This window comes from Rousettus aegyptiacus, unplaced genomic scaffold (assembly GCF_014176215.1).
Source record: "Rousettus aegyptiacus isolate mRouAeg1 unplaced genomic scaffold, mRouAeg1.p scaffold_m13_p_2, whole genome shotgun sequence".
NCBI lineage: Eukaryota > Metazoa > Chordata > Mammalia > Chiroptera > Pteropodidae > Rousettus > Rousettus aegyptiacus.
Genome location: NW_023416295.1, coordinates 152,402,553 through 152,474,641, shown reverse-complemented (window position 1 = coordinate 152,474,641; position 72,089 = coordinate 152,402,553). Strand labels below are relative to the sequence as shown.

Here is a 72,089-nt window from a genome sequence, read left to right as displayed (position 1 = left end):
CCCATGCAGCCCTGAGCCAGATACATAGCTTAGCAGGAGAAGCACAGGCCAAACATCCTTTTCCATCTCGCCACCTCAGCCAGTTGCCATTGCGTGGTGACCTACCTGCTCCAACAGATGAGATGGGCTTGTCAACCAGAAGCAACAATTTGCAGTAAACCTGGGCTGAGTCATCAAAAGTAGTAGGCATTTGTTGAGGAAAATCTGTTTTTTGAGGCAAAAGACCTGGTTCGAATTACTTGTATGTCTAACTCTGTAACCTAGGGCAGGATAATGAAGCTGGTAAATATACCAAACCTGTTTCTTCATTTATAAAACAGTGACAACAATACTGTCTTAGTTATCTATTGCTGTATAACAAATCATCCTAAAATTTTGCAGCCTGAAAAAGAATAAACATTTATTATATCACACAGTTTTCATGGGTCAGGAATTTGGGAACAGATTAGCTGGTTCTTGTGCAGGATCTCTTGTGAGGTCTTGGACAAGATTTTGGTGGGTCAATCAGTGTAATACACCATATTGACAGAAAAAAAACCCAAACCCACATTATCAATTTTATTGACATAGAAAAAGCATTTGACAAATCTAATACCCTTTCATGATTAAAACCCTCAACAAAGTAGGAAGAGAGGGGGACTTCCTCAACTTGGTAAAGGGCATCTATGAAAAACTCAGTCAACATTATACTTAATGGTGAAAGACTAAACACTTTTCCCTGAAAATCAGGAACAAGGCAAGATTGTCACTATCACCATTTCTATTCAACACTGTGTTAGAGGATCTAGCCAGGGCAATTAGGCAAAAGGAAAAAAAAAAGAAAAAAAAAAGAAAGAAAAAAATGTCATCCAGATTGGAAAGAGAGAAAGGAAGAAGTAAACCATCTGTATTTTTTAATGACATGATCTTATATTTAGATAATCCTAAGAAATCCACAAAAAAACTATTAGAACTAATAAATAAGTTTTGCAGCTTGCAGGATATACTTGCAATGAACAGTCTGAAAATGAAATTAAGAAAATCCTATTTACAATAGTATCAAAAAAAAATACTTAGGAATACGTTCAACGGAAGAAGCGCAAAACTTATACTCTGAAAACTACAAAACATTTTCGAAATAAATAAGACCCAAATAAATAGAAATCATTTCATATTCATGCATCAGAAAACTTAATACTTTTAAGATGGCAATATTTCTCAAATTTATCTATAGATTCAGTGTAATCCCTATCAGAATCCTAGCTGACTTCTTTAAAAAGCTGATTCTAAAATTCATATGGAATTACAAGAGACCCAGAATAGCCAAAAATCCTGTGAAAGAACAGAGTTGGAGGACTCACACTTCTCAACTTAGAAGCTTATTATAAAAAAATAAGAATCAAGACAGTGTGATAATGGCATAATGATAGAATATAAATCAATAGAATAGAACTGAGAGAACAGAAATAAATCCATGTGTCTATAGTCAACTGATTTTTGCCAAGACCCAGGGAAAAGAATAGTCTTTCTAATAAATGGTGTTGACAACTCATATAACCACACACAAAAAGATGAAGTTGGATTCTTATCCAATGTCACATACAAAAATGAACTCAAAATAGATCAAAGACTTAATTGTAAGAGTTAAAACTGTAAAACTCTTAGAAGAAAAGATAAGTAAATCTTCATGATCTAATATTTGGCAATAGAGTCTTAGATGTGACATCAAAAGCACAAGCCATAAAAGAAAAAAAATAGATAAACTGTACTTCATCAAAATTATTTTGTACTTCAAAAAACACTGTCAAGAAAGGACAACCCACAGGATGGAAGAAAATATTTCAAGTCATTTCATCTGGTAAGAGACTTACATATAGAATATATAAAGATCTCTTATAACTCAAAATTAAAAAACAAATAACCCAATTAAAAAATGGGTGAAGTACCTGTACTGATGTTTCTCCAAAGAAAGTATACAAACGGCCACTAAACACATTAACTATCATAGCTATTGAGTGTCTACGCAAGATGGCAGCTGGTTTCTCCCAGAGCCACCTAAGAATACAGTAAAAAGAAAGTTGCAATATCTTTTATGACCCACTCATGGAGGTCACACTCCATCATTTCTGCAGTATTCTATTGTCTGTACAGGTCAGCCCTATTCGGTGTAGAAGTGGCTACTCTAGAGGGCATGAACACTAGAGGGACAGACTCATGTGGAGCCATATTGGAGCTGCCTACCGCAAATACATGCCTCACAATGTAGCTTTCACTAGCAAATGAGGCAATGGGTACAAAATATTTTGTAAATTTTAACCTGCTATTTAAATATTATCATTTTATTATTGACCTGGATTAATTGTCCAATGCTAATGTCAGTTTGCTTATTAGTGACCCCTGCTTTAATTGCTCAAAATTCTTATAGTGTCCTGGAATTCTGCAACTGTCTGCAAAACAGAAGTAAGTTTTTGAGACGATGTTGGCAGGAGAAAACAAATACAAGGAGAAAGCTGGTAGCTCTAGGATTTACTGGCATTGAGAACCAAAGGGCCATGTTAATTTTAGCTCAATTCTGCAGCCTTGCTTTTTCAATTCAACATTTGTTTCCTCGCAGCTTTATTATGTGGGCTGAATAGAATGCAAAATTAACAAAGACGAGGGGAGACGAAATCCAGGATTGGGACCCAAAAGGAAACACTGAGTTTCCCTGGTTGATTGTCTAAGAAAAGGTGCTTTGCACCCAACTTCAGTGGACTCTGGTCCAGCTTCAGACAGGCCCCAGAGTGCAATCTCAGACAGGATGGAGATAGAACTGGGTGTGGTAGGACGGTTGCCAGATGGCTGTAAACGGCTAGCTCCCTCCCTCCCAAATTTATGGCTTCCGGAACATGACATTTTCCGGCCTCTCAAACCCTTGATGGCAGTGGATTTCAGGCTGCCTTCTGGTGTTCTTTGGTTATGATTCTATCTCAGACGGAACGCAGAGTTGAGGCGCAATACGATTATAAAAATATAACCTGAGGTTCACAAGTTATAGAGCAGAATCTGACTATTTCGGTAGTTTCTGCCATGGGCCTGCAGGTTTCCTTCTAACTTTCTTAGACTACACCTTTTTCTACTTCCAGAAGCTCTCTTAAGTGAAGGCTAGCTAGCCTCCCACGCTTACTCTCTCGGCTGTCTAAGAAATCTCTTCTCTCACCTATCCAGAGAGCTCTTTCATAACTTTATAAATACGAATCTGTGTTAGACAGTTCCAGAATGTTCAGGTATCTTATCTCCTTTAATCATCAGTGTGACCCTGTGTCATAGGTGATGTTACCACCATTTGAAGGCTGAGAAAACAAGAGGCGTGAAAGGATGAACAATTCCTTCAGTAGCGCACAGCTAGTAACTGGCTCCCGAATCCAGGTCCCCTGATGCTATCCCTCCTATCTCCAGCTCCAGACGCCAGGGTTTCCCTTAATTCATAAGCAAATTCGCTCTTTTTGGGGAGAGTGACCTGCTGCAAGTAACCCACCTAGACATAAATAGCGCTTTATTTATTCTCCTTAAACCAGTTTGCACTAAGAATACTCGCTGGCGGCTCTGTGGCCGCAGTGTTTACCCTGAGATAACTGGCAGATTACTATCTTAACTTTACACCCAAAATTTGCCATGAAATATCTCACTTTTATTAGTATTTTCGCATCGCTCTAGTATATCGATAGTCTCTGGAAACAAATGACATCATTCTATTTATAGCATTCTGTTTTTAGTAGTTCGATGGCTGAAAATGTCAAATCCTAGAAAACATAGCATTCCTATGTGTGATGTTAAATGAATGCTGGCAGCGAGCTGAACTTTTTTTTCTTTTTCCTTAACGGAAAAAAGGTTAGAAACACTCTATTTCAGTTCGGGTCATTCCTAGGAGCTATTATCTAGCCTGTTTAGAACTTAATGAGAAGACAGAGAATCCTGGGAATGTCCAGAGACAATTTACAGATGAACTGACAATAATTTAAGATTAAGGTCAATTCTGCCAATGCCAGATAAATTCTGGAATCATTCCTACCTCCTGAGGCTTTTCCAGATTGGTCTTGCTTGCAGGAGTCCCGGAATTGGTTTGGGCCCCAGCCTGATTTGAATTCCTGCCTTGCGATAGGGTAAAAACTAGACTAGCCTCTGTGGTCAGGTGGTGGTTGGATGGAGCAGAGATCTAGTCACCCTGGTTACCCCCTGACACTTCTTAGCACCTAGCATAATTTAGCACAGAGCAAGTACTCAATAAATGTTTTTTTTTTTAATTTAACCAAAACGTAGCCAATATATTGTCTCCCTCACCCCCTCCAGGAAATCTATTCTACAATGAAATAAATACATTTAACTGAAATTTCTCTCTATCTCCCTCCCTTCCTTCTCCCTTCTCTTTTTTCTCTTCTTTCTTAACTCCTATATATCCATGTATATAGAACATTACCATCGTCAGACTGCCTTCCTGTCTCCTCAACCCTACATAGAGAAGGTTGGAATACAAATAATGAGCTTCTCCCAAATCATCTATTTTGATCTGTACATTTTACCACTTTCACCCACTATGCACGTCAGATATAAATTATCATTAATTCATTCCACCCCAAGTCCAAGTGTTTGTGCTATTTTATTTTTTACTTCTTGCATTTAGAAACTATTATCCATAGTCTTTCATTCCCACTTCTGGGGAGATTAAAAAAAAAAAATCCTCTGTTTTCTGTGGGTGGCCTGTGAGGGTTCCTGAACAGATGTTCAGGGAGTTAGATTTCAGCATCTGTAAATCTGTGTCTTGATCACTTTTGTAAGCTGTTAGTATTCAATCAGCTGCTATTTACCCCCACTACCTCTATTACTTTTTCCCCTTTTTGTTCATAGCTATATTATTTAAATGAACTCTTCTACTTTCTGAGTATAGTGTCTTATAGTAATGAGTACTACTTGCCTAATATACAGGGACGATTCCACAATTATTTAGCTCATACGTATATTGACAATTCTTTTCTCAACCAACTCAGGGACATTAAGAACATCAGAAAAGTGAAATTTTGCATATCACCTCTAGAAAATTGTACGCAGCCTCTGGACCAAGTTCCACAGTTTTCTTTGACCAACCTGCCCAAAGGTTTTCAATACGAAGTACAATAGTGTAGCCCCCAAATTTCTGCGTGTATCCCCTTTGAAAAGAGACAGCATGAAAGTGATGCAAACTAAGCTCTCTGGCTCCTTTAGGAGAAAGAACTCTTTATGGCAAGTGGTGGAGAAATCAAACCGCTGGATTGAAAACAGAACTCTTGATGCGATACTTGTGTTGAGGAAATAAGTATTCAAGAATTTCAATGTAGCAACTCAGTTGAAAGTGACTGTACACATACATGTGTGATTCTGAAGGACAAAAAGGAACAAACCTGTAGGAGAAAAAGAATGAAAATCAACTAAGTGGATTCCAATAACTTAAAGGGTCCCTTGGGAAGGGCTTTTTAAAGACAAAGAAGTCTAAGAAAACTGTTTCATAAGAAAACAATACGGTTTTAATAACAAGAAAAAATGATCTTGATCCATGAGAAGGCAGGGAAGGGTAGAAAGAAATTAACTTGGCAAGGCTAAGGGTTCCTTTAAAATGATCTCAGAAGTGGAAGTTCGCCAGGCTTCCCAGTGAAAAGGATGGAAAAAAAATGGAAATGAGTTGCTCAGAAAACCAGAAAAGCCAAAGCAGGAAATGAAATGCAACTAGCAAAGGCCATAATGAGAAGTTGGAAAATAAAAAATATTATTTAAATACTTAAGCCTTAAGTGAGAGATAGAGAAAAATATTAGTCTTCATAAGTGAAAAAAAAAAGCAACGCTAAAAATATGGAATAGTTAAATGACAAAGTTTAAAAAAATTACATTATGAAAGTAATCTCATATCAAATCTCTCCATTTATATGTAACCATTCTATGCATATTTTGAAAAACATTTTGGTGCATTTTCTTCTGGCTATATGTAATCCTTGAAATGTGGTTAGTTTAAATTGAGATGTGCATGTCAAATATACATTGAATTTTGAAGATTTAGTAAAAAAAAAAAAAGCCCAGTAATAATTTTTATATTGATTACATGCTGAAATTATTATGTTTTAGATAATAGTGTCAAATAAGATATGTTATTAAATTAATTTCACCTAAATCACACAACTGGATCACGTTATATTTCTACTGGACAGTGCCGTTCGACTTTGTATTTTCTGTATATTATAATCAGGAAGTCTTTGCTAACTGAGAATTACATGCAACTAATCAATTAAAATGAAAATCAAAATTGTACGTGGTATTAAATTAATTGAACAAGGAGGCTATCGAACTGAGGTGGCTCTAATGCTGTGGCGGGCTATGTACGGAAACCAAAATGTAAGCTCATAAAGACCTTAAGGCTATGAAATCAAAACACTGAGGACAACCAATCACAAGCAGCTAACTAGGCTGTAAGCTATAGCCAATCAAATAACTTCCTTGCTTTTCTTCTTCACCTTCTCTGTATAAGTCTTGTCTCTGTAGTGTTTTTAACCATGACCAGTTTGGAGCTGCCTGATTCAAATCAGTTTTTGCTTGAATAAACCTAAAAAATTTTTAATATGCCTCAGTTTATCTTTTAACAGTTCTCTAAAAGATTGATTATAATTTTTATCTTGAAAATGAAATAAAATTATACAAAGAATTTTATTCTAAACTTTTAAAGTAACGTTTAGGTTATATTTGCAGTTATACCTCAATTCTTAGGAAAAGTATGGTGACAGAAGGAGATTTGACTTTGAATGATGAACACACAATGCAACACGCATATGATGTATTATTGAATCGTACACTTGAAACCTATTTGATTTTATTAACTAATGTCACCCCAATAATTTTAATTAAAAAATATCAATAGGTGAAATGATAGGGGAGGGAGTCTGGAGATAGTTTTTACAAATTATTAAAAGATGATTTAATACTGCATGTTTCACTTCACATTGGATTATTTTGAAACATCATTATAAAGAGGACTAATTTTGCAAAAATGTTTGAAGAGTTCATCAATTTCCTCAACAGCCTCACAGAATACTTTACTTTACCAGTCACATTATTCTCTTATGCATGGCCCATCTTGTCATCCTTGTTAACTTTCTCTTCAATTTTTTATTGATCTCACTCTCCAGATCCTTATTCACTAGTGGCTTTGTATGTGATTTGTGCCGCTCTCTAAACTCCATCTTATTCTATTAAATTTGCAACTATAAAGACTTGGATAATGAATATGTGAATAATGAGGGCCCTGTGTATATTGATGGCTAGGTGACAATGTAATACAGGTCAATCCCATATATTGTCACTTAACCCCTACATCACAGTTATTTCCCATATCTTTAAGAATTCTTTGTAAACATTATTGTAAGTGAATAACTACATAATAGTCATAATTATGAATCAGTCATAATGTATAATTTATTGACTCATTCCTTTATTTTGGGTGTTTATGTGTTTCCTTTTTTCTTTCTTTTTTTTATTTTTGCCATTATAAACAATGTAATAAATAACATCTCTGAACACAAATCTTTATTACATTCCAGTTTTGGCTTCTGATAAGTACCTACAAGTATAATTAATTACAAGGTAAGAAATTATGGATCTTTTTATTCAAATTATCAGATAGTTTTCTCTGAACCTTAGTAATAATTTATGCTCTTACTAGCAGCATATGAGTGCTCATAGCATCATACCTTTGCCAACTTGAATATTACCAAGAAAAATATTTTTTAATATAACCGTGAAAATGATATGTTTAGTTTTATTTGAATATCTTTGATAATGGATTTTAAGATGTTTATTAACTATTATTTTATTTTCTGCAAATTCTCTGTTCATATTATTTTTCATTTATCTCTGGTGGATATTTTTGTACTTTATTTGCAAGAAGTTTGTATATTAAAGAGATTAACCATTTGTCTAGTATATTTGTAAACAACCTAGATTTTTACTTCTCTATATTATTATTAAATATTACTAACATACAGAAATGAGTAGAGAATATTTATAAGAATTTTTTATACTCACTAGCAGGTTTGAAATCTTAAATTTTGCTGTATTTAGCAAAACAGTACAGAAATAATTGAATCTGCTGTGGAACTCTAGGGTAGGTTGCTACCGCCAGTATTCTCAGGAACAACTACTGTATGTATTTTATTGTCATTCCAATGCATGTTTTCTTATTGCCTCCACATTTTCTGTGTCCATAAGTTATACAGAATATTGTTTTTCATGTTTTAAAAATGTGGATATATGATATCATACTGTATGTGTTATCCAGGAGGTGGTTTCTTTCTTTCTTTTTTGCACCAAATTAATTTTGGGGGGACTTATCCATGTTAATATACTTTAACTGCCATAGATATTTAATGATAACTATTTATTCTTCTATTTAGTTTTGTTTTTGTTTTTGTTTTTGCTATTACAGATAATGCAAAAAAAAAAAAAAAATTCAAAACAAGTCACCTCGTGCACTCGTGCTATCGTTTTTCTAAGATGTATATACCTGGATAGAGAATTGCTGGATCCTAGAGAACAAATGCATGACTTCATAGTCCAGAGTGAGTTCATAGTCCAGAGTGAATTGTACCAATTTGCATTCTCACCAGCAGCTTAAGAGATTTCCCATTTATCTACATCCTTGAGAAGATTTAATGTTGACAAACTTTGATTTTTTTTTTTAAGCTTCTGTTTTTCTGATTCTAGTAAGGTTGAACATATTTTCATAAGGCTATGGCCATTTAGGTTTCTCTTTCTGTATATTTCTTATTTGCTCCTTCTGATCAATTTTCTATTGAGTTATTTGCTCTTTCATATTGAATTGTATAAGCATTTTATGTTTTCTGGACATTAATCCTTTGTTGATTATCTACATTGAAAATATAGTGTCTCAGTCTACGACTTTCTTTCCATTTTCTTTTCATATTTGTAATAGTGCAAGTTTTCAGAAAAATCAATATAATCAAATTAACTCTTTTTTTCATATAAAGTTAATGCTTTTCTGTCTTGCTTAAGACAATCTATACTATAAGACCATAAAGAGAGTCTCCCAATTTTCTTCTAAAACCTTTGAAGTTTTCTTTATGTTTAATATATTTGGAATTTATTTCTGTGGTTTGTGGGAGGAGAAAGATATAATTTTGAAGGTAATAAATTGTATCAGAATCACTTATTAAATATCCCATCTTTTCTAAAAAAAAATCCATTGATTTTTTTAAAGGTCACTTCTCTCATATATCAACTTTTAATTTATATAAGTCTGTTTCTAAGCTCTCTATTCCGTTCTATTGGTTTATTTGTTCATCCCTTACTAATACACTCCATCAATAATTCTATTTTATAATAAGTATTGATCTCTGGTAGGGCAAATCTTGCCTTTTAGTTTATTATAATCTACTTTAGGAGTGTCTTGACTATTTTTAACTTTTTTCTCTTCAATGTGAATTTCAGGATCAAATAAATATTTGAATGGAACAGTATTCCTTTTATAGATCTATTTAGGGAGAATTGCTGCCTTAACAATATCAAATATTCCATGTACTGATATGTTTTTTCTCTCCATTTATTCAGTTCTTTTCTTTTGTGCTTTAATATTGTAATTTTCTCAATAAAGACCTTACACAATATTAATTAGTGTTCTACATACCTTATAGATTTTGTTGATTTTTGTAGATGAGATTTTCCCATTAAGTTTTCTAATTGTTTATTACTTATTTACGAACACCTATTGACTTTTTATCAGCTGTTATGTAATACACATACCATACAATTCATTCATTTAAAGTGTACAATTAAACGGTTTTTAGTATTTACAAAGATATGTGCAACCATTACCACAGTCAATTTTAGATTCTTTTCATTACCTCAAGAAGAAACCCAGTATTTTTTAGTTGTCTCCCTATTACCCCATCCCTTCCTCTCCTCTAGCTCCAAGCAATCACTAGTCAACTTTCTGTCACTATAAATTTCCTTATTATGAACTTTCATATGAATTAAACCACATAATGTGTGGTCTTTTGTGACTGTTTTTTTTCATTTATCATGTTTCAAGGTTTATTTAAGTTTTAGCATGTATCACCACTTATTCCTTTTTAATGCTAAAGTATTTCAGTCCATATATATGCTCTATGGATTGTTAAATGCTTATTTTGTTTCTAATGACATTGCTGAATGCTCTTATTAATTTTGTTATTATTAATTTTCTATATAGATTTTCTACAAATAATCCTGCCTATACCATTAAGGGCGGCTTTGTAAATTTCTTTTTACTTTGTATACTTTTCATTTCTAATATTTTTCTTATTTTGTTGATTAGGATTTTTAGTACCAAATAGAATTGCTGATATAAACATCCTGTCATATTCCTGACTTTAATGTAATTGCTTTTAAGATTTTACCGTCAAATATATTATCTGTCATATTTTGATGAACACATTTTTTTTGATTAGGAATATTATATTTTATTTATTTTATTCAAGATTTTTCATGAATAAATCAACAAATTAAAATTTTGCTGATTATTTTGTATCTACTTAAATAATCAGATTTTTCTTTCTTTTAATCTGTTAATGTGTTTTCTTAATTAAATATTTTTTGATGTCGAATTCCACTTGATCGAACAATATTCAATCATTCAATATTATTAATTTGATACCTATTATATTTCAGGTGCACTAAGGGTAGAAATGCAAAGATAAATAACAGACAGTCCCTTTCTTCAAAAAGTCTACCATTTCTTTAGAAAAGTAAGAGAAGATGAAAGGGAGAAGGTGGATAATAAGTATCCAGTGTTTTCTTTTAGATACTTTAAAATTTTATTCTAACTTCATTTTCTCAATAAACTTATAAGTTGTAAGATTTTATCCATTTTATAGATTAAATATCTGAGGCTTTGAGAATTTAGTGATTTGCTTAAAACTGGGATCCAAACCAAGACTTTCTAGCTCTAAAGTCCCATATAACTGGCCAGTGTCGTGTGGTTGCTGAGAGCATGGAGAGCCATTTTAAGTTAGGGAGGTCAGGATATTTGTGATTTCCAGAAAATAATAGATTCAAGTCATCTGTTCAGCGGTGGGTAGGCATGAGGTAGAGAGGAGCAGTAGATGGTTAATTGAAGCAGAGGTGGAGAAGGTGAGCAAAAGACACAGTCTGGAAAGCACAAAATAGCTCAGAGATCAAAGAGTAGACCAATTGGCTTTGACAGACAAGTTGCATAAGCCGGTCTTGGGAAGCGAATCTAGATAGGTTGGAGGATTATCTTATGAAAATTCTTGTGATGACATGCAGCATGGACTGGAGTAGGGAAAGCCAGGATTTTAGGCAGGAGATAATTACTGCAGTTAAAGTGAATAATAGTAAACTCTTTATTTGCTCCTCCTCAATCTTGGGATAGAGTCCAACCAAATAACTTATCCAGTCGACCAAGCCTAACATGCTCTTTCCTTCTTTCCTACCCTCATTTTGCCCTTTGCCCTCTCAGCTCCAGACTTACTGACTTCTTTCAGTTTCTTGAATTTACTATGTTCCTTCTGATCAAATAGTCTTCAATAAATTATTCCATCAGTAAGTAATTTTCTTTCTATCAGCATGCCCTGTCTACTTTTCATGTCTCAGCCTGTGATTGTGTTCTTCTCTTTTATAATACTCGTTTCGATTTGTAGTTATATATTCATTAGTATTTTCTTAAGCAACATCTGCCTCTTCTACCACCTTATAAATTCCATTGCTGGAACAGAGGCAGTCTGTATCTGTTTTTGCTTACCTAGTTCCTAACACAAAGCCTGGTGCAGAATAGGCACTTAATACACATTTGTTAAATAAACAAATAAAAGAATGAATTTCCTTAACTAGGGAGGGTGAAGTCAGTAGGGATAAAATGAATAAAAAGAAAAGATTGCAAAAGTTTTTGGAAAGGACTAACTTGACTTGGTGGTTGACTAAATATGGGGATTTAGGAACAGTTTTAAGTTTAGCCTGTAAATGATTAATTAAGAGAGAAGTTGTATTGTTAACAGAAATGCAGAAGCCAGAAAGATGATGAATTTAATTTTAGATATATCAAAGCACTATGAAGACGCCGAGGAAAACAACATCCAATAAGGATTTGGGGGTAAGGGTAGTCATATATGGAGATATAGAGTTTGGGTGCATTTTTAGAATGAAATGAAGAGAGTGAATAAAAACAAGGGAAAGAAAACCAACAGGATGACAGAGGCCCTGGGAACTGAATCTTGACAAAGGTCTGTATTAAAGAGAGTAAAAAGACGAGAGTTGACAAAGGGGACATGGGAGGAGGCAGAGAAACAGAGACATGAGGGTCATATGCTGTCATAGATGCCATGGAGGCGTGAACTCCACTGAGTGGAACATCAATATTAAAGAGGAAAAATAAGGACCATGAATTAGTCAGTGACCTTCAGAGAATTCCTTGGTGACTTTTTGAGAGTAAAGTTTCTATAGAGCATGAGGTGGGGGCAAAACATTATTTGTAGGAGAAGAAAGGAGACTTTTTGTACAGATCACTGATTAAGGAGGGCGGCGATGAAAATAAAATAAAACTAGAATTGTAAATAGTGGAAAAAATGTCGAGGAACAGATTTCAAATTATTAGGAGTCTACACATGCTCATAGGCAGAGGAGAAAAGGTCTACGGAGAGAAGACATAAATGGTGCTGCCGGATGAAGCCAGCCCTGCTTACTGAGGGAAGAGGATTCAGGAAGAAGTGATGAAATAGGTGGTGTGGTTAAGTTAAGTAAAAGAGGATGCTCTTTCTGGAAGGAATGAAGTCTTTTGAGATGGAGAAGGAAGGTCAGGCATCAGTCATATTCACATAGGAGACTATCATTTCTTGCCAAGCCTCCTGGAGCTAATGGGAGTGGTAGGGGGAAATTGAGCGCTCTAAGGACGTGGAGTAATATGCAATAGGTGCCCCGGTCCGCAGTAGTCTCCTCTTGCACAAGCTCAGACGGGCGAAAAATGAGTCGTTGCCCTAGGGTAAGCTGCCTGTCTGGTAGGCCAGTAATGACACAGCCTCTTTAAAATGATCGGGAAGCCACGAGAACCGAAACAGAAAAGAAAAAAAAAAGAAAAGAAAAGAAAAGGAAAAGAAAAGCAGCTCCAGAGAGCTGACCTGGGGCAGCAGTCACAGTGCATTCTGGGACGGTGCTCACAGCTGGCCCTCACCACAGTGCCCCGGCAGTGCCCCCTCCGAGCACTGTGGGAAGAGGCACTTTCCTGTGTACACAGGTGGAGGAGACCACATTTCCAGTCTCTAGCCCAGCCCAGCTACTGACACCCTTCCTTTACGCTGCGAACTCTACTGCACGATCAGTCATAGGGCAGCTTGGAAGCAATAATGATGATCCCTTACATAACCTCTTAACAGTTTCAAAAGGGCTTTCCCAAAATATGATCTCATTTTATTCTCAAGGCATCATGGCATTACCGTCCCCAATTTAAAGATGCCAATCATTTAATGTCTTGAATGACACCATGCAGCTTATTTACGTATGTAGACATTTTGATTTAAAAACCCTGGCTCTTCCAACCACCTAAATTGCCTACACTCAACTGGTCCATTTTTATGGTGAGGAGGTGGGTTTTGGGAATTGGGAGGAAAAAAATGGGGAAGAAAAGGTAGATGACAAACCTGGATGGCAGAATACCTGTCTTTCCTACCCAGCCTGAACTTGCAGAGGGCAGTCACCTCCTTCCGTGCGTCAGGAAGCCATTCCCAGTTCTGCTAGGGGGGAACCGACAGTGCTCATAAATTTAAAATTATTGCATGGAAATAAAAGGCTTAGTGAGTTCTTAGAAGAGTAGAGCAGGCAATTTATGTGTGTGTTTGGTGATGGTGGTGGCGGCTGGGACATGGACAGCAGGGAGAAATGTCTAGAACTATACTTATCAATTTTAGGGACATGCCAGAGGGACATGGGCCATTTCCCCTCCATCACAGTGGATGTGTACTGGTCCCCTGCTGGGTGAAGGGCATTGATCAGCTGTGTGACCCTGGGCGGGCTACTTCACCTCTCTGGGTTTGGGCTTCCTTTCCTGGAAAATGATAAGGTTGTACTTAGATGATTCCTCAGGTCTGACTAAACTTAGTGTCTGAGTCTACGCTTCTTAGGAAAACGGAAATCATTAGAGTAGGAAGAGAAACATTTCTTCATGTGGACTTCCTGTTCAAGTCCTTTTCTGATTTCCTGAAGGGACAATGAGATCAATGGGTCTGTGAAAGAAAATTATTTTCTGGGAGGTGGATTTTTCCTCTATGCTATTTGCAAAGCTAACTAACAGCTAAGTTAACTAATTAACCAACTAACTATCTAATCAACTAACTAACTGACACGTGCCTGAGTAGCAGCCTGAGAGAAGGGAAGGAGCCATTGCAAATATCCTCTTCTGTGAAGGAGGCTAAAACAGGGAGGGAGGAGCACTGAGGTCTCTCCTCAGCCATCCTGAACCTGCAGCTTCCAGCAGACCCCAAATGTGAACAACAGTGACTCACATGGCCAACAAGTGGTCTTACAGCTAGGCCATTGTGCCTTGGAAGAAATCATTTCCAAGTATAAATTTTCTCTAAAGCTCAAGAGGCGGGTAGGCAGCCCTGAGATGTTTCTGACATAAACCTGTAACTGCCTAGTGCTTTTCAGCTTGCAGAGCACAGGTGATTTTGGTTTCATGTGGCCGTGCCAAGTGTGGAGAGGCTCCATGTGCACTCTCAGTCACATGACATGATGACTCAGGCCGTTTCTGGTTCATGCTTGTTGGAGTATGGGAACCAGGGAGGAAAGGTGAGAAAAGCCTTTTCAGTAGCACTCTGGGAGGGTCTGGGGTTGAGTAATAGTTTGTTATTATATGGGCTGTCCTAAACCCTTTTTATGTGAGCATAATAAAGTTATCTTATAGCTGCAGAACTGCCATTTTCAGATGAGATTTCCAGAGTCTGAGTGTTCCATCTCCTGCCTCCAAGAGGAGTAAGCCAAAAGTATCCAAGGGGAAAAAGAAAACCTACATGTCACCACTTCCTTTAATGAAATAGTTTGGTGTTTAACCACCTCATCACCAGAAATATTTTTTGTGTCATCTAACCTGAATTTACCCTGCCACGTTTCATTTCATCATGATTTTCCTGACTCTGGGAGACGGAGTGGAAAATTCATTCCATGACAGTAGGAGCGTCTGAGCAACCTTAAGGGAAGATGCTTATTCAAACTTTATTTTCTCTTCCTTGACAATCTGAAGCCCTCTGTTCTTTCATCTACATTGGAAAAGTTACTCCCATTAGGAATCTCTCACTGTTGAACACTTCCTTTCCACAGGAGAGACCAGACACACAAGCTCAGATGTATGATTTTGAAAATACTTTGAGTCTATTTCAGGGTGCAGCGCTCTGTATTTCCAAGTTGGATGGATTCTCTTTAATGCAACGATGGTGTTGTGAAAAGTGCCTGGGCTTGGGGTCAGAAGTCCTGGACTGTTACTTATCAGCTGATACTTGAGGCACATTCCTCAACCTCTGAGAGATTCAGTTTACACATTTGGAAAAACAAAGAGAATGGGACTTTAACTGCTGAGGTTAATGTGAAGATAAATAGATAAATGTACTATATAAAAGTGCTGAGGATAATGGCTGACACTTAATGGGCGACCCACAGAGGAGAATTTACATTCTTTAAGGGCAGGGCCTGTAAACTCTATTTCTGTAGTTTTTCTTGATGAGGCCTCAGTATGCTGCTTCGCCTACAAGGTACAGGCATATATGGAAGAAAAAAATGGGTCAGCAATGTTCCCATGAAAAAAATATGTCTCTTGTAACTTCACTAGCTCCTAGAATTCACCTGTGTGCTGCTGTCACTGTATTTTTGTGTCACTTTGGTAAGTCCATTCTGATTTTTATCCGTGAGAGGTAGGGCTTCTTTTTCCAGGTGCTCTGTTTGATTACCTAGAACGGTGCAGAAGTCATTGCTGCAAAAATAATTTATTTTTCCCAGAAAACACAGGATCTTGCCTCCATCTGGTTCCTTAGCCCTTCTTCTGCACAAGAATTTGAGATCCAGGAGGTGGCTGCATTGATGCTCAGGTGAATACAGGGGACAAATGTAAACACTGCTTTACTATGACTCCAGGTGAAGTGACTTTAGAATTACTTAGGGGTTGAGTAACCTGCTTCACAAGAGTTCTGTTAAAGGAAATGAGATTTGGGTGGGACACACTAAGCCTGGAGATTACTGAGGGCTAGGAGGGAGGAGTTTGTTTATAGAGAGTGAGGAATTTCTCTCTCTCTCTCTGTCTCTGTCTCTGCCTCTCTCTTTTTTCCCCATTAGACCAGATAAATGGAGAGATGAGAGATGGGAGACTTGGAAGGTCAAGGAAAGGGAAGGTCATGTCCACTCCACAGCTCACCAATTTGTTCAAAGCAAGTGAAACAGTCTAGCAGGAGTTGCTCATTTATTTTTCTACCATGAGTGCTTGACCCACAATAGGATACCAGGTGGTGAGTAGATGCTTGTGCACGGTGATTTTTGGTTTGAGGAACTGCAGATGCGGAGAGCTGAGTTAATTAAACACATTCCTCGGTTCACCAACAGGCCATGCAAGGTCACATTCTGGTTTTATTTTGATGATTTGCTCTTCCCTTTCATCCTTTATCTTCACTCCCATTTCCCTTCTGTGCCCTCCCTTATTTCCCACTCCCCTTCCCTCAACCCCAGCTGCCAACCACTGACTCACATATGACAGTCTCTAATCAGAGGGCAAACATTCTTGTACTTGTGTACCCATGGACCTTCGTGATTGCTTCTGCAGACACAGACCCAGCACGGGGGAGTGCTGGCATAAGGTGTATCAATACTTAATTTTCACTACATACTCTAAGGTTGCTTTCCAGAATGGCCGTTCCAGTTTAATGTTGCTCTGAAAATGCACAAACAATTCTATTTCCCTGAATCTTCTCCATCACTTGATATTACCCAGCTTTCTAATCATTATATATTGATTGTGTGTAAAGTAGTAAAACGCCATTTTAAAATTTGCATTTTTCTGATTTCTAAGTCTTCCTAGAAATACATATCTCATACTTGGTACCCATTCTCTAATTGGCACATTATGTGTTTTGCTCACTTTTCTTTTGGGTTTCCAATCTTTTTCATGTTGATTTGCAAGAGTTTCTTGTACATGTTTGACACATAATTATCTATGTATGTAGATACTATAATTTTTTTTGTGTGTTGTTCTTATCCAGTTTTTGATTCAAGGTTATACTTATTAACTTCATAAAGTGATTGACGTTTTAATTTCTATAATGGTATCTATGCAAATTTTAAAGTTTTTCTTTGCCAGTTTTGGCACTTTATAAATTCATTATGTTCACATGGAAAAATATCTAGTGTGTCTAGTGTGGGTTCCCCCATTATCTATGTTGTATAACATTCCATAAGTTTTTTTTAATTCTACTTCTCTACTCCACATTTAACTTTCATTTTTTTTGTTTCTTTTTTAGAAATTAAAATTTATATAATGTTTATTTATTCTTAATTAACATAAGTCTCAGGGTTCTCTTGTATTTCTTTTCTTTCTAGAGTATTTTTCCCAAGAGAAAATTAAAAGATATTTACATATGCCTGGGATATCATTAATTTGCTCCAAATTTTAAAGATAGTTTAATTGTTATTAAAGTTCTAGGTTGAAGGTTCTTATCTTTCAACAATGAAAAAATTATTCTCTTGGCTAGCATTCATTGTTGATATTAAGAATTCATATTCTCTTTCAGCGAATCTATGCCTTCTCTATGGAAACTTTTAGAATTGTCATTTTTGTTTTTGGTTTCTTGAAACATATTTATTTTCTTTACCTTCTGACCTCTCATAACATGACAGCAAAGGAATAAAAACTGGTATGAACTTCCAACAATAAAATGATTAAAAACTTTCACTGGGAAAATAAAAATAATGGTATGTTCCATGTGTGCTAAACACTCATTTATTAGAGTCAGAATACAAAAAAAGTCTATGTAAAATTGCTAAATTAAGAAATAACATTATAGAAATCACAAAATAGTTCCTAGAGAAATGGAAGTAATCACCAGGAGAGAAAATTTAAAGAGAGAAAGGTGAATTAGTTGAGGAGAGAGCATGGGGAGGGGGAAGAGGAAGGCAAGAAATTGTTTCTTTGCATTTTAAGTCTTCTTCACCTGAAAAAAAATTAAATTATGTGTACATATTACTTTTAAAAATTTATAATTTTACTTTTGTGTATTTTATTTTTATTTTTTAGGCAAGACAACCCTTGGCTGACCTCACAGACTGTGAGGAATTTATCAGCTTACAATCCTTTATTTTTAAATTTTTTACACCTATGGCACCTGGTCTTCCTAGGTGGTCTCCCATCCCAGTACTAACCAGGCCTGACCCTGCTTAACTTCTGAAATCAGATGGGATTGGGCTTGTTCAGGTAACATGGCCATAGACTATTTCTATGTATTTTTTGAAATGATAAATAGGGCTTGTTTGGAAGATCAACCAAACGAGTAAATATAGCAACGTGCAAAGGCACAGAAGAGGAAGTTCATAGCTTCCTGGTGGAGAATAGTATGGTCTAGAATGACTGGGCTGTAGGGTGGTTGGAGGTTGGAAGGAGTAGCTGGAGATGACCCTGAAACACTGGACTAGGGCAAGACTGTAGAACACATCGAATGCCATGCTAAGAAGTTAGGAATTCCTTTTGTTGGCAACAGGGAACTATGAAAAATTTTGAGCAGCGTGTTTTCATCCGTGCTTTAGTAGGCTCATCCTTATGGCTATGGGAGGTCGAGTTTGGAGTGTTGGAATGACAGGAAGCAGGAGGACCACAGCAGACGCATTAAAAACAGTTTAAGTGGCTCTTACGAGCCTGAACTAAAACTTGCAATCCGTGAGGAAACAAGTTACACACTGTGACTGGAATAAAAAATCTTCCTGCCACTTTAGCTGCCTCCCTGGACTGCTGTCTGCTGTCTGGCACCCTCTTGCTGGCTGGGGTGGCCCCAACCCAGGGTCACACTGATGCAGCCGCAGGCTGGTTGCAGCAGGCGGGCTGTGTGGAGTCACCCTCCAGTCCTCGGTCGGAGCCACTAGGAGCCACGCCTGGGCAGCGTCTCATTTCAGCTTTTCAGACCTTACTATAAACTATTTTTTGGCCGCTTTTCAAGACATGTTTTAGTTTTTAGTACAGGATTTTAACCAACTTCTCCCCACCTCCCCCCTACCCCGCCCCGCATACCCTTTAATGATTCCCTTGGTTTTTATAAGCAGTTTTTCAGTTTTTTCCTCCTGCTTCGCCAGCTCATCTAAGAAGTAGGAGTTTTTCTCCCTCTTCCTTTTCTTATTAGTATTTTTAAAATAATAAAATGGAAAAATGAATGTAAACTTCTGGCCTACTGCTTTCTAGGCTCACACCCACTGGCATCCTTCCTCTGAGGCTTATTAACATTCCACCCTGCTGGATTTGTGTGTCTGTGTTACCAGGAGCCCTCAGATGACTTTAGCCCTATCTCTCCCGTTACCATTATTTCTTTCCTACCTTCTTACATACTTTTATCCCTGCCTTTCTCCTGCCCTCTGGTTGCTAGACAACATAGCTCAGGGGCAAGAGAGGCCGTCTGGCAATGCCTAGATAAAAAAACATTAGTGTTTCTCCCTCCTGTAGAAGCCTCCTGGCTGGAAGTTGGGCAACTTGCTGAAGGTCAAAGGCAGCCACCTGTAGCTATGGCATTCTCTCCACTAGGTGCGAACCTGACTCTGAGGGGAAATACTTGAAGACACTAAATGGGGTGAAGTAGGGCAGTTAGTTTTCCCTTCACACCCAAGAGGCCATGTGGTTCTTGTCTTCTGGCAGGAAAAGGTCAAAGTTGAGCTGAACAAGTCTTTGTGCATTTTAGGAATGTGAATTTCATTTCCCTCTACACCTCCCTTTCCACTGACTATGCTTGAGGTTGAGATTTGACGCTGCAAAAATGACAAATTCTCTTGTTAGCAGAGATCGGATTTGGGGGTTGGAGATCTGCTTTTAACGTACCATGTTATTCAAAATACAGTCGGGGAACAAACAGCATAGGTATCACCGGGGAGCTTATTGGAAATGAAAATCTGGGTCACCCTCAGACTTGCTGAACCAGAATCTGCATTTTGTCAGAATGGCCAGGTAACCTTTCTGCACATTAAATTTGAGAACCACTGATTAAATACTCTATTGTCAGCTTGGTTAGAATGAGAGCTTGTGTCTGACAGCAGGACTCCTGTATTCCAGAGACTTCTACCTTTCCCCTACCCAGTGGTGCATCCTAGAGCCACAGCCTTGGGGTCGTCCATGATCCTATGGAGAGTGGGGTGTGCAAATGCTGAGACTGTCTCAACCTGACGGGAGCCCTTTCACCTTTCTCCATCAGTCCGTATCTTATTCAAGTGTGGGACCAGGCATGTGCCGATATGTTACCTCACCTTATCCTGGCACATTCCTATGGGATAACAAAGCAGGGTTATTAACTTAAACTTTAACAATGTACCACAATTTTATTGATGAGGAAATGACTATCTTGTTCAAGTTCGCAGACCTAGGAACTGGATTCACTGCTGTGATTGTTGAGTACCTCGCTTTCCACCTTCTTTTTGTATGTGACCTAGGCTAGGACCTCCAGTCCTTCTCAGCATGAGAAGTAAGCATTATGAAAAGAAAAAAACAATCAGAAACATAATCTTCGGTTTGGGCTGAGTCACAAATTCCACCACGTAGGGATGAAACTAAGGACTTTTTCCTGAGCCTCTGCAAATGATTCCAGTAGTTCAGAGGCCCTTTTGAACAAGAGGTGACATGGATTGAGTTTCAAAGAAAAGAATGTCGAAAGAAATCTTCCAGATGACAATGGTCTCCAGATGTGAACATCGCTCTTCCAGATATTTGGAAGTGTGGGGCGGGGGAAACGGGGGAGTGAGATGCTTCACATGTCTGCAAAACGAAATGGAAAAACAGCTCTCAGCCACAGGGGAAAGTAGGACAAGGCGAAGAGAAATGAAATGAGAGAAACAGAATCCAAGTTAAACTCTTCAATGTGGGGCCAGGCTAACTGAAAAGAATCATTTCCACGTGGGCCGACATTTTAAATATGCGGTCCACATAGAGGCCACACCTCAAACCATGCTGCTGGCAAGAAAACTCAGAAGGTATTGCGGCTGCAGAAACTCACTCTTCTTAGATTTGAGGGGATCTGATTCAGCCCCTTGGAGGAGTTTCCCAGTGGAGAACTGTCAAGGCTGCAGAGCAGGCAGGACAGGCTTTGAGCCTAACTCAGGCGAGAAGAGAACTGGGGCCAGAAATGCGGAAGGAGGAGGAGCCAGGAAATGCACAATCCTTTCTTTCTTCGGCTTCTGAATCAGCGACTCATTCTTGGGGATCACCTGGTTTGTTCCCTTACGAAGGCTAGGAACTCCCATATTTCTCAGATGAGTAAATCTGAAACCACAGAAAACAGGCCTCATGGCCAAGTGATAGTGGTTTGTCATATCTCTGAAAATCTGAGCCATCGTCAAACTCTTGGCTGACGGAGTAAAACTCCTTTATTCCCCTCTGCTAGCATCTTCACCGTCTCCAGGAAGATCTGCCAATTTATTGTTCCAGGTGTACGTCTCCCGACCTCCCCATTTTCTCAAAACTTCCTCCTCTTCTATGTAAAGACTATCCTCGACCCCCAATTTCCATGTTACCCTGGACATGTGATTTTTATTCCCTCTTACTACTATATATTTCAGCAACACAAATAACTCACTCTGCGCTTGTCCACTGGTGGTCGTCCACATTTTTATTTTCCTCCAACGATTCTTAGAATCTAAAGAGCACAGTCCAACAAAATAAATTTAAGTTGCTAATTATTTATATTACTAAAACTTGTGCACATGTAACAATGCCTACACACACTGGCATAATCTCTGGTCAATATGCTAATAAAAGAATAATTGCTAAGTTGAAACGGTTAATTAGCTACCTTCTGCTTTCCTGTGTGGGACCTAATCTTCCCTTGGGATCTGCAGCCCAATGTATTTTTCAAAGCCCACCGCAGTCAGAAGGTTATCCAGTTAGAAGGTACTGAGATCATTGCAAGGGGGATCCCACACCAGCACACCCTTGGTATGTAGATATGTCATTGTGATGGGAATCCAGTAAGGAGAAGTACAGTAGTATCATAATCATAATCATGATCACCATCATCATTATCATCACTAGCAGCTAATTGTGAGTTCTTTATTCCTTTTGTTTTAATCTAATGGAGTTGAATCCTCAAGCTACTGTACTTGATTCTAAGCAAATTTTGATATTCTAATGAGTACATGATTCAGTTTTATAAAATTGATTCTGTCTTGGCTCATACATCTTTAAATTTTTATATTGAAACCCATTTAAAATTAATTTAGAGCTTAGGAAAACAAATAAATTAAGTCTAGTTCAGTATATGGTTTGAAAAATATATATGCTTCATTCTGGCTTTTAACTACAAACTTGGTGTAAATCATGACTCCAAGTAGGATAGATTCTGTTTGACATTTGTGGTGGCAAAGATCTCTTATTTTATTCTTGTAAGTTGGTTGTATTCATCATTTAAAAAAGATTCCAGAGAGCCTGATGTTACGATGAGCCACCTTCCCCAAAATGCTGCACTGTAGGCCTTGAATCATTGCATTCCGCATAAGCATCAGGATTATAAAGATTCTCCTCTGCCTTCTATTTCCCACACTTCCTAGCTGAGTCACACATCTGCTCCAGGAGAAATGGTGTTTCAGTTCACTTGCTTCCCTAGTTCCAACAAGTCCTTCCAGAGAGAAGAAAATGGCTTTTCTCCTGTCACAGTTCAGGTCCCTGCTGGAGAGAGGATCCCAGTCCTCTTCTCTGTCTCATTACACCACAGCAGTGAGCAGAGCTCAAAACCCAGCCCCTGCCTTTGGATTCCCGAAGGTGTAATTTCATCTGGAGTGTTCTTTTCTGTTGACTTGTCCTCCACCTTTCTTTTCACCTGTCTGCTATGCTTAGCTCTGCCCTCTTGCACGCACGTGTTAGTTCTAATCCTTTGGTGACCTAAGCTAGAGAAATGCCTCAGGAATGAACTGCTCTCCATTCATGAGTTTTTTTTTTTTTTTTCCTGTGTGCTATGGTACCTATCAACTAATATCAATCTATTAGATTAAATCTACCATTTATTGGATGTTTACTTGCCAAGCGATATACTTATATTTATCACACCTATTGTTACTAACAATCCAATCAGCTAGATGAAGAAACTGAGGCTCAAAGAGGCTGAATGCCTTGCCTAAGACCCTGCAGCTGGAAATCAGATTAAATCTGGTTCCTCTGACTCCAGAGCCCAGAGCCTCTCCTCCAAAGACTTCAGTTCTGATCCAGGTTAGCCCAGAAAGCCCTCTGTGATTTCAAGAAATCCCCAAATGCCTAAACCAATCTATTTGAATTAATTTTATTAATAAAAGTAATAGTGCCTATATGTCTCATAGGTGGTCTAATGAAGTGAAAGGAAAAAGAAAAGCATGTTATACAGCTTGAGAGGCTGGAATTACCCCCTATACACTGAAAGGAAGATTTCAGGTTGAAAATGAGATGTTTCCTCCTGAATGACTTTTGCCATGGGTGTGTGAACGAATGCCACCACCCTTTTCATTTGGTGGGTCGATTAACTCTGTAGCCGAACCTGATTGAGGAGATTCCTTCCAGGTTCATGACCCTGCTCTTAGAGATGCTGGTAGGCCCTGAGTGACAGAACAAAGAGTTAGGCTCATCAGAGTGAGATAAAACAAGATCGAGGACTTGAACGATTAAAAGTGTAGATAGTCATTCTAACGCTTTTAAGAAGGTAACCTTTCTGTCAAAAAATGTGTAAACCATTTCTCCTCAAGTTTATTTTCTTGTGCACAACCCCTGACATCTTCAAGAACAACCTCTCTTGGCCACAAAGGACAAGCCTACGTAAGTATAGAGTAGCAGCATGGTCGAAGGTAGATTTATCCCCACATTCGGCCTCCTTCCATTGGGCACTTGAGGCACAAAAACACAAGTGTGAGGCACCAGCAGTGCCATTTTTTTCCTGTGGTGACAATCAGTATCTTCGTTGTGCTCTTGGAGTTTGGTAGGCAATCCTGAGGGGATCGAACTAGTCCCCTGACAGGAGCCTTAAAGCTGAAAGTCACAGTATACCTCTGCAGTCTTACACAAAATATGGTGCTTCTGAAGCGTGCACTGGAAAGGTTTCATATGGCAAAAGAAGACTATTGAATCCAAAAGACTGTGGAGAAAAGGGTTTAATTTCTGAGTCCTCAAAATAAACTTTTTGAAAAGTGTTTTTTCATTCTTTATTAACTATAAATAAAGGAGAGAAGGCCATATCTTTCCCAGGATCCCCCTTCTTGGATGTTTTTGCCAGTAATGGCGTTGGTATTGGGGGAGGGAGAGCAAAGCTTCTTGTCCCTTAGGTTATACATGATGCTTGCTTAGGAAATATGAGCAAACACCTTGGAATCTTTATCGTTATGTATAAACTGCCTTACTGGTTGAGTCTGTAGAGACTATCATATTTATAAAAATAAAATGATACCTCTGTGGAGGCTCTATCATCATAGGATTTTTTGGCTGAGTCATCTTACCCCTAATTTGCAGAGATAGGATTAAAGACCAAGAATTCCATTCAGCATCAGGGAGCTATAAGGTCACCCATTGAAGAACAGACTGTCAGCAGAACACTCTGAGAGCTCAGCCTTCTTCAGCTCGATCTGTATAACCAAGCCATGGGCTCGGCGCACGAGCTTCACTTGCATTCCTAACCCTTGATACGCACTCCCGCGGCAGTGGGAATACACTGTGGGATGGGGCAAGTCCAGATGCTGTTGGCTTAACTGCAGATTTGAAGTCACCCAGGTTCCTTCATTATTAACTATCACCCAATGACAATATTGAGCATCTACATGCCACATACTGTATTGGACACCAAGGAGGGGAAGCAGGGGCCATGACATTTCAACATTTAACTTGTACAGAGAAAGGCCAGGCACAATCCTGTATTTTTCCTTGGGGGGGTGAGGAGGATTAATAAATAAACATGAAGCCACTGGAGAATTACATGCGGTCTGTTATCAAAAGAAAAGAATACGAAGGGAGCACTAAAGGGAATAGGAGTCTGTCTCCTGGCAGTGTAGCCGGGCTGTTTGAAGGAAGGATGGACAAAGACTGGTTCAGACAGTAGGGGAGACCATATGGAAATGTGATTGTTAAGGCAAAGGGATGGGAATCTTCAAGGTGGATGGAGGGCTGGGTAAGATATGAATATGACTAGAGCTATAGGACCATGTCATGCTGAAGCAGTGATAATGGGGTTAAAGGAGGGCGTGGGAGTGGGAAATTAAGGAGCCATATACAGGTCCTGAATCAGATATGAATTGGTGTTTGAAGCTAGTTATTTTGAGCAGCTGCATGTGGTATCACTTAACATAAAAAAAAATTGAAACCAAAGAAATCCCTAAGAAGACAGCTAGCTCTAATAGTCTAGCACTGAGAAGTTGAAAAGATGACCGAGTGTTGATACATTTGGAATGGAGAAAAAGACCCCACAACAGAAAGTAAGGCAGAGGAACAATTAGCAGGGCTCAGAAAAAAAGAAAAAAAAAAAGTCTATTTGTTTGGAGGAATGATATTGAATGAATTTTTGTTGAATCTTGGAATGTTTGAGTTGGAAGAACTCTTAGTTCAATAGCCATTACCCTTATTTTACAAATGAGGAACAAGATTCAGTCAGGTCAGTAAAGAAGTTGTACATATAGATATCCACATGGGCCGTGAAGTTCAATTAGATCTGTATTATTATTATCATTATTTTAGAGAATAACATAAATGTAGTTTAGAGTTTAGACACAGAAACTTTTGCAATATAATTGGTAGGTCAGAGGAAATAGAATGTTGGATCTGGGCTCATAACTCCGGCATGCCGATTCCAGAACCTCGGTCCCTGAGCAGCCCTGATCCTTGGTGTCCGTTGATGGACAGAAAGTTGTACTGGGACTAGAGAGAACTAGGCTGTGAAAAATCTTTTGTAAATATGGTAGGTGGTCGCTCCTAGAGGCTCCAAGATCTGGGAACAGTCTAGTGACTGCCCCATTCTGGTCTGGATCACTAGGCTCCCACCCAGACTCATGTCCGCTTTACACACTGTAATTATCTGTGTCGCTTCAGCCAGCATCAACTCTCCACACCACATTATATCAAAAAAAAAAAAAAAAGAAAAAGAAAAAGAAAAAAAAAACCCAAACCAAAACAAACAAAAAAAGAACTTTCCCATGGACTAGGAATGCATTTCATTTAGCTTCATTTAAAATGCATTGTTTAGAGTTGTGTTCCACAAATCTGCCAAATATATAAAAGTTGCACTGGCCTCCTACACCCACAGAAAGGCCGGTTTTTGGATAGATGAAAGACAGGGAGAATTTTAAGTCCGTCCTGTTCCGCTAAAACTTCCTTTTTTCCCATTCTGTTCTCCCTACTTCTGCTCCCTCCTGCCCATTAACCTCCCCTACCCCAACCCAACAGAGAAAATAATTGCTACGAAGAATGAGCCAGGGTAGAGCTAAAGATGTCTTCTTTCTCTTCCTTAAAGTGTTGTTAAACTTCAAAACTGTTGGGAATAGCACCCCTCCCCCACCACTTCCCCAGCTCTCCTCTGGCAAACAGGAAACTGCCTGGGCTGTGGGGCTCCTGAGCCAGGAAATTGGCCTTTGCTGCTCTGGCTACCTTCCCCTCAGGTTCTTCCTGGCCATTCAACAGTGTTAAAAACAGTAACCACCAAAACCAGAAGGAAAGATGATTTCACTGTCTCCCCACTGCAGCTTGTGGCTTGATTTGGGTGGTGGCGGGTGGAGCTAATCCTCTGACTTGGCACCTTGAGAATTCTCTTGGGGTCAAGGCTGGCCCTTCCCACTAGATTTCAACAGCTGGTGCTCCCCGAGGAGCCAGCCCATCTCGAGAGTGCTCTGAATCAGGTAGAGCTCGCTCATTACACAATCACACAAGTGCTTGCACACACACGTGCACATGCACATGCACACACAGACGCACTGTGGGTGAGATAGCCATAGAAACCAGAGATCTCCCCTGGGCACAGCCTGTGTGTAGTGCAGCCGGCACACGCCCATCCTGCCTCATGAAGGCAAAACCGGGGCAAAACCTCTTAGCCTTCTGAGCCAGTCACTCCTACTGGTCTGGGACGTATGCATCCTCACCTGGACCTGGCAGGCACAAAAATTTGTACAACATGTTGAATTCCACTCTTAGCATTAGAGAGCTGTTGGAGTGACAAATACCAAAGGGACCCAATGGGCTTCCCAAACTAGGAGAGCAGCAAAATAATTTGAGAAGGTAAAAAGGTCACTAGCAGTTAATATTGAGAAATAAAGAATAAATCAGTTTTTACCATGAAGCAGCCCACATCCACCTGCTGCCATTAAGATTAAAATCCTCTGAACAGAGGTAAATTCGCAATGATGAAAACATCCACATAACCTCAATCTAGGGCTTATGGCTCTCAAGTTTGCTTAATTTGCTACCCAATTAATCAGGCAAGTAGGTTTTAAAATAATTCCTGTCTATGTGCCTGGCACCTTCCAAAGTGTTGTGGGGATACAGAAGATATATAAGATCTGTTTACTATTTTTGTGGACTTTATAGTTCTTTAAAGAGGAATGGCTAACTTAGCTGAAGTAAACTAGAAAGAAAACACATCAAGCATCCAAACAACAAGTACTGAGCACCTATCATACACTGCTCTGGGGAAGGCAGCTGTGAAAAAAATCATAAATGAAATTCCTATCTCAGAGAGCTTATGCTCTAATGGGGAAGGCAGGGAATAAATAGGAAAAATTGTAGGGTATATATGCTGGATGGCGTAAGTGCATAGGGCAAAAATGAAGCAATGAAGGGGGATAACGAGTGTTGGGGAGGGGTTGCTTTTTAGAACAGGTAACTAGGAAAGTTCTTACTGAGAAGATGACAGTTGAATAAAAACGTGAAAGATAAAAGTACTGAAATTGCATGGTCCAGGCTGGATAAGTACTTTAGTAAAAGGATAGATCAATGAGTAGCCAGAGGAAATTCATACAGGGGGTGAGGTTAAACCTAAAACTTTGAAAGTGGAGAAAGTTTTGTTTAGTTATAAGAAGGAATGAGAGGGACAAAATCGATATTGTTATGTTGAAATTCTGTACACGGCAATAAATGTTTTCTCTGTGGCTCGTGTTACTCACTTTAAAGAAAAACAATTACATTGCTTAATTATACCCTTTGGGTAGACACATCAATAAGCAGAAATTTACCAGGGATGTCTGGGGATCCCCGTCGCTGCATCTGAGACTGAGAGACAGCACGGGTGTGGGGGTGTCCCTTGCTCTAGCAGAGTTCGCTGGGGAAGTGGCTTGGGCAGAAGAATGGGGGTCTGCCCTCAGCCAGATGGCCATGAGTTCAAGCCTTGCTTGGCCACTTACTGATCTTGTGATTTGACATGCTACTTAATTTTCAGAGCCTCAGTTTCCTCATCTCTAAATTGGGAATACTACCTTAAAAAAAAAAAACAGAGTTGTTATAAGGTACACATAAAACACTCAGAAAGTCATACCCACCATTATCATTATCATGGTATTGCATAACTATATGAAATAAAATGATGGGCACCCTATGGTTGTTGGGAATCTCATAAGTCTGAAGGAGTGCTAATAGCAGTCAAATTCATATTTCACTGTAGAGATCTCAGCCTGGGATAAGTGACTAAATGGAAATAAAGGGAAGTTAAGTGATGCACCCTTGTGACGGACACTGGGTGTGTTGTTGGATTGCACACTCTGACCTGGGGCTGCCGGGACAGAGAGTACTTCTAGGGCCTTGGGGCTGCTGATGGGAAAGGGAAGTCGAGAAGAGGCAGGAGGAGGTAGACGGGGCTGACCAAAGAGAAGATCTAAGGAAGGCACTGGCCAAGGAGCTATAGGCTCTTGGAAACCATCTTAGCAGAAAGTGCTAGTTCACCAGCATGACAGAATTAATGATTGTCTATCAGTCCTTCCCTGAGAAGTCATACTCAGGACGGGAACTGAGGAGAACTGGCCCTGAGACTTCAACCCTCCCAATGCATTATTTCTTCCCCTCTCTTATTGATTTTGGCAGTTCACTCATGTGATGCTCAAAAGCCATATGATAAAATCCTGATAAACCTGACTATGACACCATGAGAAGTTTCAGGCATTTAAAACTGGCCTACATAAGTTCCGATGGAATGCATAGTAAGTGAGTCAAGACGACCAGAAGGCACTTGGAAGGTTGAAAAATAAAGCACGGGGCGGAGAGGGCTGCGTGGTTCAGGGCAAATTAAAGGGCCACGGAGGGTGATAGAGGCCAGCACTCTCAGTGGTATGAAGAGTAGGACTTGCTGCAAATATCACATTTGGCTTTTTGAGCGTTTTGGCCAATTTGCCAGTGGGCATGCTCTTCATTGAGCTCAGGACTCCCTTTCAGCATAGGGGACAAGCATTTCTGCGGCTTTATACATTGTCCCTCCCACGTGTGATCTAGATTCTGTATCATGGTGGTGACTCAGGCCTCTCTTTGCTTCCCATAAATCTAACAGGCAAGTAGTTACTGAAACTTCTTAATCCTTAATTTATTTTTAACATTTATTCAACACTTACTACATGTTATACACTGTGCTTTACCTGCATCATCTCTATTCTCATAAAAATTTTATGAAGTGTGTTCTCATATTTGTTTTGCAGAGAAGGAAGCTGAGCCTTAGGCAGGATACATAATACACCTAGTTCTCACAGTTGGTGAGTGGTAGGGTCAAAATTCAAGCTCAGCCTCTGTCTAGCACCATTGTCTGTGTGCTTGAACAGAATGCTGTACGGTCTCACATCCACTATTGCTTAATTTTTGACTTCTTTATGTTTGTAAAGGTAAGTTTCTAAAGACAGAGATGAGTGGTTTTTGTGGAGGGGGCAGGGAAATTAACCTATTTAGAGTACATTTTCACAATCATCCATTCATTTATAAATATATTTATTTCAATAAAAATAATAGAGCACTAACTACGCTTAGGCATGGTTGGTAATTGGTGATGATTCGAACATAAAAGACTATCCTTGTCTTCCACAGTTTCGCCAACAGATGGAAAGAAGAGAAAAATGAGTAAATAGATACTGTGCTTCTTTGTGGTGAGCGCTTAAGACAGGTGTGTCCAGAGGCTGTGGGAGCTCTTAGGAGGGAAACCAAATCCACACTGGGGTGGAGAGCATCTTCCTGGAGAAGCTGAGTCTTGGAGACCAGGTTGAGGGGAAAGGGTATTTCATCAAAGCAGGACACTGAAGGCATGGAGGTGTGCTAGAACCATGTGGCAGGGATATGAAGCCCGAGGGTGGTGGTGACAGGTTGGTGAGAGGTGGGACCGGTGAGATAGGTATGATGAGACCATCTAAGGTCTTACATGCTGGCTAAGTAGTAGGTTTGTATCCTAACGACAAGGGGCTGCCATTGAACCACTTTCCATAGACGAGAGACATGGTAGCTTTGGAAAACCACTCTGAGAAGAGTGGAGAAGAATCAGAAGCGGGTGCCTGGAGTGGGGAGATAAGATAGGAAGTGACTGCGGAAATCCAGAGGAGTGATCAGGAACAGGGCTGCAAAGGGCTTCCACTTGGGTAGAGGGCCTTAAACACTCAATTCCCTTCCATCCCAAATCAGAAATGCATATTATGCTTTCATTTCAATGTTATTAATATACTTAAATTCGAGTTGGTGTTTCTGTCTTTCTTTTACCTAATACCCATTGATTATCTATCATTCATTGAGTCTGCAGACATTATTGAGAGCCTTGGTTTCAAGCATCGTTCAAGGCTTCTACAAAAGTCAGGTCTTTTTATCTTCCTCTTAACCTCCTGGGATGGATTTTACTGTCTTCATTTTAGAGATAAAGGAAATGAGACTTGGAAGAATTAAGAATTTGCCCAGAGTCTTTCGAAATGAAAAGCTGAGATTCAAACCAAGCCCAACTTCTCGTTCAAGTCCCATCATGGCTTTTTGGTATTTGTTTGGGGGCTAATTCTCTACTTTCCTAAATATACTACACTTCATAACTGTATGTTAGTAATCCAGATTCTATAAAAAATTCATTTTTTATTCTCCAATTCTCATAGTTACAATAAGGGTCACAGCTTCTGCTAGGCACTGGAACGAAGGTTTTATAGTTTGCAAAATGTTTTCACCCATGTTTCCCTCATTAGATCCTCATCTATTCCACGGAGATGGAAAAAGCATTATTGTTTCCATCTTACAGATGAGAAAACTGAGGCTCAGAGAATCAAAAGTCGTACAATTAAGTGATGAAGCTTGCTTTCAATGCTCTGAACTTACCCTTTTCCTTCTTGTTCTCTTATTGAGTGTGTTCAAGTGGCAAATGGCATCACATGACAATCTTTTATGTACAGTATTCTGGGAAAAAAAATTGTTTGACCCCTCTGGCTGTTTGTCTTCACATCCAACCCAACTCCTCCAGGAAACACTGAGTACCTGTGGTGTCCAGGCACTGGGTATTTGAAGATGCCCAAAGTGGCCCTTAAGGAGTGCATAGCGTACAAAGGCATTGGATACAGGTCAGCTAAGGGTGAGATGCCATTCTAGAGGATGTGCAGAACCCTCCGGCTCATGGAAAGGAATTACTCATTCTGCTTAGGGTAGGGTGGAGGGATGGGGAATCCTTCACCAAGGTGATTTTTGAACTGGCTCAGGAGGTAGAACAACATTTCTTCAGAGACAGAAGGGCAGGACAACAGCAACAAAAACACGGGTATCACTTGTTAAGCCCTTGCTATGTGCCAGGCCCCATGTCAAAAACTTTACAGGTATTGTTTATTTGCTCCTCCAATAACCCCATGAAGTGTCAACTAGCATTATCTCCATTTCACAAAGAGGAAATGAAGGCTTAGAGAGGGTTTGCACAGAACTAGTCTGATTCTAGCACGTTTGTTTTTTTTTTTCTTTTCTTTTCTTTCTTTTTTTTTTTTTTTTTTACCACTGCAGCACAGGACCAGGCACTCAAGCTGGAAACTAGACCTTGAGTAGAGTGTCAAGGGTGAGAAATGCCCAGCATGCTCAAAGTGCAGTGTGGGCAGAAGGGAGTGGACGGTGCTGGCATGTGGTGAGCCTCGCGTACCATGATTTTATTTTGCCAGCAAAGTTAGACTGCAGCCATGTGATCCAATTTGATCATATTTGTGTTTCAGGCATATACCTCTAGTTGCAGGACAGAGCGGGAGCCACAAACATCGAGACCCACAGGGGAACAAGCTCGTAAGGCCAAGTGAGAAGAAGGGGGAGGTCTCCGCCGAAGGTGGCAGGCTCCTTGCCGCCGGCTCTTCCTGGCTTATTGCGGCCATGTGGAAAGCCAAAATTTTATTTGAAATTTCTTAATTTTAAAAAGCAGGGAAGTAACTCAGATTATTTTTAGAAATTCTTCAGGGTCAAACAAATTATGTGTGTGAGCTGCCAGTTTTGTCATGTCTGGTATGGAGGACAGTTTGGAACAGAGAGTACTCAGAGACAAGGACACCAATGTTAAGAGGCCACTGTAATAGTCTAGACAAAAGAAAACCTGAGCAAAGGCCATAGCAGTAGGAATGAAGAGGAGGGACTGGGTCCGAAATACTTTTTAAATGGATTAAACAGGACTTGGTGGCTTTGGACATGGAGGGCGAAAGTTAACTGGGTGGATGATGGAGCCATTAATTCATTTAATTTTTGCATGATTGTTCATTGGGTATCTACTGCAGGTAAGATATTGTGTTAGGAGCTGAGATACATCAAGGAATAACATGGTACTTTGCTGTAAGGAGCCCAGAATTTCGCAAGAAGTTCTGTTAGAAGGTAAGCACAGAGAGATTTGGAGCCCCCAAATAGCATCTCTTCCAGTCTTAGGAAGTGAGGGGTCAGGGAAGGCTCTGCAAAGAAGAAAGAAACACTGGAGAAGTACACGCGTGAGAGGGAAGAGCATAAATATGATTTTGGATGCCTTGAGTTGAGCCTCATCTTCAACCCAGTGATTTCTGTGATCTGACCTTTGTGAGTTTTTAGTTTTGAGGCAATTAAAAGCCCAGATGGAAAGAAAGAAAGAAAGTTAGAAAGAAATCTAACTATGGGAGGTGAACACACAGTGTAAATACACACACACACACACACACAGGTGGCTCTCTCACTGTATGACACATTCATGTTTCGTGCAGCCATGTTTTCCCTTTGTCCTCTATTAAAATGGTCAGCATAAGTGGGTGCCTGGCCGAGAGCGTAGCAGATGCCAGTGTCACTGCCATTGTCCACATCTTTTCCAGGTCCCTTCCCACTGGTTGTTCCTCTTAATGTGCTGCAGTATTTGTGAAATGAGCCTGGGCTTGCTTTTTTAGTTTACTCATTGCCGTTGTGGTGAATGATCTGCTTGATTTCTGGTATTATTATTGTTATTATTATTATTAAAGTGGATTAAAGGAGAAGCATTACATGCTGTTAATCACTATACCTACTTCCTGAAAGTACCCCATATCCTCTTTTCAAACGTAGGCAAAAGTTTTGTTTCATTCAGTCAGTTAATATTTACTGGATTCCTACCTACCAAGTGCCGGGAAGTGCTCTAGCTGCTTGAGATGCATCTGAGAATAAAGAACTCTTACCCTCATCAGCCTTACTTTGCTGCAGCCTAAACGGTTGAGCTCTTATTGATTTCTGTGCTGCTTTTCTAGGATGCGCATAGATGGATGGCCCCATCCCAGCCAGGAGAATGTTCCCTCCATTCCTCTAAAGTGGAGCTGTGCTTTTTGTCACCAGAGTGTCTCCATACCCCCAATGTGGATTTTCCACAGCACGGCAGCTCCTTACCCTGGCAACCGGTGCTCCACTGTCCTAAATAGAACCTTACGCACTTTGCCACATTCTAAACATCACTGTTACTGCCCTTTCTCTGACCATAACTTCTTTCTAAATTCCATAGATGCGATCCTTCTACATACTCTGAAAACAATTTATGTTCTCTTTTGATAAGATAATTTAACTGTGTTCTTAAATCCTTCCGCTGTTCTATTCATCAGATGTACAGCTTCTGTCATAAAGCCCTTATAATCTTCAATTCTTTAACTAAGGGTTCTTTCTGGGAGAAAGTATTCAGTATGTTCAAAGGGTGCCTGGAACCCAAGCTTGAGCTGGTTCGCTGATGTGAATTTGGTAGAGTAGGATGCTCAAGCAAATTTCCTTGGGAAGGTTGATTCCCATGAGATCACCAGGCAGGCAAGATAAGCCTGGAATGAGGAACCCAGATGTTTGCCTGGGTGAATTTTTACTCAGAGAACATTGGTGCTGGGGATGAGGGTCTCTTGGAATCACAAGCTGCTTTGTGAGTGTCTAGGAAGCTCTGATTTGGATAGCAGTGAACTGGACTAAAACCCACCCCGCATACTGGAAGTCTTTCATCTTTTCGGACCATCCTGGAACTAGAGCAGATGCTTTATAGCTTCCATAAGCCACAAAAAGGTAAGAGAAAAGTTGCAGCAAACAAAGAGTTAAAATAAAACAACCTAAGAAACCTAGATGCTGTTGTTCCTTAATAGTTCTGTTGCCTTGGTCAAGCAATAAGGCCTTTCTGAGCCTCAATTTTACCCTTCCATTAAGATTTAAAATAATAAATAAATAAAAGGGTTAAAATACAAGGAATGTATGTCTATAAGATGCTATACAAATCACAGGTTTTTACTGTCATAATTACTGTTTTTAGCAGGCCTCCCTCTTGGAGTTTACACTATTTTGGACCTGAATCTTCAGAGCAGTTCGCAGGGCGCTCCCTCAGCAAGCTTAGCATAGTCCAATAGCCAGTGCCCAGTGAGTCCGCCCCTGCTCTGCCCATATCAACCAGCATGGGGCTAAGGAGTCTGTGCAGCTGTCACTCGCCACCAGCTAGTATGGACCTTGCATTCTATTGCTTCTGAGCTATGGCTTGAAATTCCTTGGCAAAGACTCCACCAGCACAGACTTGCCTGTTTCATTGCATCCAGTTTGCTGAGGGTACCGCACCAGGAGGCAAGGGACAGATCTCTGGCACAGATTCTGTGGCCTCTCTGAGTTCTGAATGGGCTCCATCCTGTGCAACTGACTAGGGTCACATCCTGAGCCATGGGATTAAGGCACACAATGAGGGCGAAATGATGCCATGAGCCTGGAATTTTGGGAAATGGGTGTGCTCAAGCTTGAGAACACTAATGAAGCAGGCCACGGAGATTTGGCCAGAACCAAAGAATCTTTAAAATCTCAAATTCCTGGCAACTACCCAGCCTTGTATTTTTAGGGTTGAGCAGTCTCATTAGGACCCATGTTCTCAGATGAAAGATCAGAAGGACAAGAGTATGAATTGTCATTGTTTATGAGAGTAAAAGGAGAAGGAAGAAGCTAGAGAGAGTTGGTTGGCATCCATTTATACATGCTTCCCATGAGCTTTTAGAATTGGGAAAGTGACCTTCGAAAAAATGTTAATACTAGAAGGGACCCTCGAGATCATAAGAAATAGGATCCTGAGAGCTTAAGTAAGTTTTCTAAGGTTACACAGGATTGAGTGATAAAATCTGTACTATATGCCAATCCAAAGAATGGAGGACAGAATATTCAATAAATGACAATTTTGTCATTACATGTACAGATGTGTTAGGTACATGGAGTTTCACCACAGTGTTGTTTATGGTGACAAAAAAAAAAATCAAAGCAACGTAATTATCCATTATCCATTAATTAGGAACTTAAAAATACTTTATGGTAGATGTACATAATGAAATACTTTGTAGCCATTAAAAATAACTATGTAGATCTACATTTATTGACATGGAAGCTGTCAACTTTTGTATATTTCATACATATATATGAAAGAATATATATAATAATTATCTCAGAGGCGAGGTTTTAGATAATTTTAACTTTCTTATTTATACTTTTATGAATCATTGGGATTTTGTTCAAAGGTACTGTATCAGAAATTATCCTTTTTCCTGTGTGCAGTCTCAGAGGTTTGCAGGATGGTGGAAGTGAACTTCTCCATGTCTGGTTGGTTTATAGTTGTTTACCCCTCAATAATGGGGAAGTGCTGCCCAGCACACAATCCAGAAGGAAGGGTATTTGGGAGAGTGTGATGCCTGGGATCTTCAAACGGAAGTTCTTAGTACAAAGAGTACATTGAGATGCCCTCGGAATATCAAAAATAAAGTCTTCATTTAAGAATAAAAATTAGGAAGAACAGAGTGGTTAGTTTAAGTCTCTGTGGATGTGACCACCCTAAAAATAGTCATAAAAAGCAGCAGAGATTTAGGCACCCCCCAACTTTAATTAGAATGCTTGGGTGTAATCACAGGTGAGCATGGCTAAGGTGAAATTATAACTAGGCAAATGAAACTGAGCAAATCACATGGGATAGCACTGTAATTTGGCTGAAAGCATAGTGTGTTGACTAAAGGGAGATGATCAGTGTAGGGTCTGCAAAAGGAGCTTTGTGTGTTTGCCAGCATTCACCCAGCCCTGCTAGGGAAGAATGGCTGTGAATCCTGTGGCCACGGACTCGGCCAGGTTTGCGTGCCTTGAGGCACCGTCCTACATATCACTCATAATGACCAGGGTGAACCTGGCCTCTGTGTGTTTGGAATGGAAAATGCCCCCTTGTGTTTGTGCGTGCATGCGAGTCTTAAGGATTTGAAAGAGGCTGTTTAAGCCTTGTAAGACTTAAAAATATTCAACCTATTATTCTAAAATTTAACCAGAAAGAATTTCCAATAAGGCTGAATGATTGCGTCCCCTACTTAGTGTTTATTTGTTTTCACCAGGAAAGAATTTGTGACCCTGAAAGTGCTAACTTAGCCTCAAAGGTCACTTCTAGAGTGTCCCTACGCCTTGTGTGCTCTGCTGACCACAGAGTTTCAGTGAGAAGTACATTTTAAGCCTCCTTAGGAAGTGCTACTGGGTTTCCTTCCATGACAGTTTTCCTAGGGAAAATTTAAAAGTGTGTGCTCACTGCTTTTCTTACAGCTGTGGGAGCTTAGGTAGAGGGTGCACCCGACCTGCACCCGAGTTTGAGGGGAAAATCTTGAAGGAGGGCATGGGATTCTTTTACTTGGGGACTGGATACTTCATTGATGAAACGTACTAGATTTTAATAGGAGACCTGCTACCTAGCCAGCATCTACCTCCTGGACCCGCTGCCTGCTGTATGCAAAGGGAGGGGCGGTCACTCTTTACTTACTTATAAATATTTAGTTCTTTACCTGAAATAGTCCATTAAGCATTAGGAACCATGCGTTCAGTAATATGAGGGGCAGAGTGGAGATCTACCTTTAAGATTTCCTTTCTAGTGTTGCAGTTGATGTTAGTTGGAGAAAGACAGGATCTTTTCTCTTCTTATTTTGTTTGGTTGTTATTCTTCTTTGGCTATGAAGCTGTAGCCATGAGGACATGGCTTAGAAGTTCTGCTTTTCAGACATTTCGACCATCTATACACATCCCAGCTGCCCAAACAAACGGATTACAGCAATTACTATCAATCTGGTAACTGTCCAAGGTGGCAGAGTTGGCTTATTTCCCCTCACAGGTTCAGATGTCACTGTCGACACACACGTCTCTTCTATAGCCATGTACTTTGCGTTGTTAGCAAGACTTTCCACTAGCCCGGGAGTGTCAGGGCAATGGGCCACATTCTTGAAGCTCTTGGAGTTTCATCAATTTTATCTTTCGAAAGCAGTTCCAGGACGAGCTAAGAGACGACAAAGGGGGAGAGTAAGGGGATTTTTAGAGACTTCTCATTTTGTAAAATTATGTTAAAGTTACATCTTACCGAGAGAATTTTAAGAAAGCAAACAGTAAAAGCAGGAAGATAACAGCCTGCGAGAGAAGTGAAGAGAGGGGCACGGCAGAAAGAAGTGACCGCCAGGGAAGAGGGAGGGATCTGAAAGTTCTGGTAAATTCTCAAATTTGGAACAATGTGGCGAGGAACACACATTTATTTGGCTTTGGAAGAGGCCACATAACATTTTTTTTTTTTTAAATCGATTTACCTTTCCAGCAGTGTTTGCTAATACGAACGTTGACATCCCCTGCATAGCTTTGGGGAACATGTTGAGATTCCTTTTGGTAACCGACTTTGAGCCCAAACAAGTTCAAGCTATTATTAGTTTTCTTTTCTGGGGGCCATAGATGGCCAGACCTACCTGAGGAGGCTTCCCTTTATATTCAGTCATTAAAAGCCCTTGATTCACACATTTGTTAAAATTGTTTACACCAGTTCAAACTTGAAAATATGCCCCAGGCAGCATCACGCCAGAAGTTGATTCTTATGCTGCAGGAGGAGAAGATATTTTCATGCCTGAGGGTGACCATGGCTCTGAACAAGAGGGGACATTCGTTCCCAGGAATATATGACTTTATTGGGGTCAAAGGAAACTTGGCTCAGTTCTTTACTCCTATGGGAAGTGAGCGTATCTACTCTGCCTTCTAAATGAGGGAAGTGGGGAGCCCAGAGCAGAGCGGCAGATGGCTCCAAATTGCTTGAAAAGGTCATAGACTCCAGAGAGCCACACTCTCCAGCCTCATGTGGTTTTAGACCTCCGAACCCTTTGCTCTCTGCAGACTTCTTTCCACAGCTCATGGCCATGGAAAGAAACAAGTTTATTCAACATTTTAATCCCTTCCAGATTAAAAAGCAAAATGAACTGGAGCTTCAGCCAGAACAGATCTAGTTTCCTTCCCAGACTTGATGACTTTGTTTTATAAAATGAGCATGGTGACATTTCAAGGGTTAATTATGAGCCTTTAGAAATCCTGGACTGGCATTTTTTTTTTTTCAAATATTTACACAACTGAGCTTTAGATGGTATCACTGTGTGTGTGTGTGTGTGTGTGCATGTGCGCGCGCGCGCACGTGTGTGTGTGTGTGTGTGTGCGCGCGCGCGCGCGTGTGTGTGTTAAGAGCTCACAGGATTTCACACTTTTTCTCTAAACCCTGAACATCTCCAAAACACCTAAGAAAGTGAAATTTGTTAAGTCCATTTGGAAGGCTATGATATCTACTCATTTTAAAGGTTGAAATACAGGAGAGCAGACCACTTATTTATCCTATGCCAGACAGGGGGAGAGGAAAACTAGAACTCCTGTTTTCTGAGTCCCATTTTTAGAATGCCTCCCTCAATCCATTCCCTCTTTCTTTCAAACCCAGTGTGAGAACTGAGAAGGCTCAAATACTCCCCTATTCAAGTACCTTAAGAAATAGTCTGTGCTTCTTTTCTTTGTTAACCCTGAGAGGGGTACAGGAGGTGAATGCCTCCCCTCCAAGGTTCCCTGGCCCCAGATTTCTCTTTAAAAAAATGTCACCGGACCAGATGCTCTCAGCATCCCAGGACTCTACCTCTGGAGCCCAGCCCTGTCTTACATGCTATTAGGGGAAGAGAGAGTTTGAAACTGGCAGAAGGCCTTGGGGAGAAAAGGCTAACTGAAAGGCTGGAGAAGGCCAAGGAGAATGGCAGACTGTTGCTCAGAGAGAATGTGCATCATCCCACCCTTATAACTGCTAATGGCTCCTGGGCCTCACCATCCTTTGCCCCCAAAGGGTTACTGTGCTCGGAGATTACGGAGACAAAACCCACTGCTGGGAGCGGCTCCTCTCAAACAGGCATTTTTATTGTCAAACCAGTGAGGTGAGGAAAGGTATGAGAAACTGATGCAATTTGCTGTCATATCATCAGTTTTTAATGAAAAATCTACACTGTCCCATCCTTACAGGTCAGAATTCAGTTTTTGGACTTGGGAAGATGCAGCATCAAATCAGTCTGTGTGTGTGTGTGTGTGTGTGTGTGTGTGTGTGTGTGGCATTTTTCCTATCACCTACTTCAGAAAATTTTCTCTCCTTTCCATTAAAAATTTTTTTTCCCTAAAAACCAATGTTATCCAGGTTCATTTCAGAAGATTTAGAAAATATAGAATTGTGACCCAGAGGAAACTAAAATTCATCTATAATTTTACCACCAAATTTTATCAATATTTTGGTTAACGGCCGCCAGTCTGTTCTCTATTTTAATGGCATCTAAGCTTCAAGAGCACAGTGACCTTGCTCGCATCTGCAACCGAATTGCTCTGACAGTGCCTAGTGTGTGGTGACCTGTAGAAGGGTTGATTGAATGACTAAATAAATAAGTACATAAGAATAATTTGAATTGTAATAGGTTATCATGACGGAGCAGAGAATAACAGAAATACAGATGATGCTTGTATGTAGCAAACTCGGAGTCAAGCTACTACTGCTAATTACTGCATCTCTTTGGAACAGCCACTTTACCTCTCTGGGCCTGAGTTTCTTCTTCAATAAAATAATCATTATAGTTAACACTCCATGAGTGCTACTACGTGCCAAGCATTGTTATAAGCTCTCTACGTGTATTTCTCACCACAACTCTATGGGATAGGCACCTTCTACTCCCATTTTATGCACAAGAAAACTGAGGAGTGGAGAGGCTGATTTGCCCACAGTCACATGGATGGTAAGTGGAGACCTGGGCTTGAACTTGGGCATCTGGGCTTTCCTCTGCAGTGGAACGCCTTAGATGACTCTTGGAGGGCCCCTCCCGGCTCCAGTGCTGAGTGAGAGAGGACTGGTGTAGGGAGGCTGTGAAGATCATTCTCTGGGCCCAGCACAAGAAAGTCAATTGTAGAGCAAGGTCCACATGATTAGTGCATGGAGATTAGAGAGCAAAGTTCTTAGCCAGAGGACCTCGTCCCGAATATGTGGAGTCCACATGGGCACTCACAGATCACGATGAAAAACCGGTCTGCTCTCCAACTGGTGCTCCATCCTTCAGAGGCAGGGTTATGAGGGCTCTTGGCATGCCCCCTTCTGCTTCCAGGGCCTCACCTTACATCCACCCACAGGATAGTGCACCAGGTCAGGCAGGGAAGTAAATAAGAAATAAATCTGATCATTCCTGACCTGAGCGGCAGCCCGATGTGTTTGATGGGGGAGGAAGAATGGGAATCTCCTTTGAGGATTAGATAGGATTTCAATGGGCAGGACGCTGTCTCTTTTCCTCCTCCTCAGATCAAAGTTTGGGAAGATAACTCCTATTTTGACGTATCCCCATGGTAACCAGGTCTCCTTTTTGGTAAGGAGGAATGGGCTTCGGTAAACAGATCTATTTGTGTGACTCATATTACTCATTTGAAGCAATGTCACTCCTTTTTCCACTGTGGTCTGTGTGTCTGAGTCAGAAGGAGCCTAAACAGGCTTCTTTGAATTGATGGCTCACTCCCAGCCTCTTGACTGACTGCCAACTTAGCAGGGCGTAGCTTACCAACAAATCTTTTTTTTTTTTTTTTTAAGGCAGACTGATTCATAGAAACTCCTTTAAAACACAGTGAAAAGAAACCGCCCATCACACACCCCAGCACACCAGCGCAGGAAACTTATAACCTCGGGAGGCAGGTCCCTCCCCTCACTGCGGTCACAGACCTCCAGAAGAGCGGACTGACCAGGCAGCTGCCAGCTCCTGCCACTCAGTCGCTGGGACCCTCAGGTAAGAGCTCCCAACGCTGCGGAGAAAATGAGCGTTTTCCCTTTCCTTTCCACTGCTGTCTTTTCTTCTACTTCATCTAAGTTTTTCTTTTTCTTTTTTCCTTTGCTATTTTTCTTTGATTCCTTGAGTCGAATCCTCGACACGTCTGGTGAAAAGTAGATACGGAGACAACTTTTCCCATAAGGTTTAGAAAAGTATATTTTGACGGTGGGGAGGGGGGCTGTCGAGGAAATCAGCAGTACCAGGCTGCAATTACGTCTTGCAGCAACTGGGTTCTTGCTCTGAAGATGTGAAGGGAGCGAGGACTTTGGAACACACCTGGATAGGATATTCTTCACGGAGGAAGCGCTGCATAACTTTGCCATGACATACTGCTCTTTGCCAGACAGATGTTTCCCATTCCTCCATTTTGATTCAAATTGCTTCAAGACTTGAATTCTTTCTCTGCTGCTTAGTTGTTTGCTGGACTTTTTTTTTTTTTTGGCTGACAGTGGATCGATGTCTGCTTTTCAGTTTATTTTTTGCTGCTGCTTTTACTACTGCCCTTTCGTTTGTTCATTCGCTTCTGTTTAAAAGTGTTTTTTCTCCCCACAGGATGGGAGGAGGGGGGTGGGTTTTCTTGAAAGGAAACCGTTAGAGTTAGGGAGGGAGGGAGAAAGGAGGGGAGAGAGAGAAAGAGAGGGAAGCAACTGGTGTTTCAAATAAGACTTGGGAGGGGTTCGTTTGATGGAACCAGGAGGCTGATGTGGATTCCAGCGCTCCTTCTCTCCTAGGCCAGATGTGCAGAACAGGAGAGTCAGGAGGGAACCTGGGTGTTGGGGAGAGAGTGGGGCAGGGGAATTTCATCTGGTCCTGGAACAAAAACATTGAATGGTTTTGTGCTTCCACTCCAGATGTTTTTTTTTCTGAGTGAAGAGTTGATGTATCAGAAATGATACATTTTTTTTTTTAGGTGGATATGGAATTTTTCTGCATGAAAGGCAGTGATTGTTTTGGAACTTTTATCTTCTCACTCTTTTCTAAATCGGTGGTACAAATGCAAACATTCCTGCTAATTATGAAGTGGGTCTGGAGAAAGGAAGAAGGGTGATTTCTGTTTGCCTTTTTTTTTTTTTTTTTTTAGGTTAGCATTTTGGTTGAGGTGTGGCCTATTTCAACATAGATACTGGTGGATTCCTCCCCCCACCACCACACACACGCACACATAAACAAGATGAAGAAAATGACAAGATTCAGCTTGTCTGATAAAATTAGACTTTTCCTTTAGAAATGTAGTCTGTTGGAAGAGATTTAAACATAATCAGCCTGTGTGCATTGTACAGGCAACTGGCCTAGTAAAACTGCCCTCAGGGAGATGATTGAGTAAAGGCAAGGGCAACTTCTCAAGATGCAGGGAACGACTCCCACATTTGCTTAAAACGTTTACTATTTCCAGATCACACGCATGTGGATTAGGAAAGCCATTACCAAGTTGGTGGTAATGGTATTCCGTGAAGCTAGTACAAATCTAGTTCTGTGCAGGTTAAAACTAATAAGCAATATTTAGCCAGTCCGCAAATAGAAAACACCGATAATTCCAGGGGTGTAAACCATCATGAATTGTATTATTTGTGTAGCATGTAGTTTTATAAACTACAGTGTAATGTACTTTTCCTGGACTTTGAGGGCCATTTAAAAAATGCTGTTCGGATTCCTGCCTTCCCCTGTACCTCCAAGTAGTCAAAGAGTACCTTAGCTGTGGCAGTTTTTTTAGGTTGCAGCTGTAAGTCTTTGACAGTACTGAAATACAAGGGTTATATTTTCTCCCCTTGCTGCCTCCTACCCTCAGAGGAGGATCGAATTCCACCCCAGACTCTGAAGAGTGGGGCGGGGGTGGAGTGCTGTCTGGAGGGCAGCAGGACATCCGGTCTCGAGTCCTGGTCAGAGGATCCCCAGACTGTACATTGTCGAAGGGCACGAAACTGTCTTGGGAGCTGGCAGAAGGCCATCAAGGACCAACCCAGAGCAGGTCGCATCCTAGACCAGATGCTGGCTACCTCCCAGAAGCACAGGGCAGACTTCTGAGGAAGGAAGGATATCCTTCTACAGACTGCGGAAAAAAACTTGCTACAGCTTTCTCAGCTCTTCCTGGTTCCCTCAGGAGACCCCTGTGGGCACAACCAGTTCCCAGCGTTCCCAGAGAAGGCTAGTGATTGGATGCCATCAAGACCACCCTGTGGATGCAGACCCTCTTGGCTTGGTCCGGCCGGCTGGGTGGTTTTGATTCATACAGGACCTGTTGAGATCAATGGAGAGTGAGGAGTCAGAGACCCGGAAGGCTTATAGGAAAAGCAAAACGGCTTGTCTACAGACATCTCAGAGCCTGCTGGGAAATACATCCGAAAAATAGCCACAGAAAAGGGCACCGCAAATTCAGTTGTATTCCATCTTTGATTTTGTTCGTTGGATTCTTAGTTTAGAAAAGATTTTGAAGATCCGCTCTGTCATATTCCTACCAAGTACAGAAATCTTATTTTTACACTGGGAGGATGGTCATTTTACATTTCCTTAACATTTCCAGGAGGTGGGGGCTCAGTACCTCGGCTCATCCTTGTAGGGGCTAAAAACGACTAATACTTTTCCTCCCGCCTTCTACGTTCTAGCCGCGGTAATAATCAAATCGACAGAGACAGATTAACAGGAGAAAAATCAGATGTTTAATACCTGCACATGGGAAATTCACAGAAGCATAAAAAATTCCAAAGACAGACAACATTGGGCATATAAGACATTTTGGATGGAGGAGACAAGGAGGAGTATGGGGTATGAGATTTCAGAAGTGAGAATGGGCGAGAGTTGAGGAAGACAACATACATGGCAGGAAAATTCTTGCTGGGTGACTCACAAGCAGTGGGACACAGTGGGTATCTGGCTAACAGGCCCGTCCTTTTATTTACGATATTTAATTCAAACGAGGCTAAGGCGAACTTCCCAAGATCTCACTCCTGCAGTAGGTTATTCTGTCTGAATCTCTGGAGCAGGGCAAGGGGGAGGGTCAAATGTTCTTTCTGAGTCTTTTGTTTCGTAATAAACAGCTTAAAATCAATACCCTAGAAAAGCGGCGGCAGTGTGGAAACTATTTGGTTTCCTCCATCCTCCTTCGTTGGACAGCTCTAATTATTGATATCTTAAATCCAGCAAAATTGGTTTCTCTATAACTTCTATTCTTTGTTCCTAGTTCTGTAGTCCTGAAGCGACCCAGAAAATATTGATTCTGTTTTTTGTTGTTGCTGCGCCACCCAATGCTCCTTATCTTCTAAACATTTAACTCTACTTAATATTTTGGATAAAACTTGATGGATCTGTATAATTATTATTATTGCCTAAGAGCATTTTTGAAACTTTGAAACTATATACATAGTCAGCCATACCCACATGATTTGATTTTGAGGAATTTCATTTTCTAAATACGTGGTGTGTTTCCTTCTTTAATTTACAACATATATACATATGGATGCCTAACACAAAAGCTCAGGAGCATTTGAGACTCTTGGATATATGTACTTAGAGGGGCACACCCAGTCGCTACCCCCGAGATCCTGGTTAAATCGACCTAATACTAGGTACGGAGGCTTCTAACTTGGCCTTGGGAGAGTTGTCCCTGAACTTGGTCTATAGTTCCTGTAGCCCACACCTTTACACTGTTACCCCCCTGCCATGGTAACTGGAGGAACAGGCTGCCAAGCCAGGGTAGCCTGGGTCTACCTGCTGCATTCTGGGTGTCAGTCTCTCGGGGAGAGCACATCACCCTTAAGCAACACTGAGCTGGAATTTCTGACGTCAACTTCCCGTTTTCAGTATTCTTCCCAGTTCCGTCCAGATGACTTGGATTTCTATCCAGTAACCAAGGGAGCCCAAATATGGTTCTGCTTAGGAGTTTACTTGAATTCCCAGTAACCCACCTGCAAAGACACATGTCTCGAGACCGCTCTTCGTAACATTTCAGTCCCTGCTGCTCGGACTGGGTAAAATCATTTCTCTCAATTTAATTGGAAGATCCACTGAGAAGAAGCACAGTGACAAACCTTTAGGATAAAATGACAGTTTCTTGGATAGGAGATCGCTGTTTCTCTCTCCTTCTTTTTAGCAAAATATTTGGGTCAATATTTTTTTTCCTGGTGTGGAAATGGCATTTTTCTGAACTGAAACAGACTCCTCTATTACTGGTGCCTATAGCCTTATGTGAATGTGGTGTTTTTTTTATTTCTTGAGCCTGTTTCATGAATTCTCTTTTCAAATGGGGTAATTAAAATCAAGAATTAGGCCTAAGTTGAAACTGGTGGCAAGAACCCTAGGGTAGATGCCAGGTGACTGAACGGCAAGGCAGAGGGGCTGTGGTCTTGCTGCTACTCCACCAGGTGACCATGGCGAGGCTGCTTGTCTTTTTAATCAAGGGAACTGAACTCGATGGCTTCCAAGGCCCCTCTTGGCTCTGAAATTCTATTGTTCTCAAATACTGCCATTCCAATTTAAAGAAATCCCTTGGCTCATGCTAACAGCTAGTTTAATCCATAGAAATGCATAGAAAATTGAAACAGGGCAAGAGGCAACGTGTTGCTTTAGAACAGACATTTGTAGAAGATTGAAGACCCAGGCAGCTTCCTCTGCCTCATCCACTTGGAGATTCTGTACTCATCCTGTTCCTGGGCTTTATCATCAGATAGCCTAGAGCATTCACCCAACTCTAGGAAGAAAAGGAAGGGGTTTGATTAATGAAAGAAACAAACGAAAATGCCAGCTCAGATGAATCGTGGCAGACAACAGCAAGGGATTCATGAGGAACCCAACCAGGCTCAGAGAGAAACTGAGCCTGTCCTCAGAAAGGCGGAAAGGCGCTCCACCCTCTTCTCAAGGAGGGAAAGCCTGTCACATGAAGGTGTGGCCGTAAAGGTGTGGATGAAAGTGAATTAGGAACAAATTGAAAGGAGGAAAGGGAAGGTGCTAGGAGGAAATGGTGGGGGAGGGAGCAAGTAGGTCCGCCGCTGTCCATGTTCCTTTAAGCCTGTGTGTTGGGGCTGAGAAGTTGCAAGTGGAAAGACCTAGGAAAAGGAGAAAGAATGAAGTGGAAGGAGAGAGGTAGGGAGGAGTGAAAGAGCAAGACAGCAGTGCGAGGATATTTCCATGCCAAACTCCCTCCCTTCTTGTTTGGGGGACCATGTACCCTCAGTGGTGTTTCACGACAGTCCTTATAGGGCCCCGTGTTCTTTTTTTTTTTTTTTTTTTTTTTTGCCCTGTGAAGAATGCTTTGTTGTTCAGGCGCAAATGTTAGTCAATATGTCCTTGGAATCATTTGCATTTCCATCAAACATTTGTGCCAACAGAGCAGTAATTTCCTCGCTCTTTCTCGTCTTTTCAGAAGGATCAGATCAGAGCTGAGAGAAAAATAAGGTCCTTGACATTTGGGGTTTTTTTCTTTCAAATTATCAGAGGCCCCTTCTCAGGGGCCTGGAGCCACAGAGACTTGGAAAGAGGCTTACTATCTGGAAAAAGGGAGTTGAGCAAGCGAGGATTCACACTTAGCTCAGAGAAAGGGCTCTGAACCTGAAGCCTGGAACCTCCTTTGCTTTGTGCTTCGGTTGGGGGCCAGGATGGAATGACTGAAGCTTGTCTCGGAGTTTGGAGTGCGTAGATCAATTTGGGCCCTTGGTGGCCAGGCAGGAAAAAGCGGTGGTCCTTGAAAGATCCTTTGTTTTTGCCAATGGCACTGTTTTGAAGGGCTGTGTTGACCCTCTGCTTAACTAGGAGGTTGCTGGAGGAAGAGAGTAAAGGATAGTTCTAGAACTTCTACTGAACCCTAAACAAATATGGGTGAGAGAAAATCACACCGGGGCGGAAAAGGCCTAGGAGTTGATGGGCTTCTGTTCCGATTCTGCTTTCCCTATGGGGATGTGTATTTCCTCCTTTGTCAAGGGACTGGACTGAATAGCCTAAATGCCTCCGAACTTCTAAACAACCAGCAGACCTTAGCAAGAGAAACCAAGCCCGCAGCCCACCCGACACTCTCTGGGTGCCTCTGGCTACGTGGCGTCCTTCCCAGCGCTTGATACCCCTCAAGGCTGCAGCTTTGCTGGTTGAAGCATGTTGCCGCCATCTCTTGTAGGACCCACCCAAGTGCCTCTGGGGCCCGGCCACACCTTGATTTTCTTCCCAAACCCTAGTTATTATCTTGGCAACCTCTCCCTTGAAGACATTCTGGCTGCCAGAACACTCCTCTGTTGTCAGAAGCAGAAGACACTGAAGCTTCCGACCTCGCCCAGGAGACCTCGCCCGATGGCCTGACCAGCTGCGGTCTGGGGGTGTTGGCTGGGCCCAGCTCCTCAGGCCAGGCCTGGCCTCGGCCTTTGCAGATGTGGTCCAGATCCGCCCCCACCCCGGAAACGACTAAGGACAAGGGGAAAGAAGAGAGGGATGTTGTTCTACTTGGGAGCATTTGCAAAAACAAGATTTATGTTATTTCTTTTAGTGTAGTTCTCGGTCCTCAGGCTCTGCCAGAGAAGCTTAAAGCTCATTTTGCTGGCCCAAGCCTCTCGTTTTACGTAAAGGTATGGTGTGTCTATAGTGAAGTACAACCTGAAGCTCTTGTGTCCCACACCAAACATCCTGAGGCAGGAGGAAATGGTTCTTTAGGATCTTTTTTCTCCACGTTTCCCACAGAGAAATAACATCCCCCTCTCCTGCCCCTACGTGAAAACAATATTTAGAATGGAAAGTACAGTCGATAAAAACAACAATAACAAAGGCCAGAAAAGCTCATCTACTCGGCTAGCCTTTAATTCCAGCCCTTTCCTCCTCTGGGTACATCCTCTACGTCTGCTCACGAAAGAGAGTATTTCCTTTTCTGCTTTTGTGTTAAGTGGACATCCACTTCGCCAACCCAAACGATCCTCAGTGGGGAAGAAACATCAAAAACAAACCACCAAAAGCAAAATGATCTTGACGTGTGGGGGACAGAAAGACGTTCATGCCCCCACCCCACATAGTGCCCTTAGGAAGACGCGGCGGCCAAAGTTTTAGATGTCATGTGGAGGAAGATGGCACGGAGACGTGGGCTGACTCATGGCAGTCATATGACCAGGAGCAGCTTGGCCTTTCATCTTTTCTCGTGCCTTGGGGGAAGCAGCGTGTCTTTGGTCAGATGGTGCGAGAACAGTTTCTTCAAAGTTTGCAATTATCCAGAAAGAGAGTGCGATGTCACTGTCAGAAAAAAAACATCGGTGAAAAGACAAAGTAGTGTCTAGCAGTCAAGTAATGTCAGGACTGTGTTCTAACATGATTGAGATTTTAGGATCTAAGTTGTTGTCCTCTGGCTGTCTGATAACCTGGAAGTTCTGCTGCAAAGGTAACCATTTTAGAAAAGGGTGAAGAGGAAGCATGAGACAAAGGGCAGGACTAAGATCAGGGATAATTGTTGACTAAAGCAGACTCTAATGCACTGTCAGAAGGACCTTCCTATTGGGGGTAGGGTGAGGCGCGTGGGTATTGGTAGGTACTGAGCTCCCTGTGACCAGAAGAGTTTAAGGCATGGTTTAGATAGTTTCTTGGTGTAGATTTGCAGATAACTTTCATGTACTGGGGAGAAACTTTAAGCCCCGCCTCACTTTAGTCCAGAGATTCTATAACTTAAAGAGATAGATAGAAAAGTTAAATCTATGGACAAAATGGTGTTTAGAAATTTAAGATATTATCTTTGCATTCACTTATTTCCTCTGGAAAAAAGGCAGCAAACAAGGGGTGTATATAACCTTGTATATTCAAATGTGGAAGGTACTCAGGAAATATTCACTTGTTTGCATAGATATTTATATGGAAATATATAACAAAGAGTTTGCCTGTAACTAGATGCTCAGTACATAGTTATAGTACTATATAAATAATGGCTAAGGATAGTAAAGGACTAAAGTTCATGTATGTAAAAAAAGGAAAACATTTCCCCTTCAGAGTTCTGTTTATCATGAAGACTTCAGTCACTTAGATGTTGATTATTCTTCTACCAAGAAGAAGATATTGTTTTCCTTAATCCATTTATTTGCTCACTAAACAGGTTTTTATTTGGTACCTATCATAGACAAGACTCTTCTTCCTTTAGGACCTTAGCGTCTTCAGGATGTAGGAGCTGAACATTTCTGTAAATAACTGTTGCCAGTCAGGCTGCCACTGGGGCTTTTAATAAAGGGAGTCTGGAAGGGCTGTAGTGTAACAGGGGGAAATGAGTACTTCTGAACTCCGTATCTGGGAAGGCTTCCTAGTGAAGGCAGGATTTGAGCTTCTTGAAAAGAATTTGATAGGTAGTTCCTAAAAGAAGGCCACAAAGTCGGGGCTTTTTTTTTTTTTTTTCCTTTTGAAATCAAATTCCTTGGATTCTCAAATTTCTAAGATTTCCAGGGCCAGCATACCTGCAGTGTTTGGAATCTCTTTCTTGGTGGTGGGATGGTTGGAGGATTTTGAGCAGACGGGTGACATGCTTGGATAACCCACTGGCACTGTGGAGATTATATTAGAGAAGTTCGGGGAGAGGATCGCAGGAGAGGCTGATGCTTATGATCCAGGCAAGAATCTGAACTGGCTGCACAAGGACAATGGAAAGTAAGAATGGACGAGAGATAAATAATGAAGGAAGAACTCATGGTTTGACTGTGATGTTTTGGGCAATCAAACTGAGATGAGAGGAAGGAGAAACAGGGAACTTGGCATCTGGCTGTTATTGCTCTCTTCCCCCCCAGAAAAGCCTGGGCTAACTTAGGCTGCCAGGGAAATGACTAAACTGCCTTCTTCAGTCAGCCAGAGCCACACGCAGCATTCCAGAAAGCTCTCTTGCGCCATCTGGTAGAGGATGTCTCCACTTTGCCTTTGTCTGGGAGAATCTCTCCCACTCTCAAATGAATCATGGACATTTGAGCTCTGTGGGACTCTTCTGATGCTCACACAGCCTCTCAGCCCTCATTTCTGATTATGTTGTATTCCCCAGGCTCAGGCTAATTCTTCAGTGACTCAAACCCAGGATTTCTACCACTTCCTTTGCTGGAGAAGTAGGTTTTGGGTTGCTCTATTTTATTGCATTGCTTTCAATTACTGTGCCTTAAAGAACTGCTTCTCCCAGACTCTCATGGCAGTGCTATACACTCACAGACAACTCGGCAGGAAGAAGTTATCTGACCCCTAACTTAGCAACCGCAGAGCCAAATTACTAACATCTAAACTCCCCTACTGTTCCTTTAGAAATCAATTATTCCGAGTCTCTGAAGTACCAGTTGCTCATTAGAAAAGAAAAGGTGTCCACAGGGGCCTGGTTAATTTTTCATGGCCAGAGGATATTAAATGTGTTAAGCTATCTGAACGAAGGCTAAGAGGCAATGCAAGCCAGTCTCAGAGCTATGTTCCTTTGGTTCTTTCATTTTTGAGGTGGGGGGCGGGGAGAGGTGGTGGAGAGTGGGAGGGGGGAAAGCAAGAAACCAATAAAAATTTCACTAGGTGGAGACAACTAAAGAGGACAGTTATCCCCCTTGCCCGCAGTAGGTAGTCATTTATGGCTCCAATCGCCAGCAATTGTGATCCTCAGGGTCACTTCCACTGACTGTAATAAATTTTCTATTAGCAAAGAACTTAATCCAGATCTAGAATGGCCAGTGGCCGTGAGGCTTGCATCAGGGACAGGAGCATAAAGAGACTGCTGCCCTAATGTGGTCTGGGCATTGCAAGAAGGAAAGGAGAAGCGCGGTCAGAAACAAAAAATGGCGGCGCTGGAAAGGGAACTGGCCGACCTGTGCGTTAGGGCAGAAAGAAGAACAGGGAAGGGATGACAGAGAACCTATGTGCGGCTGTAAGTCTCCTACATGCATTTTTCTTAACAGGCACTTTTCTCTATAGAGTTTCAACATTCATACCTCCTATGCGTTTCTCAGTTTCCCACTCAGTCCCATGGAGTCCTGACCACCCCTGTTCCAGGCACGTTGGGTCGGTGAAGGTAAAGGAGGAGATTCCGTTCTGATTACAGTGGTGGGTGGAGAAATATGTTCCTGGCACCCCACATAATTCAGTCAGTGGATGTTCTTTAAGGAGTTGACTCGCTCCGGTGGCCTGGGTCTGAGCACCACAAGTAATGCTATTGTATGGGAGTTTCCAGTCACCAACTGACAAACTTTGGGACTGTTCAGTGCAGCAGATGCTGAGAGAGGCAGAACGGCCATGCCGTTAGCCCCTGCTCCCTGGTTTGAGCTGTGCAGCTATGACTAGGAGTATGCTTTTCATCGGAGACTGACATCCACAGATTTTAGAAAGGTGTGGAGGAGAAGCCAGTTCTTGTGTTAGTAAAACGTACTGCCAGGAGAGAGAGTTATAGCAGGCAATGCGGACAATGATACAAATGCTCAGAAATGGTGTCTTTTCAATGATTTTTTTTTATGAAGCAAGGTACACACCAGGACGTGGAAATGAGACTCCCTGCAAGCTACACTGCAAATGATGCGAGGGTGGCAGTCCTAAGAGCAAGGGGTCTTCCGTTATTTAAACCCATCTGCTCTGCTGTTTGGGAGATGCCCAGAGATTCACCCGTCAGGTGTCACTCCTGATTGTCCATAAAGGTCACGAGGATCATCTTCTCGCGCCCCTTCCTTCCTCAGGCTGAGGGGTTCTCTGCTGAGGGTGGTGGGAGGGTCCTTTAGTATTGTGACTGGGTAACTAGGGATGATCCAGGCCAGAAATTTAAGAATATAGTTCATTCTGTTTCTGAATGTATTGGGGAGCGCCACTGAAAATAATGGGAACCCCTCCAAGCTGACAATGGACGACGCTAAAAAACTTGACAAATGTAGGGCAATGAAAAGATGGAGAAGTTCTAGGTATAATGTGATAGCTCCAGCTAGACAGCCCCTTCTGGCTGGATACAGCAGCCAGAGCGAAGATAACTGTGTGTTCTATGCACTAAGAACGTTTGCTAATACAAGGCATTGTGTTCCTTTCCTTGATGAATAGCTGTGGCACAGTTGCAGACATCTAAGGTGAAAGATTTCGAGGCGTTTCTTTGCTTGATCCCCCCACCCACTCCTCCTGTCTGTCCCTGGCAGGGGACAGTGGTCAGGTGGAACTGTGGTTTAGCTCAGAAGGGAGAGCCACAGGCCAGGAAGGACTTGTGCTCCGGGAGTGTGGTGGATGGGCCAAGGTGGGGGTGCAGTGCGAGGAAGGTATTTGGAGTGAAACAATGTTTAAGTCATCAAAAACGGAGAGTGTGGGCAGACGCGAAAAGGAGTCAGTTTGACCAAGGAGATGGAAAGGCCGCTGAATCCCCCATGCCACGTAAGGGAGGGAACTTGCGTTTCCTCGGCCTCATCTCGGAGGCCTCACTTGGCTGGCGTATTATATTCTGTTCTTGGCCCCTCAGCCACTATTAGGGGGAGGACGTTCGTAAATTAAAAACAAAAGGAAGAAAAAGTCATTTATAGAGCCCAAGGAGGATTAAACATGAGACTCGTTATATAATATTTTAATTCTCTGTAGTCAGCCTATTCTTTTCCCCATGAGCAGTGAGGCCAGGGCTGAGTGATGGATGATGTGAATCCCGAGAATGTTGGGAGGGTGTCAGCACATGGCTGAGAAGAATGAACTTTCTCCCTCATTCCCGAGGGTGTGTTTGTAGTGGTCTCCCCGCTCAAGAGGCAAGGATTAGGCATAATGGCAATTTCTAAGAGGACCAAAATAGATTTATACAGATAGCGTCACGAACTAGGTGACAGATATCCTATTACTTGCACTTAGCATGAGGTGGCCTGGTGACTAACTGCCTGGGTTGGGTTGGCAACAGCTACATTGTTTCGTATGATAATAATAGTAATACTAATGATTGTAATCCAAGCAAGGAGTTTTACATCTATGATCCAGTTTGACCCCCATTGTTCCTGTAAAATTGGCATTGCAACCTCTTACTTCATATAGGAGGCAACTGAGACAGAAAAGTCAAATAACTTTATGTGATTCTAACTCAGCCTCTGTGTAATTCCGAAATCTTTTTCCGCTGTGCATTAAAGTCAAGCAGAAAATTGTGGAGGGGTGCAAGAAGTCAAGAAAAGCAAAAATGAATTTGAATGTGTGGGGTGAGTTATTCAGAGGAGACATGAAAGCTCCAAACCCTCCCCTGAGGCATCAAGATCAACTTCATTTTTGTCACTCACAGTCAAATTGGACAAATTCCAGTGGAAATGGCCTGGGTTGGAGGAAAGTGCTTGGATTGGGAAGAATGGGGTCTGGCTGAACATGGAAGCCAGTGTGTGCCTCTCATTCCTGGCCTGGGAAGAAAGAGCAAGGCACTCTAGTGCTTTCTGAGCAGAGATAAAAGACACCTGAAGTGTTGGAATGATAGTATTAGTGCTCTCCAATAAATACCTGGTATAATAGGAAAGTGGCTCAAGAATACTCAAAGCTTCAATTAAATTAGGTGGAGTGAGAGAGAGATGTGGGACAATTGCAGGATGTGCACAGCTATCTCCTCCCTAGGTGGAGATGCCCACAAGTCCAGCCTGCCTAGAGTGTGAATCAGCTGGAGCCCTTTGCTTTGAAGTCCCTAGGAGTCCGCATTGCATCTTAACTGTCTTGAGCATGACAAAACACTCCTGCAGCTGACATAAATCACAATAGCCTCCCATGTGCGTCCTTCACACTTCCTTTATTTTCTGGGTTTTATGATCAATAGGCTCTTTTTTTCTACACTGCTGAGATTATGGCTGAAAGCTTTTGTTTATCCATGTACATTCTTAATTTATTTTCGTTTCCAGTTCTCCCACCATGTGATTTATGCATTTGCTTGTCTTCTGTATTGAGTATTGAAAGATTGGAATTTGTATAAATGTCATGTAAAAGTAGAAGGCACATTTGGTGGTATCTCAAGCTGCATACTTCCAAAGCTCCCAGAACTGTCATATTGAGTCATAGGAAATAACTCTATGCCTGAGCCCAAACCAATAGCACAGTTTCTACCATGGGGACACGCAGCCCAAAGGCTCAGGTGCAGTAATGAGTCTGAAATAGTCAACACGTAGGTGATCAGACCATTAAACTGTAATTAGGTTGTTATAATTATTGAATACCAAAGAGCATTATAATAATAGAAGTGGTGACTCTCACATTTTATATCTCACCCGGGATCAAATTAGTAGCCTATCCTGTCTGTGGGCATTGAGGAAGAGATCCGTTTCTATTACAATTGCTGGGTAAGCAGTTTGACAGAGGCAGGGATACGTTCCCAGTGGAAACAGTAAATTCCTAGTGGAAAATGGAAATTTATATGACATTGTTTCACTGAAAATTGTAGTTGTCAAAGGCCTTTTCAAAGTCCAAGTCCTACTTTTGGCCTCTAAAACACGAACAAAGTAAAATATTAAAGGTTATAAAATGTTTTTTTTTTTTTTTTGAAACAGGTTGAATTAAGAGTATATAAATACCTGAGATGCAGAATGGTGTTTATATTTAGGTATACATATAAATAGACAAATAGGCATTTAGGGAACCGGGCTGTTTTCAGGAATTTATGACGAAATCATGATGGTTTTTATTGCATCTCCTCCTGATTTTAGCAGGTACTTCACATGTGTGGGAAAGCTGAATTACTTTATTAAATCTGACAGTAACCTTTTCTTTCCCATTTGTTTTCTTCTTTCTTCTCAGGACTCTCTGTACTCGCAAGTCATCAAAAAGCCAAGATGTTGGTATTACTGGCTGGCATCTTTGTGGTCCACATTGCCACTGTCATTATGTTATTTGTTTCCACCATCGCCAACGTGAGTAATAATAGTCTTTTGTTCATTCATTCATTCATGAGTTATTTAAATATTTACACAAATTACTACAAAAGATATTGAAGCCACAATCCCTGCCCTTTGTGAATTTTCAGCTTAGTTGTAGGAAAAAAAAAAAATAAACGCACACACTTGCACTTCCAACAACTGAATAACAGGAAGATAAAAGCCACTGTCTGTGGGAGTGAGCCCACCAGGCTGTAGGCATCTAGAGCCTGGAGAAGACAGTGAGGTCCATTCAGTCTCGACAGGAGTTTTCTCAGCTAAGGTGGAGCTGGGGGGACTGGGCTTCCCCTTGGTATAAAGATGGATGGCGGAAGGAGCAGGAGCATGCATTCCAGACAGGAGTGCTATTCAAGAGGCCCAGGTGGCAGGGACAGGTTTCGTTCAGGGCATTATGAGAGCTACCAGGTGTCAGGAGCAGAACTTCCTTCTAGGAACCTTGATTAGCGAGGGACGTGATGAAAAGCTTTGGTTGCCAGACTGATGGATTCAAGTTCTGAGTGAAGGGTAGCACGTGAAAGTAGAATTTCGCAATATTAACCTGGTTCCTCTGAATTCACTCACTCGAGACAATATAAACATATGGCAGAGGTAGCCAAGTCTTTCTTTGAACTTTGGGCTACTCTGCCCTCTCGTGGTAGTTTGTAACATCTAATTTGTTTTGTGTGTGTGTTCTCTTAGGAAAAAAAAAGATAGTTCCTTGGGGATAAAAACTAAGGCTACCAATCGCTAGACAGGCAAATGATGGTTCCAGAGTCTGTTTAGGTACCTGTTACAGTTACAGGATAAGTGGGCTTTAAAGTTCAGTTGGAAGAGTTTTGTCAACATTGGGGGTGTGATTATAAGCAAAGCTAATTTAAACGTGACCATGATAAGACAGAACCTTTGCCTATGCAGCCTCCTCAAGACTTTAATTCAGCCATTCTGTATGCCAGTCCCTGAGTCTCTTAGGGCAACACGTCTGATAAGTGACTTCAAACTATATCAGTGGATGCCGAGGTGCTGAATATGGAATCAAAAGCAGGCAATTGCACGCTTGGCCTTGCCTTTCCTATATCATGCATTTTAACAGACAAATACTCTATGGACAGAGCTGGGTGTTTGTTTTTCATTCCAGTAGGATAACTGTTTATATTGGGGAGGGTAAGTAGGGGTACCATGATGAGCCTCAGAGAATATATTCTGGTCATTCTTCTACTTTTAGCTGCCCCCACCATAAAGTTCTTATGGTACTATTTTACTGTGAAATTACCTGGCATGTTGTGACCATCAAAGTTTGATCACTCTGTGTAGACAAAAGTGGTTTGTAAATCACCCCGACTCATTGCTATTTTCTTAGTTCCCTTGTGCTTCTTAATTGTCTCCAGTTGAACATTTTTCCTTAACTTTTTTTCCTTCTTAGCTAGGCCCTTAAGTGAAATAATCTTGATAGAGTAGGAATTGTGCCTCCTTAAAACCAATTTCCTCATTCAAGGTTTCCATTTCTTAGAACCTTAGAATTTTAAACCTCTGTGGTTGAATTACTTCCTTTTTTTTTTTTTTTTTTAGAGTGATGAGGAATATGAAGCCCAGAGAGGCTAGGTGATTTCCCCTTGATCACACAGTCCTCTCTCTCTTTTCCCTTGGAAACTTTGTGACTTCAGTTTTAGTTGAAACTTATTTCCACCAAGAGATGGGTTGCTTAGCCATATTTGCAGCTAAATAGGGTGCCTTGATTAAGATTTGGTCCCGACACAAACTTATTTGCCATTTCTTTTTTTAAAGCAAGGGGTCAGTTTTTAAATAACTTTTTTTTTTCCTTCTGGTTTCAGGTCTGGGTGGTTTCAGATTATGGACAAGCATCAGTAGGTCTTTGGAAAAACTGTACCAATGGTAACTGCGATGGAGACCTGCCCTATGCCAGTGAAGGTATCTGGAAAGATATTGTATTCTGTGCTGATGCTCTATGTGATTGGGGAACCATCCAGCCTGCTGGGGATTGGTCAGCCTGACACCCTTGCTCTCTTCGCCCTGTGTCCACAGATGCGCTCAAGGCAGTGCAGGCCTTCATGATCCTTTCCATCATCTTCTCTGTCATCTCCCTTGTGGTCTTCGTGTTCCAGCTCTTCACCATGGAGAAGGGAAACCGCTTCTTCCTCTCGGGAGCCACCATGCTGGTGTGCTGTGAGTATCTCAGGCGTGGACTCCGGTTAATGCAGGCAATGTTTTATGTAGATCTTACCGTGGGCGTTACTGGCAACTCGGACAGATAAACACACAGCTCACTCAGGGAAGCGGCTTTGTACAATCCTCTCCTCTGGTTATTTAGTCTCTTTTTGAGGATTCCTGATAACTGCTTGGAATTAGAATCCTCATTTGCTTCATCATTGAAATCTAGTGTTCCCGAGCGGCTGGGGCAAGCACATTGGTACTACTTGTGTACAAGACACTTGAAGATGGAGGGCATGTGAGAGTCTTCAGAAAGATGAAACCATGGCCACAATGCTCACAATTGTTGCCATTCTCATTCTCCTGTCATTCTTCCCACATACACACTGTTTGGAGGAATGCCATGTTCTTTTGCATCCCTGGGCAGCCAGCCTGCCGAATGTGCCGGGGTCCAGACGGGAAAGCTGGGTGGTAGACATGAAGTTCTGATTTGACTTCACACTTGCAGCCACACCAGCCAGTAAAGATATGTAATTTACCAATAGAAACATCAAGCTTGGTTCAGGGCAAATTGACAGAACTACTATTTTGGGCCAAATAGTCAGATTTCTTTTCCCCATTGCAGATGAAGGAAAGAGGGTCTTTTACAAATTATAAAATCTTATTCTTTGTTTTAAAAAAACAAACAAATAACCAAACATTTCTCCCCCCCCACCCCCCCGCAGGGCTGTGCATTATGGTCGGGGTGTCAATCTACACTCATCACTATTCGTACGGTTATGGAACCTCCTACACTAAAAGTCACCACGGCTATTCCTTCATCCTGACCTGGATCTGCTTCTGCTTTAGTTTCATCATTGGCATTCTCTATCTGGTCCTGAGAAAGAAATAAGCCTGAACAAGTTTATGGGGGGATCTGGGGGGTGGGGAGGAGGAAGCCGTTGAATCTGGGAGGGAAGTGGAAATTGCTCTGCAGGAAAAAAACAAGATGGGGAGGGGGGTGGGGGAGGGAGAAGCTGGGGTGGGAGAGGCTGAAACCCAAATGTTACTGAGGTGGTCCTCTACTGTCAACAACCTGCCCTTGGGAAAGAGTAGTTGGCTAGAATTTCCCTGTGGGCCAGAGAGCCTCATACCAGCCACCAGATCTGGCCTCCAGCTGTTCTCAGTTACACACACTGCCTGGGGCCCCATCAGCTGCCACACCACTGACTACTTCCAAGGGTGAACTCTGGGTCTTACACTGCAGTCCTTGGACCTATTGCACCAAGTTAAAAGAGCGGTACAAGTTCCGGCAAGAGCAGATAGTGTCTTTGTACTGAATATGCTAAGCCTGGAAGCCATCTCGCCCTCCTGACCCAAAGCAAAGCATCACATTCTAGTCTGAAGGTCCCACAGGAGGGCTTCGGCCAGCAAGCCATTGTCCCTCTTTAGAAGAGATATTTAGCTCTATGGAATTCAGTGGTATTTGTGACAAAATGGGAGGAAGAGATATAGTCACAAAGCCAAGTTGGTGGGTTAGCTAAACCAAGAAAGAGAACTTTTTACAATGGAAGCCCTGGGGGATGGTCAGAACCTAGACCAGACCTCACACAGCTATCCCTCAAGGAGACCTCTTGCTGCGGACTTTGCTAGGCCTCTCACTTAAAGCCACAGCAGTTCTTCTAGAATTTCTCTAAAGCCACTAACAACCAGTTCTGTGGTGAAAGCACCACACAAATTATGGGATCAAAGAGCAGTCTTGCAACAGTGCTATATTAGGGTTATGTTTTTCAGATCCCCTTTTTATGCAATCAGTGTTTCTTTTAAGTATATAACAGGAGAGATGAACATAGTTCCTTGTAACACAATCTTTTACTCTCCCTCTAAATGATAAACTTTTGAAAAAGTTCTACCCAATTATTCATATGGGAGATCAGGGCTCCTAAGTGGCCACCTCTCAGAGGCTCTGCTTGTCCTGCTCCATAGGTGAGGCAAGGTAATTCTGGAAGCTTATTGAAACACACATAAACCAAAACCAAACAACAGATCCTTGGGTGAAAGGTGCTATATAATTGTAAAGTATTAAGCATATTAGATTTCAGTCATGATAAGAACAGAGTGCCTGTGCTCCCAGGAAAATAAGAAAATTTCCATGAGATAAGTAAAAATATAGGTGATGGGCAGATATTTTCTTTAAAAAACAAAAAAACTCTAGTGGTACCCAGTCAGATGGTAATTGATCTGTCTGTTGCCATAAGAGAATTTCCATATAGGACTTAGAAATAATATGTTATTCCTGGTTAAGCAGGCATTGCTCTGGCCTGGTGCAGCTATTTTAAGCCGTCTCAGATTCTGCCTAAAGGGTTTATTTTGGGACGACATTTCCTTTGTCATCCTGAGAAGAAGATCTACCCTAGAGAGAAACTGAGACATCTTGCCTACTTTCTACTCCCAGCTCTCCCTGCCTCCTATTTCTTATATACTTTTACTTTTTGGAGAGTTGTTCTGGCATGATTGCTGGTATTTATGTAAAAGGACTATTACTGCATATATTTCTCTGTGTTTATTCTGGTTATGGGAATGTTGAGAACAGGCCACCAAATTCCCTGGGCAGAGGTTAGACAAATTGGTAAGCAAAAAACTATGGGATGATAAACTTTTTAGTTATGATTTAATTAGCACATGATTATAGAAGGTTGCCTTATGTGCAGAAGCATACTTACATATCAGATATATCCAAAAGAGATACTCACATTATGTTAAAAAGTCAAACTATGACTGGAGTGAACCATGTAATCCCTTGTCTTTTACTCTGTTTCTGTGCCACTTACGTCTCATGTAATTTGTATTACATTGGTGGGTTGTTCTAGTACTGTATTTGGCTTCTTCTTCAATAGATTGATATTTCATATACTATAATTGTAAATATTTTGATACAAATGTTTATAACTCTAGGGATATAAAAACAGATTCTGATTCCCTTCACCATGTGAATGTTTTCTTTTGGAAAAAAAAAACATAGGAAAATGTGCATAATGATGATATTTCTTTTTAAGTTGTCAATCAGTTTGATTTGGACAACTTGGCATTTATTCAAGACATTAAGCTACTTTCTGGTAATACATTAGGCATTTCTACAGTAACTCAGGCAATTAAATGTTATTAAATATAGTTTTATCTTGCTTCAATTAAACCTCTAAAGCACAAAATGGAATGTCAAAAGCTGATAGGTCAGAGAGAGGTTGTGATCTTGAATCAGAATAGCTTATGGCATTAAAAAATGAGATACTTGCAAAGTTACTTTGAAATAGCCAACTCCTCTGATGTGTCGTCAGTATATAAAGCAATTCACAAAGATATGCAACACATACATTTGCAGGAGCCCATTTATTGCATAAACAAGAGCATATCTGTATGGGCTTTTGGAGGAAAGGACAGTTTTACTGCTTTCTGTGAGCCAAAAGGGCTGGAATGAATAGTGGAAAGCAGGGTAGATATTGTGTGCCCCAGCACCAGGTCAACACCAATATGATATGAATGGTTTTAATGTGAAGGAGGCTGTCTTCCAGTTCCCTGTGGCCTTAGATTAAATGACTGCACAGACTAATGCACAAAAAAATATACAATAGAACCAGAAAATAAAATTTCAAACAGATTCTTTAAATTTAATTAATCAAGTTGCATTGATTATTAATACCCTCTCAGAGACCTATATGATTGCTTCTAGGATACCATTATGAGAGGCTACTTTTCTCCCTTAGTTCTATTGGAATTCTTTCCCCTATGTCCTATGCTCAGTCATGGATCAGAGCTCCAGAACATCCCTTCTCTTCTGCCTATAGGTCTTTAGTCAGAATCTCCAACAAATTGCTAGCACTACCCAAGACATCCTATCCTGCCAACACAAAATCTTCCACCTCAAAGACCTGCATCGTGAATGGGGGTATATTAGTTGGAATTCTTCAGAGAAACAGAACCAAAAGGCAATATCTATATCTATCTATATGTCTATCTCATCTATTTTAAGGAATTCACTCACATGAACATAGAGGCAGGAAACTCCAAAATTTGCAGGGGTTGGTGGCAGGCCAAAAATCCAAGGAAGAGCCTATGTTGCAATTTAAGTCCAAAGGCTGCTGGCAGAATTCTCCTTTGTTTAGGGAAAGTCAGTCTTTTGTCCCGTTCAGACCTTCAACTGATTTGATGAGGCCCGCACACATTATAAAGGGCAATTTGCTTCACTGAAAGTCAACAGATTTAAACATTAATCTCATCCAAAACACCCTCACGGAAATATTCTGAATAGTGTTTGCCCACGTATTTGGGCACCATGGCCCAGTTAAGCTGACACATTAAATTAACCATCACGAGAGAACATCCTTATCAAGGATAAGACACTGGCTTACAAAACATTTTTAGAAATGATTTAAAAGATGCTTAGACAGTGGAAATCTTTATGTTTAAAGTTGACACTTAGCTCTTTTAAGTGGTGACATAGTATAAAGGGGGTTAACTTGCAAGATGATCTTAGATATCCTGTGAAAAGAAAGAAAGTTGTCAGTGTCTCTTTTATGAAGAAGCTTAATAACTATTGAATTAAATGTCTTAGGAAAAATCAAATTGAATCGAAGTGGTTAATTAAACACTCTTAGGTGAAATTGGTCCAAATTATAAGTATAGGGAAGATGAGCTACAGAGCTCTTAACTACCATTCAAGAATAGGACCTGTTGGCAAATGACAATTTATTTATCCATCAAGGTGATAGACTTGAGGTTCCAAATGGTTAATAGACAATTACGGCTCTCTGCCTTGGACTCAGCCATTATAGTCCTTGTGCAGAACTCCACTGGCTTTTAGGCTCTCATTGTCTTCTATCTGGAAAACTGAAGGTGAGAAACATTCCACCAGTCTCCATATTTTCATTTACAGTCTCTCCAACATGCCCTTTATGCTGGTGTCAGAATGGCTGTTGATGGATCTTTCTGTCACTGCTAGGGAGCCAATCCAGGTTTGGGAGGAACAGAACCCCAGCACAGGATGCCAATGCGAATAACCTTCTGGGAGGTCGAGACTCAATTTTTTGGTTAACCGCTCATCTATGAGGGCTACACAGTGATCCCCAAATCTAGAATGACTGTCTTCAAATGGCCAAGAGATAAATTAAGTAAGGGATTAAGGGATGGGAAAGCAAGAACAAATTGTTGAACTCTTCCCAGTCTAGGAATGAGTCGATTTCAAAATGTATCTTCCTAAATTGGTTGTTTGGAACTCAGAGCATATTCTTCCATGGAGGCAACTGATAAATATTTTACTTATTATATGGGCTAAAAAAAACTCCAAAAACATTTATGACCTAGCCTGAAAAATTAGTTTTGTAATTATTAAGCTATTATTATTATTTTCAATGGGAAATCAGTTTAAACTTTGGAACCTGGAATCGTCTGCTGTCTCTTCAAACTCGGCATTGTAAAAGGAGTATGTTTGATGGAGGGTGGGAGGGAGAGTGAACATGGGTCCATGTTCAGGAGCTATGGCTGCCTGAGAGCCAAGGAATTATGTTAGCTGGATGCGTTCAGAGTTCGCTGTTAAATGTAGGAGAATGGTGTGTAGTGTGACCTCGTCTGACTATAATTTTGTAAATTAAGTGTTCTTAAGCTGGGAAAGCCTGTGCCACTCTCTTGATCTCATAGTTTAAAAAATCTTAATTTTCCCATGTAAGCATATTAATGGCTTAAATCCATTTTACCTAGGAACTTTTGAATGATTCCACCTCCTCAGTATACTAATTGACAGGCTTTTGGACATTATGAAATATTACTATTTTAGTTTGATTTCCCAACTTCTCTTCCCTCTCATAAAATGCTGACATAGGTCACGTGTATTTATAATTTTGAAGATGAATCAAAATTTAACCTGTTTTGAGTATTTGGGTACAATTTTGCAATAGCTCTTGAGGTAACCAGGTCTTACAAAATCAAGTTTGAGAATTATAGTACTGAATTTATGAGTAAAATAGATTATACTGATTAATTTGTTGTTTAGTCACCTTGTTTTTAGTACGTCCAAATTCTAGCAGTAATATTTAAATCTAGATTTCTTTCCATAAACCAAATGACCAAATTCGCTTGACATACTTGAATTTACTCTACTACTTTATTTCTCTAGAGTAATTAAAATACTTCACCTCTCATTGTATGTGTTACTTGTCAGAGCTCCTGGAAGGACAGATGAAAGATAAATGCAGACAACTTTTACTGCTCAATTGAAGTTAATTTCTGCCACCCATTTCCAGGATTTTCCCCTAACCCTTCCTATCCCAGAGCTGCTCTACCTGACTTGGGGGGAGGAGCACCCCTTTTTCATTCTGCGGTTAACACTCACCACCACCATTTTTTGAATTATACACTGCTTTAATTCCTCAAGGATGCTTTCTGGTATACCACTTTCCCCTGTATCTCTAACCTTTCTCTCTACTGGAAATGTTCTCTTATGCATAAAATATGTTTAATCCTACCTGAAGCAAAACAAAACAAAACACTCCTTTCTACCCTAATTCTTTACCTCTTCCTATCTTTTCACTGGCACACTTATTGAAAGTGTGTTTTATTATCTATATCTCCACCAGGCCCCACCTCGACATTGTGGGGCGTCAGGCAAGAGCACAAATGGAACCCGAACAGTGTATAGCTCAATATTTAAAAGTTATATGTCAAGTAATGAGCTGTTAAATCAAGTGCATTCTATTGTCTCACCTTGATAAATATACCTAGAAGGTCAGGATCAGATTTAGAATCCTCAGAGTCCTTGGAGTTCTGGGGTAGAGCATGGCCTTGTAGGGGAGAACAGGTGCTGGGCCTCTGGTTCATACCTGGCCTTTCTTATAATGCACTTCTGGCTCCATCCTCCATCATAAGGGTCCTTGAGTGCTTGCATGTGGATACTCCAGCCCACATATCCAAGACAGTCCTCACTCCTTCCCGTCCTGTGAATGGCTGACCCTCAGTTATCCCTTAGGCCAGGAGTATGCACTGCCATGACATGGTCTGACCTCTGCATGGATTGAACTAGAGAGGAGGCCCATGAGAAGGAGGCTTAGAAGTGAGCATGGAGATTTTGGGGTAGGGGATTTAGGGTCCTGGATAATCATAATATAATCTTGAAGTAGAGTGTGGGCTCCGATGAGTGTGCTCCTTCAGCCCCAAGGCCAGGGATTTCTTGTCCATGGGGGCGTGTGTGTGCCTGGAGAAGGGTCAGAGCAGAGCCTTGAAAGCACGGGCCTGGTGAAGGCCCTCTTGCCCGGTCTAAGGGTTTTGGTCTTGCAGTCTCACTTTGCACTCATTCTTTTACAGCCTCACTTCAACCAATCTGCCCTCACCACTCCAAAGGGATAGCTCTCCTGAGGATCAGTAGTCACGTGAGATTGTTAGCCTGTCTCTCCTCCATTTCTTCTCCCTCCCCCCTCCTCTACCCTGCCTTCTTCTTCTTGAGCTTCTGCTCATTTTATCTCTGTATTTTGCATGGGTGACTTAATTAAAATTCATACAATTAATCACCACCTATCCTGTAATAATTCCAAAATCCACGATTTCAATCAGGCTAATATGCTAGATCCAGTCCATAAGAACAACAAATTCAATCAACTCCATTAGATTCCGCCCACTTCCTTTTGCATTTCCAGTCTCAGGAAATAACCACCTATCACTTAGATATACAGGCCAGAAACCCAAGTGTCATTCACGATTCCTCCTTTGCCTTCATTCTTCACATCTAATTAGTAGTTTCTAGACTCTTTCCTTTTCTTTTCATCCCTTTTGCTACGATATTAGTTTAGATCTTCAATAGCATTTATTTAAAGTAGCTGAATAGTCTTTTAAGAATCGACTGCTATAACTCATTTTTCAATCTATTGCAAAAATAGTTTTAAAATGCAAACATGATCATGTCCTTCCTCTGCTTTTAATCCTTCATTGGTCCCTTCACGTCGTTCATGATAAAACTCAGTGCTGGACTTATCATAACCTTCCTCCGTTCTTGAGCTAAAACATACTACTCATGCCATGCTTTTGGGAGTATTGCCCACATGCTATTCTTTTTTTCCTAGAGAGCCTTTCTTCCTTGGCATCTGGCTACCTGCCCTTCTGAAACTCAAGACTGAACAGATTCCTGGTCTGTGAAAGGGGAACCTGATTACCTCAGGCCCTCCTTGGGTACTTTGTCAATGTTTACATAACACCTTGTGCATATTCCATCAGAATGTTTTTTATAAACTATTTAATTGTGGTTTTAACTGCATGGCTTCCTCCTAGACTGTGAGCTCCACGAAGGCAGCAAATTCATCTTTCATTTCCTGATCCTCAGCATTTAGCACTGTGCCTGGTAATTAGCAGATGTTCAATATAATTGTGTGAGAAATGCCGGGGAAGGTGCTGGAGGATATCACCATGGGTGACAAAGCCCGTCCCCTGTGGTGCTTATTGTCTTGAGGAGGAATTAGACAAATGGTTCCAAGACAGGTGCAGTGGTTGATGCTGAGAGGCAGAGAGGGAAGATACCTCTAGGTAGGTATTTTAAAATTTTTTCAGGGTCATTAAATTTGATAAAAGCCATCTCTGCAAAAAAGTACTCCTTTTCTTTCTTTTTTTTTTTTTTTTTTCCGTAAAACTTAAGACATTCGCAAATCCCCCTGGAACCATCCATGGATTTCCAGAGTCTCCCCTACCTCAGAACAATCTGCCCTGGCCATCATCCAGCTGCCCTCCACGGGCCCATGTATTTGAAGAGAATTTGAGATGGACTCAAAAAGTGGGTAAAATTTTTGAAGTTGCACCTATGGGAAGAAGAAGCGAGCTGGTTTGTAAGGATGGGTTGAGAAAAGCATAGAGATAGAAAAGCTAGCTGGAGCAAGTGATCTATTTGGAAAGGTGGATTGGGGTTTCTGCTACAGGAGGTCCTAACTCTCAGAGTTCAGAATTTTAAACTGATTTGGTGAGATCGTAGAGAGTCATTAAATGATTATACAGTGAGTTCTAGGAGAAGAGAAAGAAGATGAAGAGAGGGTTGGGAAACTGTTACAGAAGTGGAGGAAAGAAGTATAATTGAAATTAGCAGGTGGGATGGGAATGGAAGAGATTAATACAAAAACCATGACTTAGACACCACATGACTCAGCAAGAATTCAAGGAGAAAACAAAGATTATTTCGATGTTGCAAGCCTGGACATTGGGAAACTGGCCATGCTGTTAATAAAACAGGGAAGCTGGAGGAAGAATTAACTTGAAGGAAAAGATGATAAGCTCAGATCTGGACATGCTAAGTATAAGGAGCCAGTTGGACATTTAGGGAACCACCCCACCACGTCTAAAAAGGTTCTAGGATATTCTTGAAAGGTTCCATTCCAGAGTAGTCCTGAGGGTTCCTGAAGCACCCAAAAATATAAATCCTGAGAAGGCTGCATATTTCCCATATTTAAACTTTAGACAGTTAATCTTTTCTGGGACATCCATCATTCTGAGTCAACTCACTTGGGACTGACCCTTCCTATATCTGTTTTAATTCAGCTGTCTTGTTTTAAATTTTACTTTGAAATTATTTTATTGCCAAATTTAGCTTCCTCAAATTAGCATCATAGTTTCTCTATGTTAGTTCCAACACATATCCTGTAGCCCTGTGGGAGCAGGCAGTTGGGGTGGGGTGGGCGTGGAAGGGTGACAAGAGAACAAGGCGTGGATCTGGGTCACACTTGGAGTTTTAATTTGCTAGCCCACGAAACTTCTTGTTAAAATACCTGATCTGTTTGAATTTTCTTTTCAAAAATGTTGCCTTTTGCTAACTTTCCCTTTTGAACATTTTAAACATCTGCTTTTGTTTTAAAAATGGTTATCTTTTTTTTTTTCTTTTTTAAAGACATCTTTTACTTTTGTCCAAACTTTCTTACCCTCAAAATGGAGACGTATTCTGGGCAAACTGTTTTGATGCTAAACCTCTGAACATCAAGTAAACTAACGAGAGATCTAGAATGATGTCTGGACACGGGTAGCAGTGACCTGGCATGGATATTAGCCAGATGATACCGAGAAAAAGCACATGTGATGTATGAAGAAATCTGAAGAAGAGGGGCAATAATTTCTCCCTATTCTGAATTAGTCAGATTACAGTCTAAATCAGTGGACCGTGTTCAGTGTTGGTCACCACTTTTTAAAAGAACGTGAAGAAATTGGAGCGACTGTAGAGACGAGAAACAACAATGATTAAAGAGTTGGAAAGTAGTGCCAGGATGAAAGACGAAAAGGTTTTTGATGTCTCTGGAAGGGAAGACTAATGTGGGACATGATTCTGAAAGGTTTTTATAAGGGGATGGTTAATAGAAAGGTAGAACACTAAAATGTGTGATGGAGGAAGATTGTAACCAAATCTAAGGGGGAAAAATGCTCTATCATGGATAATTTAGGCCAAAGCCAACCTTTAACCCTTTCCTGTACTCTTGGTAGACATTACAAATTAATCACAACACTTTTTTTTTTCTTGGCATTTGGGCCAATCCCCCAATATCCTCCATTCAGAATTCCAGTCAGCTTCTACCAGTCCTTGGAAATTTTACTTATGAAGCAACCCATTCGCTACTCTAGATTTAGACATTTTACTTTCTGAGGGCTTGAGGTTTTACTAGATGATTGCTCAAAGCTCTTTCCAGAACAATGATTCTACTAAATCATTTGGTTAAATGAGTTTCATGAGGAATGAACTTAATTTATAGGTGATAATGGATCTTGGCTCTTTGCATAAACTGGACATCTTCGGAACACTTTAAATAAAGGCGCTGGGCATTTTGTTGTTATTTTATCACATAAAGTTTGGTTGTCCTCTCAGACAAGCTCTTCACAGGCAGCCTAGGAAGTCTCACAGTGCTGATGAGCTTAAATGAAAAGAAATATGTGGATGGAGCTAGTTACAAAGGAATTATTTCTACCAGGATCTTCTCTTTGTAATGTACCATTTGGTGGAGGAGGAAAAAATTGACTCTAGGTAGATCCTGAACACTGATGGCTGAGGAGGACATCATGAAGCTCTAATGAAGTCAATTGAAATTTCTGCCTTTCTGTAGGTCTTTATGTGTTGTTATGAAAAAAACCTGATGAACAGTGGTTATCTGACATGAGTCTCTGGGAGGTAAACAGTGATAAATGGCAGATTGGGAAGCTGAAGGGCAGAAATCAATACTTGTTACTCTTCAGTAAGTTATGAGTAGCGTTGGATAAGAGGGACAGATGTTACTTTTCAAGTCACATTTTGAACTTTAGTTGTTTATAAATTTCTACCCTCTCTGTGGGCCTAAGTTTCTATATTTGCCAGATATATCTTTAACATATGAGGGTATACATTAGGGCAATTAAAAAGGTGGCAGTTAAACCAATTTTGTAATGTCTAAATTTTCTTCTCTACCATCTAATTTCTCTTGCTTTTTTGATGACTTGCATAGTTTGTTTGGCTGAAGGAAAGCCTTCGGATCACTAAATGAGTTAAAATAAAATAAAAAGAACTAATTGTGCTTTAAAAGAACCTTAAGAGTTTCCTCATGTTAAGTTCAAGGGCAGGGTCTCTCTCAGTGCCATTTGGCTCGCAAACATATGTTATGGAGTCACTGAATCTGGAATGCAAAAATAAGAGGGATTTTTAAAAAGCCATTTCTTCCAATGAAGTGAGCAACACTTGTTTCTCTACGTCGGATATTTACATATGCTAATTTGAAGTTTCATCTCTGAAAAATAATAAAGAAAAAAATTGATCTTCAAAGATATTTTTGTTGTTTTTTGGCATTCGTTGACCTTTAGTGTTTATTGATTTTTCTGTCTTTTCCTTATTTATATTCCCCCACCTCTGCCCTGTTTTAAAAGAATGGAGTAGTTTCTTGAAATTTGAGCTAATAAAGCCGCCGTTAGGAAATTTGCTGTTTAATAGTCACTAATTAGGCTGATAATCAGAAGAAATCTATGAGCCCTCATTGTGGAGACTTCTTGTAGTCTATCACACAAGTATATATCTGGCACTCTGTTGCTGCTTACTCGAAGTAGCCACTGGATTCTGGGATAAGCTCAGATGGGCTGTCCTGAGTCAAGATTGAGGAGAGATTATTCCCAGCGCAGTACCTCCTATCACTCAGGGGCATGACAACTGCAGAGGGCGGGGTTGGCTCATCCTGCCTCCCCACAGACTGCAGACTCATCCGATCAACCTATAGACTGAAGCTCAGAAGGAGGGAGAGCCTCCTGCCAGATTTGATAATGATTATTTTGAAAGAGCAAGAGAAATTTTGTTTTTTTGTTTTTGTTTTTGTTTTTTAATTAAAAAGCAACTAGGAGAGCCTTACAGACCTCAGGGCTATAAGGTAGGGAAACAGTGGTTCGAGGGGCTGACCTCAGGCCAGATTATAAAGATTACAGAGACATGATCTAATGAACCCCAGGAACTATATCTCCTTCAACTGTAAGTGTCTTAAGGGTTCGCTCTATGACGTTTTCCTCCAGAGTCGGCCACATTGCCTGCTCTTAGTAGACATGGAATAAACATTCATTGACCAAATTGAACATGAATAGGGATAAAAGAATTTTAACTTACAATGATGGAGAAATGCATTTACAGAGAAGTAGCAGGGATGCAAGATATATCCGTAGGGGAATTCCTTGGCAGGGGATATGGCGGAAGTCTTATGAGTTACTGAGAAAGTTTCATGTAATCTAAGGAAATTAATAATCACTGTAGAATGCCAACAATTCTGGGATGATTTCAGCGGGCTCTCTGGAGGAGAGCGTGGAGTCTCATCCTTTGTAGTGGTTCTGATTCTCAGGGAGTTTCCCCCCTTTTCTTTTCCTCTCACTGACTGCATCGATTTCCCTGGTTGATTCTAATTTCCTTACAATCACTTCAGCACAGGACCCAGTGATCTTGAAGTATTTGCAACAGTCTGGTACTGGCAAAGACTTTTTCAGAGTAAAAGTGATACCTTCTTAAATACATTAATGGCATCATCTGCTGAGGTGCCTGAAGGACTAAAATGTGAGAAGTCCAATGACCTCTCTGCTAAAAAATGTAGTGCATTGTTATGTCTTGGTGCTAGCTATCAAGTATAAGAAACGAAAGTCAGAAAATTCTCTCACTCCGAGGGGAGGGGAGGGTAGGGGGGGGGAGGGAGGGGAGGGGGAAAGGAGAAAGAAGAAAAGAGAAGAGAGAAAAGGAACAAGAAAAGGAGAGGAAGGAAGGAAGGGAGGAAGTGATGATGAAGCGGGAGGAAAGGAAGAAAGAAAGAAGGAGAGGAGAGGAGAGGAGAGGGAGACAAGGAGAGGAGAGGAGAGGGAGTAGAGGAGAGGAGAAGAGAGGAGAGTAGGAGGAGAGGAGAGGGAGAGGAGAGGAGAGGAGGAGAGGGGAGGGAGGGGAGGGAGGGAGAGGGAGGGAGGGAGGGGAGAGGGAGGGAGGGAGGAGGGAGGTAAGGAAGTAAGGAAGGACAGGGAAGGAAGGAAGTGATAGGAAGGAAGGAAGGAAGGAAGGAAGGAAGGAAGGAAGTAAGGAAGGAAGGGAAGCAGCAGGGAGGGCGGGAGGGAGGGAGGGAGGGAGGGAGGGAGGAGGGAGGGGGGAGGGGAGGGAGGAGCAGAGGGAGGAAGCGATTCTTTCCTGGAATTTCCTATTCTCTTCCTTCCTTCGCCTTCTTTGTCTAGCTGCTCGTCTCTATCTCTCAGCTCTCTCTCTCTCTCCTCTGTTGACGATATTGCACACTGTATAAATTCCATATGCCAGAGAAGTCAAGAATAAAAATGTCATATGAAGGCAGGGAGTGGGCTGGAGAGGACCTGGAACAAAAGGACCTGGACTAAGGAGACAGTTTATAAAGATATAGGCCACGATTTCTGATATTTTCCAACCAGAACGTAAATAGCCCAAAGAATGCTACATCAGTCTTGGATCAATGAGCCATGTTTTACAACAAGAAAAACAATGCATTTCCATTTTCCAGGTACCTCATTGCTCTTTCTGTCTTGGGGCTACCTGTGAGGTGGTGAAGTTGCCAACTGCTTACTGATGGACCCTTCAGGACTGAGATTAAAAGCCACCTCCATAAGCAGCGCTTTTTAAATCTCACGCGTGAACCCAGTTAACAATTGAGATTAGCATCCTTATTTTAATGAGTGGCTGATTCCCAGTCTGTTATTTTACACTTCGACACTAGATGTCAGGGAAAGACTTAGCATTCTCATTTGGAGGTCTCACACCACTTTAGCAGAAAGGAAGGCTGCCTTGTTGAGAGAGAAATCAGGTATTGAAAACTGGCAAATTTCCAACTGTGAGCCTCTGGGGACACCAGGGTTCTTATGCCAAAACATCACTACCCTGCTCATGCCCCATTAGACATGCCCTTGATACTGTTAAATCTCATTTACAGAATG

At 41.1% G+C, this 72,089-nt stretch overlaps 1 protein-coding gene and 1 pseudogene across 1 annotated transcript; one reads left to right on the top strand and one right to left on the bottom strand.

Annotated features, from left to right (window-relative positions):
- Window positions 1–18,383: 18,383 nt before the first annotated feature.
- Window positions 18,384–18,501, bottom strand: LOC118613969 (annotated as a pseudogene).
- A 23,054-nt stretch (window positions 18,502–41,555) lies between these two features.
- Window positions 41,556–60,642, top strand: EMP1 (epithelial membrane protein 1). Its single transcript, XM_016140531.2, has 5 exons — window positions 41,556–41,706; window positions 55,396–55,508; window positions 57,341–57,437; window positions 57,552–57,692; window positions 58,403–60,642. The coding sequence occupies exons 2-5, from the start codon at window positions 55,431–55,433 to the stop codon at window positions 58,567–58,569; spliced, it is 483 nt and encodes a 160-aa protein (XP_015996017.1). The 5' UTR covers window positions 41,556–41,706; window positions 55,396–55,430; the 3' UTR covers window positions 58,570–60,642.
- Window positions 60,643–72,089: the final 11,447 nt, after the last annotated feature.

What these genes read in the sequence shown, in the direction of transcription:
- EMP1 (XM_016140531.2), top strand. Translation starts at nt 55,431, where the DNA reads ATGTTGGTATTACTGGCTGGCATCTTTGTGGTCCACATTGCCACTGTC. An exon ending in TTGTTTCCACCATCGCCAAC is followed by an intron (nt 55,509 to 57,340) that starts GTGAGTAATAAT and finishes TTCTGGTTTCAG; the next exon opens with GTCTGGGTGGTTTCAGATTA. An exon ending in AGCCACCATGCTGGTGTGCT is followed by an intron (nt 57,693 to 58,402) that starts GTGAGTATCTCA and finishes ACCCCCCCGCAG; the next exon opens with GGCTGTGCATTATGGTCGGG.